General features: G+C 43.1%; 2 protein-coding genes and 1 pseudogene across 3 annotated transcripts; 1 reads left to right on the forward strand and 2 right to left on the reverse strand.

Moving 5' to 3' along the window:
* Window positions 1–2526: 2526 nt before the first annotated feature.
* On the reverse strand, window positions 2527–24789 carry CD244 (CD244 molecule; the record flags this gene model as incomplete). Its single annotated transcript, XM_080928602.1, has 9 exons — window positions 2527–2607; window positions 3677–3733; window positions 4598–4660; window positions 8814–8879; window positions 9317–9471; window positions 9902–10006; window positions 12656–12931; window positions 13021–13341; window positions 24729–24789. 9 exons carry the CDS (start codon window positions 24787–24789, stop codon window positions 2527–2529), a joined length of 1185 nt encoding a protein of 394 aa, XP_080784728.1.
* Window positions 24790–42955: 18166 nt separating this feature from the next.
* Window positions 42956–43623, forward strand: LOC308421802 (protein LSM12-like; annotated as a pseudogene). Its single transcript has one exon. The product of its transcript is annotated as a protein LSM12-like (transcript).
* A 6612-nt stretch (window positions 43624–50235) lies between these two features.
* On the reverse strand, window positions 50236–59748 carry ITLN1 (intelectin 1; the record flags this gene model as incomplete). Its single annotated transcript, XM_080923839.1, has 7 exons — window positions 50236–50388; window positions 55182–55285; window positions 56363–56483; window positions 56954–57112; window positions 57412–57659; window positions 58997–59092; window positions 59691–59748. 7 exons carry the CDS (start codon window positions 59746–59748, stop codon window positions 50236–50238), a joined length of 939 nt encoding a protein of 312 aa, XP_080779965.1.
* Between the last annotated feature and the right edge of the window lie 12341 nt (window positions 59749–72089).

A 72089-nucleotide genomic window follows, 5' to 3' on the forward strand; every position in this document is an offset into this window, starting at 1 on the left:
CAGTATGTTCGGCATTTATCTGGACTATTCTTACTCCATCTTTTCTAAGATTTATGTTATGTGTATGATCATTTTGTTTGTATGTATGTATGCCACATGCATGCAGTACCACCTGTGGAGGTTCAAAGAGAGCATTAGATCACCTGGAGGTCCAGGAATTACAGGCTGTGGAAACTATCTAATATAGGTGCAGGGAGCTGAAACTGGGTGTTCTGGAAGAGCAGCAAATGCTCTTAACCACTGATCCATCTACCCATCTTTTATTTTGGGGGTGGGGGTTGAGGCAGGGTTTTCTCTATGTAGCCTTTGCAGTCCTGGAACTCACTCTGTAGACCAGGCTGGCCTTTAACTCACAAAGGTCCACCTGCCTCTGCCTCCTGAGTGCTGGGTTTGAAGGCATGTGACACAACCATTCAGAATTTCTTATTGTCTCTGCTTACCAAACACCTTGACTCAACTCCCAATATCTGCCTCAAGACCACAGACTCTTTTTGAATATACTTACTTCTTGGCACTTGCTTTAAGATGTGCTTTCTACCTAAGGGGATGCCAGCCTGCTAGACTTGTACAGAGTAAGGGATCAGGTGAAGCACAAACAAGCCCAGGCTTTGGCTGTCCTTTGTGAGGCTGAGTAGACCTGATCTGACTCTCTGCTATCCTGTGTGAACAAGACTGACTTCTGGCCAGAAAGTCGGCAGAATTTAAATAGTCATGCTAATGAATGTTAATCAACGAGCCATACATACTGAATATAGAAGAGTTCATCAATCAATGAGCCATACATACTGAATATAAAAGAGTTCATCAATCAATGAGCCATACATACTGAATATAGAAGAGTTCTTCAGTTTAATCCAGGCATAGGACTGACACTGCTTCTGTGTAAGAACAAGTTTTCATGTCAAATTCCCGTGATAAGTGCGGGATAAAACTCTTGAAGAACAAGACTAAGACTCTGAGCCAGGAATGGTGCTGTTTGCCTTTCATTCCAGCAGAGGCAGGAGGATCTCGGTGAGTTTGAGGTCAGCGTGGTTTGTACAGTAAGCTTTACGACAGCCAGGACAGTGAGACTCTGTCTTCAAAGAAAAAAAAAATCTAGAGCGTTGGGATGAGTCTTCTCTCAGTTCATACTTGTTGCTTTCCCGAGCTCATCCAGAGTCTTGGGCCTGCTCCTCCTGCATTGCTGAAGGAGCTCGCCCAAAGAGGACAGCATAGTGTGCAAGACTCAACTCCCTCATCTTCAGCCACCCACTATTCAAGCCCTTCCTTCAGGGTATATCATGGGGAGCACTTCTCAGGACTCTGAACTTGGATACCTATAGTGTGAGCCCTTTCTCCAGATGCATCACAGGGAGCACTTCTTGGGATTCTAGGCTTAGATAGCTATGGTTTCTGAGAGATTTCTGCAAAGACGACAAGATCAGCTGGGTGTGGCAGCACACCACACTGGCACTTGGAAGGCAGAAGCCGGTGCATCTCTGTAAGCTTGAGGCCAGACTGGTCTGGGTGGTAAATTTCAGACCAGCCAGAGCTACGCAGTGAAAAATTGTCCTGAAGAAGATAAAGATGAACACAAAGAAGTCAATGACAAGGCAGGTTTCTGTGACAGGATTTTGTAAGCCAACCATCATACTGTGGGCAACACTGGTCTTAACCACCTGCTATCAGGATGACGTACATGTTGCTTGATTCTTCTGTCCAGAGACCTGTTTGAACTGCACCATCCAATCTCACTTCTTTGCACTTTCCCTTGTGAACAACCGGCTGGAAGCAAAGATGATCAGGGTCCCCCAGCCCAGCATTGGAGAGGAGACAAGAGTCCAGCCTCCACTGGAGAACTACCAGTCAGCTCACAGTCAGATAGCATAGCTGCAAAGAGGACCTGTGCTTCCTTTTCCTCTGAGTCACCATCATCTCTCATTGTCCTTGCTTTGGAAGGTAGGCAGGGAAAAGGTCTAGAATACAGGCATCCCATAATGGTATCAAAGGTGGTGGGGTGGTGGTAGATCACATCTTAGAGAACCACAAGAAGGGAATCTCCCTGTACCTCACATTTATACAGTGCCATATAATTTTAAATTATACAGTTGACGATGAAAATAAAATAAAATGTAAATCATAGGTTATAATACAATAATATAATAATATATCATAATAGGTTATAATCAGAATGTAGCTAATACAACCTCTCTCCTCATTCCTATCCAATGTATAAGTTCGGGGAATTTTTTTTAACAACCTTGATTATACAGTGGTTTTAGAAATTGTTTTCAAGTCGTATATAATGGTACATGGCTATGATTCCAAAACATACAGGAAATACAGGAAGAAGGCTCAAAAGTTTAAGGTCATCCTTGGCTACTTAGCAAATTCAGGCCATGCCGAGCTATGTCAGATCCTATCTAAAAAGAAAAATAATAAAATATAAAACATAAACCATGAATAAACTACATCTTCTCCAGCCTAGGAGCTGGTCCACAAACACATCCAGACTCATCATCACTGACTCTGGACCAGGATGCTGAACTAGAAATAAACATCAAAGTTCTCCAGCTCTCTGCGGCTCAGCCTGGCAGGGTTGTGAGCTTTGAGCCATTGCTTTCCAACCTGCAGGAAAAAGAGAGAAATTTCAAACCTTCGCCTGGACTATCCTTAAAATAACCTTGTAGGGTGTGGTTGTCTATCCCCATGTTACACACTGATGAAGAAAGATCAGAGTGGTATAACATGTCCCTCAAGGCCAGTGATGAGTGTGAATCCATCCTCCTGTTCAATTCTGATACTGTTTCCCCATGCTTCTTTGTGGCCCCCCCGCTTGCCTTGGCCATACAGTCTCCCTTGCAACTCTTAGCATTATACCACTGTAGCGCTAAGATCTTCCCACATATCTCCATAGGCAACCACACAGCTCCTTCCTTGTGACTAAAGGTAACATTTATATTAGACCTTGGGTGTTTCGATTATACTATGAGGATAATACCTAGGGTGTGCTTTGTGCCTTAATGTCTCTGGCTCTAAACTGTAAGCACAGCAACAGGGCTGTAACTCAGTGGTAGAGTACTTGTTTAGCGCACCCAGGGTCAGGGGATCTGTACCTAGCACTGAAAAGAACAATGGAAGGGTATGGTCATGTTATACCTACCTTACAGCATGAAACGATTTATGCACAGGACACTGGCAATTTGTCTTATACCTTAGGAAAAAACCCCTAATAAATGTTAAGTCTCTCTTTCTTCCTTCCATGTAGAATTGATGGGTGTCAGTTAGCTACAGGATTCAGTGCCACTTTTGAATAACATCCTCTGCAGAAGTCTGAGATCACCCACATTCTGAAATGATTCCCAGCAAATTTCTAGTAGTAGGAAATTAGAGTTATTTACTTTCTCCTCTCTGATTCTCCTCTGTATGGCCCACATATATTCTTTAACATTAACACAGAGCCAGGGAGTGAGCTTAGGGACAGCCCTAGTTTGGCACCCACACCTCACAGACTTGAACACATATGACTTTGAGTTAGACAACCAGTCTTCTGGGACCTCAGTGTCTTCATGCAAGATCCCTAAAATCCCTGCAACTACGAGGTTGTGTGGGTGACCTTGTTATAAGTATATCCTCCTGGCTGGATCTCAGGGGTCCACAGACACTAAACCCATTGTGAAGAATTCCAGAATCTTACCTCTTCATACACGGTGCAATTTAAGGAAGGGTTCTGGTTCCTCTTCTTAGATCCAGACTAGAAATTGACGGTTAAGGGGGTTTACGTTTAGAATAAGAGATGCCTTACTCCTCCTGACTCTTATGCAAAATCCTGAAGAGAAACCCTCCACCTAGAGTCAACAGTGGTGCTTAATGGTACCCAAGAAAGCACAATTGATTCTAGCCTATGATGTGACCCCCTGAGCTAAAGTCAGAATTTAGTATCCCGCACCCACACAGTCCTCTAATCCATAAACATACATTCCTTCTGTTCACACATATAAACACTTGTTCCTCAGGTGGTCCTAACATACTACCACCTGAACCTATGCGTCATTGCAACATCCTCATCTAATGGAAACAGTTTGGGCAGATACATGTATGCCAACCTTAGCCCTGAACACAGTGGTTTTATGAATCATTAGCTATGCTTTGAATAGTATGTAGCATGTTTTATTATGGTGCATATGGTGCATGTGTGGACATGTGTGTTGTTGCAGTGTGCATGCAAGTCCCTACCTTGGAAATCTCTTCAGGAACTCTCACCAGAACCTCAGCTGTCCTAGTAACGGCTCTGGAATCCTCCTGTACAAAACCTTGCTTTTCTGTTCCTATCCTTTACCAACCACGAAAAGTCTAAGAAAATCCTATGTTCCACTGGCCTCTAGACTTCAGAACTGCTTTTTTTTCTCCAGGCAGAACTGGAAAAACATTTCTCCTCGCTAGTCCCTTAACATTCAGATATAATCATTTAACAGAAACTTCTCAGCTACACCGAAGGAAAGACGACAGTTCCCGGGGTGGGGGAGGGGTGGGGCGTATGCATGCATGCTCTGCAAACTCACACCTGCCAACACTCGAGAGCACACACATGTAAAACGCACAAAAGTAGAATCCTCACCTTCTTGGAAGGCTGGACTACTGAATATATTGTACTTTTTTCTTGTGATGTGGAATCAGAAGGCTAATAAGGAAAAAAAAACATATTTTAGAAATACAGATCGAGCCTTTTTCGCCAACTGTGCTTAAGTGAAAGCTGCGAGCTCGGTTCATCAAATGGGAGGTCTGCAAACGCCGGGAGGGACTGGCTCTGCTCCCAAAGTTACTATTTTCTTTTTTTTTTTTTTTTTTTTTTTTTTTTTTTAGGGGGTTTTTGGTAGGTTTTTTTTTTTTTTTTTTTTTTTTTGCATATTCTCTGTATTTACATTTCAAAGGTTATCCCCTTTCCCTCCACTCCCCTCTCTCCACCCCCTCCACTTCATGAAGGTGCTCCTTTGCCCAACCACCCTCTCTACTTCAGTGCCTTGGCATTCCCCTAAACTGGGAAAACAGGCCTTCACTGGACCAAAGGCCTCTTCTCCCATTGAAGTCAGACAATTCCACCCTCTCCTAAATATGCAACTGGAGCCGTGGGTCTCTCCATGTGTGCTCAACGGTTGGTGTTTTAGTCCATGGGAGTGCTGGAGGGTTTGGGTGGTTGATAATGTTGTTCTTCCCATGGGGTTGCAGACCCTTTCAGCTCCTTCAGTCCTTTCTCTAGCTCTTTTATTGGGGTCCCTGTGTTCAGTCTGATAGTTAGCTGTGAGCATCCTCAAGTGTATCTGCATAACTCTGGCAGAGCCCTGAAGAGACATCCATATCTGGCTCCTGCCAGTAAGCACTTCTTGGCATCAACAATAAATAGTGCTTGGGTTTAGTGGCTGCATATGGGGTGGATCCCCAGGTGAGACAGTCTCTGGAGGCTCTTTTCTTCAATCCCTGCTCCTCTATTTGTTCCTGCATTTCCTCCCATGAGTGTTTTGTTCTCCCTTCTAAGAAAGACTGAGGCATCCACATTCTGGCCTTCCTTTTTTTTTTTTTTTTTTTTTTTTTTTTTTTTTGAGCTTTATAAGTTCTGTGAATTGTTTCTTAGGTATTCAGAGCTTTTAGGGGGCTAGTATACGCTTATCAATGAGTACATACCATATGTGTTCTTTTGTGACTGTGTTACCTCACTCGGGATGATTGCTTCTAATTCCATTCATTTGCCTAGGAATTTCATAGAGGCATTGTTTCTAATAGCCTACTAATAGTAGTACTCCATTGTGTAAATGTACCACAATTTCTTTATCCATTCCTCTGTTGAAGGACATTCTTTCTAGCTTCTGTTTACTATAAATAAGGCTGCCATAAACATGGTGGAGCATGTGTCCTTGTTATATATTGGAGGGTCTTTTGGGTATATGCCCAGGAGTGGAATCGCTGGGTCTTCAAGTAGCACTATGTTCAATTTTCTGAGGAACCCCCAGACTAATTTCCAGAGTGGTCTTACCAGCTTGCAATCCTACCAACAATGGAGGAATGTTCCTCTTTCTCCATATCCTTGCCAGCATCTTCTGTCACCTGAGTTTTTGATGTTAACCATTCTGACTGGTGTGAGGTGGAAGCTCAGGGTTGTTTTGATTTGCATTTCCCTGATGCCTAGAGATGTTGAGGACTTCTTTAGGTGCTTCCCAGCCATTCGGTATTCCTCAGTTGAGAATTCTTTGTTTAGCTCTGTACCTCATTTTTAATAGGATTATTTTATTCTCTGGAGTCTAACTTCTTGAGTTCTTCTAGCCCTCTATCAGATGTAGGATTGGTAAAGACCCTTTCCCAATCTGTGAGTTGCCATTTTGTCCTCTTAGCCCTACAAAAATTTCGCAATTTTATGAGGTCCCATTTGTCGATTCTTGGCCTTAGAGGATACACCACTGATGTTCTATTCAGGAAAATTTCCCCTGTGCCTATGTGTTCTAAGCTATTCCCCACTTTCTCTCCTATTAGTTTTAGCATGTCTGGTTTTATGAGGAGGTCTTTGGTCCACTTGGACTTGAGCTTTGTACAGGGAGATAAGAAGGAATCGATTTACATTCTTCTGAATGCTGACTGCCAGTTGAACCAGCACCATTTGTTGAAGATGTTGTCCTTTTCCCATTGAGTGTTTTTAGCTCCTTTGTCAAAGATCCAGGGACCATAGGTGTGTGGGTACATTTCTGGGTCTTTAGTTTTATTCCATTGATCTACCATCCTGTCTCTCTACAGATTCCATGTGGTTTTTATCCGGATTGATCTGTAATACAGCTTGAGGTTAGGGATGGTGAGTCCCCCAGAAGTTCTTTTATTGTTGAGAATAGTTTTTGCTATTCTGGATTTTTTGTTATTCTAAACGAATTTGAAAATTGCTCTTTCTAACTCTATGAAATATTGAGTTAGAATTTTGATGGGAATTGCATTGAATCTGTAGATTGCTTTCGGCAAGATGGCCCCCTTTACACTATGTTGATCCTTCCAACACATGAGCATGGGAGATCTTTCCATCTTCTGAGATCTTCTTCAAGTTCCTTCTTTGGAGACTTGAAGTTCTTCTCATACAGATCTTTCGCTTGCTTGGTTAGGTATGTCATATTGTCTGTGACTCTTGTGAAGGGTGTCATTTCCCTGATTTCTTTCTCAGCCTGTTTATCCTTTGAGTAGAGGAAGGCTACTGATTTGTTTGAGTTAATTTTATATTCAGTCACTTTGCTGAAGTTTTTTTTTTTTTTTTAATCAGCTGTAGGAGTTCTCTGGTGAAATTTTTCAGGTCACTTAAGTGTACTATCATATTATCTGCAAATAGTGATATTTTGACTTTTTCCTTTCTGATTTGTATCCCTTTGACCTCCTTTTGCTGTCCCAGTGTTAGTTAGTAATGATCACCACTATTTTTTGTCACTTAGTCTATCTATATAGTTTACTTCCTAACCCTTATGTTATTCCAAATAAATAAATAAATAAACAGGAATGTTCCTTCTACCACAAACAAGTTTACAGATTCAGAAGAAAGAGGAAAAGAGGATAAAGAAGAATGAGGAGAAAAAGGAGGAGAAGAAAGAAGGAGACAACGACAACCCCAGTACACAGTAGAAGAATTCAAGCTTGAAATTTTCCAGGGTTTCCTTAACAGTTCAATGACTCCGTGTGGTAAAGTCTTCCTTCCCTGAAATATGTGTTTGTCATGGCAGGTAACCAATCAGTTCCCTGGTAAGAAGCTCCAAAGGAAGAATGGCACTCTCATTCAGCACCCAGATCAAGAGTTCTTCCTCAGATTTATTCATAGTATTCTCTCAGGAGCCCAATGTGGTTAAAGCCAGTGAATGGGAAGATATTAATCACTCTTAGGATGGATTTGTGTTCTATCAACACAACCCTTTGCCAACAGCTGAGGATTTTACTGTCCCTGGACTTGGTCCTTAAAGAGGGGAGGGGTGGAAATGGGGAAGGAGAGAAAAACAAATGAGAGATAAAGAGCAGAGATGGGGAAGAAGAGAAGGAAAGAGAGGAGGGACGGGGAGAGGAGATGGCAGGAAGAGAAAGTTTTTATCAGAAACTTTCCACTGCTGCCCAGCACCAGGCATTTTACCTTGGAAGAGAAACACCTGGCACTGGTGACCAGTGAAGTCATGTTATCCTCCAACATCACAGAATGTCTTTCTAGTTCATGCATGGACTTCTGTACTGTCGGGCATTAGAGGCATGACAGGAAGAGGAAGGATGGAGATTGAGACACTGTTTGGCTCAACTTTCTTACTACTCAGGTATGTGGCCTTGAACACATCAGTAAACCTGAGTCTTGGTTTCCTTGTTTGTACATACCATACGACAGCCAAGTGAGATTTATTAAGAAAACAGCCCAAAAAGAAAAGAAAAAGAAAAAGAAAAAGCAAACAGCCATTACTGTTAAATCTAAATAAGATTTTTTTAAAAGATCACTCTACATCTATTCTTTCCTTAATAGAGATAATGATTAATGGTACCATTAAGATAATCAGTACAAGGACTCCAGTTCTTTGAATCAGAGAAAAAATAAAAACTGAATTCTGTAACAAAGGTCTAGACAACCTGGTATAGACTTCTGCTAGGTTTAAAAGAATGAAAATTCACTGTCAAGACGCTCTGAGTGTACTGATCATTTCAAACAATTTGCTAAAGCACCAATGGCTGAGTTCTGGGCCCCGGGGAACACCAGTGTCTCATTCTCCGTTCAGTGGTGTGTTGTAAGTGAGGCTTACGAAGTTTTGTAGACTAGAATGGGATGGGCCAAAGAGGCTGGAGCGTACCTTGCACTGGATCATAGAGTACATGGAGCCTTTATCTCCAGGGGATTTCTGCTCTGGCATCTGCTGCTGCACAGAAAAGAGTAAAGGGACATAAAATAATCTCTGTCTAGGCTGGGGCTGAGCAGTGAGAGACATCACAAAAGAAAGGGTCTCCAGGAGGAGAGGGGTGTGAAACTGGGAGAGCCTCATTATCAAACAACCCGGAATGAAAAGATGGGAAGAAGATGGTTGGCAGTGGACCAGCAACAAGGAACAACCCAGGAACCAACAACCTGTCAGAGTCCCTGTCTCTTCCTTCCCTTGAGTAGCATGGACCTTCCTTCCTCTGCCCTTTGCTATTGATTTCTTCTGAGTTCCACCCCGTGGCAGATTGAGTACAGCACCATGATGCCCCTCTGCCTCTCCATTTTCTCTACTCTGTTTCTTTCCCCCCTTTTCTCTTTAGGCAGAGCCAGGAAACTGATGAAGAGAAAAAATAAATATTGAAGAAAGCTGAAGATCACCTCCAAAAGACACCCATTCACTTTTCCTTGTCCCCGCTCATCTTCCAGGACAGCTGAGGAAGATCCAGGGGCCCTAAAATGTCCTTGTTGATCCCTGCTGGCTGATGAGTTCTTGACGTATTCATATATTGTCAAAGGTTCCTTAGCGCTGGACTCTGGGTGAGGAAGACAATAAAGACCAGAACTTCAGAAACCTTCAGAAGGTTCCCTGTCCAGGATTCTACCTCACAAATCACACCTCTACTGAAGATGGTCGGGAATCTTTAAAATGGCTCTAGAAAACAGGCAGGTTAATGTTCTTGCCAGAATATATAAAGAGCACAACAGAACAGGACCTATATCCTCCACCAAGCTAAGAAATCACCAGCCAAACCCAGCACCTTAGATAAATCACCATACTGGAGAACATGCTGTAAATATCCATGAGCCACCACAGACTTTGGTTGCCCTCCCCAACCTGTATTTACACAGATCCCAACACCTCTCCCAGAAAAAGAAGAGGCTGAGTTTAGAGTATACCCCATGGACAACCCACTACACCTGATACCTCAAGCAACAGCATCCCGTCAGGAGCCTTCTACTTACGTGACTGCTTTCTCTTCTTATTCCACACGCAGAAGCAAATGATGGCCCCAAGAAATAATGTAACTAGAATACTGATGATCACCGCAATGGTCAAAAATCTGAATTCTGAGGGACACAGAAGGTAGGAAGACTGAGCACCCACTGCCCCATACATTAGCTTCAGGAACTATCCTAAACCCACTGTCCTCTCTCATGTGGCCTGTCTCCTCCCATCCTAGGGTTTCACCACCCTTGTCACTCCTCGTTTGGGCGACGGACTGATCCAGCTTATAAGTTCCAGAAGACTAGTGCTATTTACTTACCTCACCTGAAAAAGCGTGATGTTTCCTGGTTCTAAGAGCTAATTACATGATTTACCTGTAAAACATCTGGTACCACAACTGTTACATCAATCTACTGTTCTAACTCAGCACATACTCGCCACAGACCTACTACTACAAGCCTTCCATTTTTTCCTTCCTGGTTCTTTCTCATTTGAACTGCTACATTCACCATCTGTGTTACATATGGTTGCTGATCTGAAATCCAACCAACAAGAAGAGAACGGCAAAGAATTTTCTATTCCAGGTGTCCACTAATGAGTTTTTCATAAACATTATCTCATTTGATCTTAGCAGCAATCCTATGAGGTACCTCTGATTATTGCTCCTATTTACCTAACAGAGCAATGGAAACTCAGAAACGAATCAGTCTGCCTGGGAGCAAAGAGTTACAGAAATAATGAAGCAGTGATGACAGAGGCCCCTAAACCAGCATTCCTGTTCTAACACCTTCCCTCATTCTTGTTTGATCATTTGCTGCCCACGAAGAACTTAGTTTTGTTGCCCCACCCCTTGAGAAAGAGTTCTGAAATAATAGGGTTGAACCAGTTCTGGATAATGCACAATGGGGAACTGGTCCTGAACAGAGATTCTTCACAGTTTATATAGGTTCTAACTATAAGACTGCATTTTTACACATGCCTTAAACTGCAAACCTCTTTTAGGTCCCAGAAACTTGAAACAATTAAACACGTTCTACAGAGACGGAAACTGCAAGTTTGGTTCTTTGGGGGCATATCTGATGAAAAGATATATTTTTAGGTATCTTGAGATAGGCCAGAGATGCTACTTTTCCAGGGCAGCTATTAACCACAGTCACCTTGCCTGTCTGGCAGAAGTGTGCTTTTCCTGATAAAAGGCAGAGAAGAGCAGCTCTCAGTGAGGATCATCTTCTCCAAGCCTCCCAGCATAGGCATGTTCTTCATATGGGAAAGGAACCTAATGCGCAGCTGTAAGAGGCCAGCATCATCTCCTTTGAACTTCCCAGTGAAGGGACACTTCCACTGCATTCCACTGCATGCTCCTTGGTGTAACTTAATGTTTTCAAGCAAATGTCTTGGCAGGGAGAGTCTTTATAATGTTAGCTTATTGCTTTCATTTACTCCTTCTGTGTCTACACTTTGAGTTAATCATGCTCAGGTCTGTAATTCCACAGAGAGATCCCAGCTCAGGATTCCTACAGGAGGGACTCCTGGTTCTCTTAGCAGCAAGGGTCTGGAAGGTAAGAACTGGGTGTTTTGCTCTGGCTGCTTGCTCAGAATTTGGCAACTACATTCTGCCACTGAAGTAAGGAAGTTCAGAGACACAGGCCATTGGGTGGAATAGTGGCTCAGGACACTCTCATGATGAAGCTGTACTTCCTAGCCAGCTCTACCCACAACCATGCCAGTTTCCTTCTGCCTAAAGTGACTGAGGGTAGACCTGCATCCAGAGGCCAGGCCTGAACGCAGCACATAGAATGCTTCACGTCCAATCCTGTGAGAACCAAGGGTGTTCCAGGAAAAGCTTCTGAGGACCTATCCCTTCTGCTTTGGCCGTGTTTTTCTTCTCTAAGAAAGGGGAGCTGTACCTGACCATAAGAAAATACACTTCATGAAGCTAAACTTAGCATGGTAGGAACCCGAGCCCAAAGTAAAGAGCTATGCACATTTTCTGCTACAAATACAAGGATAGAGACTCTGAAGGTTGGGATGGGTAGGGTAGGCTGGGTTGGGTTTGATGAAATGGGTTAGATGGATACGATGGGTTGGGTAGGTTGGGTTAGGTTGGGTTGAGTTGGGTTGGGTTAGGTGGGTAAGATTGGGTTGAGTAGGCTGAGTATGTGGGGTTGGGTTTGGTGAAATGAGTTAGATGGGCAGAGTTAGGGTGAGTAGGCTTGGTAGGTTGAGTGGGGTGAGGTCTGTGAAGTAGAATAGATGAGTTAGGTTGGGTTGGATTTGAACTAGATTGGTTTTTCCTATAAGTGCCATGCTGATGATAACACATTAAGCCTTTTTCTAATAAAAAGTGGTACAACCTTAACTCAGGTAACTCAAAATAAGCAATAAATGTAGGACTTTGCTAAATACCTTGGCATTTTCCTGCTGCCCCCACTGACAAGGTACAGTTATTACCTCCCAGGGAACTCTGCAGCTCAAGATAAGACTGGAGAAACTGGGTCTCCACTCTCTCAAATTAGGAAGACAATGTTCAGGGCATCACAACAGTCACTAAACAACGAGGTATTCCCTGTAAGAAAGGAAACTACTATTTCCAATAAAAGAAGATGATGGAAGTCCCCCCAGGCTAAGACAGACCTGTGCCCCTGAGAGGCCAGGCACATGCTGAGAAAAGGCCCAAGGCACTTGGCCAGAAGGCCGTGTGACCTCATACCTGGGTCTCATGTGAATCTGGTTGTGGGATCCCTGCTGTGGGTCAAAGTGCCCCCACTTACTCGGAGCGACATTCTGGCAGCTGTGGGTGAAGGTCAGGGTGTGGTTTGCCCAGCTGGCTTTGTTGCTAACGTTGCAGGTGTATGTGTGCAGGCTGCTGGCCTCTGTCTGGTTCTCCCAATGGGTACTGTTCCTTTGATTCGAGATCAGCGTGCTCCCTCTGTACAGAGCATAGCTCACATTATCATCCTTGGGCACCGAGCAGGACAAAGACAGTTGACAAGTTCCATTAGCCCAGGGATTCCACTGGACCTTCAGGTGAGGTGTCTCAACGTGATCTGGAAGCAGAGGTTCTGGTCAGAGAGTTCTAGAAATACAAGTTCTACAGGGATCAGAGGGGGCAGAGTGGACAGTGCTTAAAACTCACCAAATATAACAATATGGAAGTCCTTAGCGCACACTTTTCCACTTGGGTTGGTGATCTCCAGCCTGTAGTGACCACTGTCACTCAGCTTAGCTGACTTGATACTAAGAGTAAAATCCTCAGAATCAAAACCATAGATATCACTAGAAGTCACAGCGAGCTTTCGGGAATCAGAACTATTCCATCTCAGGATTTCATGAAATTTTGAGTCCTGTTGTGCCTTTCTCCATTCAACAATAACTCTTTCCATTTGTATGTTGGAAGGCCGCATCCAGACAAGCTTTCCCGAGACACCAACCACTTCTTCAGAAGAATGTGAGCAATCTAGAAAAGAAAACCTTGTCTGAAGGTATCTGAACACGTATAAGACCTTAGCAGTGCAGGAAGCTGCCTGTCACTTCCTTAAGCTGGAGCAAATATGAGAGGAAGCCCAGGCACCCTATGTTTCTCCTTGACCCCGGGCTCCACCCCTCTAGTTGGAAGGAACTCACAGACCAACAATGACAGCTAAAATGTCTTTTGAAGATTCATTTTTTTAAATATGTATGTGCATGTATGTCTGTGTATTGGTTTGTACAAGTAAGGACAGTGCCCAGGAGGCCAGCAGAGGGCACCGGATTCCTTAGAGTTGGTGTTGAGTGACAGTTGTGAGCTGTCCTACATGACAGCTAAGCACTGAACTCAGGTTGTCTAGATGAGCAGTGTGCTCTCTGAACATCTCTCTCACCCCAAACTACAATCTCCTGATTCTACATGACAGACAAGTTTCAAATGTGTTACCAGAACTTAACTTCACAAGAACCCCATGAAGGTCTTATCCTCATTTTTATAAGTAAGGAATTGAGTTAGAAAATACTTAAGTAGTAGCTGGAGAGATTGTTCAATGGTTAGAGAACTGGCTGCTCTTTCAGAGGACCTGGGTTCAATTCCCAGCACCTACACAGCAGCATATACCTGTCTGTAATTCCAGTTCCAGGGAATCCAACATCCTCACACAGACATATTCAAGGCAAAACACCAATGAACATAAAATAAAATAGATTATATATATTTAAATATATATATTTAAAAAGAAAATATTAAGTAAATAACCCCAGCTACACAGTAAAATGATGAGCAACTGATCTGGCTTTAGAGGGAGATTTTGGTTCAGCTTTCTTTCTTATATAATTTACTGTAGAGTATATGTGCGCGTGTGTGCAGGTAGGTGGACAAACTTGTGCATGTGGAGACCAGAGGTGAATGTTAAGAGTCCTTGTCATTCTTCACGTTATGTGTATGTGTTGTTGGGGTGGGGGGCACACTCAGTCTCTAGCACACATGAAAGCCAGAGAACTTCCAGAAATTGATTCTCTCCTTCCACCTTTTTGAGGCAGGGTTTCTCCTGTCCTTTCTCCTACTCTACATACTCCAGGCTAGTCCGTGAGCTTCCAGATAATTCTCATGTCCCTGCCTCCCATTTCTCCTTAGGAGTACTAGTAGTACTACAGAGGCTAGCTACCGCATGGGGTTGTGTGTGTGTGTGTGTGTGTGTGTGTGTGTGTGTGTGTGTGTGTGTGTGTGTTTTCCAGGGATCAAACTCAGGTTGTTAGAATGATGCATCAAGGATTTTGACCTACTGAGCCTGCTTTCTGGCCCTCTGCCTTATTTTTGGAAACAAGATCTCTCACTGAACCTGAACTGCTTTGGTTGATCTAGGATCACTTTTTAACAGGTGCTGGGGATTTGAACTCAGGACTTCTTGCTTTCAGACCAAGTGCTATTATTATCCATCAAGCTTTCTTTTTGGATTTTGAGACAGGATCTCACTAAGTAGCCCAGGCTGGCCATGAACTCACTATCTGACTGAGTAGCTGGAGTGAGAAACATGTCCCCCCATGTTTAGTCCCCAGAGGATAATTTTATAACCACCAGTGTTATAAACACGTTACTGGTGTGACTCTCTCCATTATAATTTGGCTGTCAAGTTTCCCCCCAAATGTTTGTATGCTGTGGGATTGGTCTTCAGCGGATGACATCATTGAGAGGTGGTTGGCTCATGGGCACTAATTGAGAGGTGGTTGGCTCATGGGCACAGATGAAGATCTGTCAACTACACAAAGATAGGGCTTGGTCAGCGGGTCACTAAGGACACATCTCCCAAGGCTCCGTCTTTCCTGTCTCTCTGCTGCCCAGCTGCTAGAAGGTGAGCACCTTTGCTTTGTCAGATCCTCCTACCGAGACATTCTGCTCCATCACACCCTCCCCCCCCCCAGCACAGGAGTACGCCAACCACTGACTAACAAATAAGGCTGGAGCTATTACCTAGCATGCACGAGGCCCTAGATTCAATCCTCGGCACTACTTAAATAGGCCAAAAGTAAATTTTCCGCATCTTAAATGTGTTCCTCCAGGTATTTGTCACAGTGGCAAAAGAAAGTCTTACTCCCAAAATACTGAGGAAGCATACATGGCCAACAGTGGCTGCCAGAAACCCTGAACAGTCGAACCCAATAAAAACAATGCTGAATTCATAGCCTGTCTTGTGCTCTGAAATAGAGCTGGACTCACAGTCCTCTCAAAACACACTGCACTGTGGGCGGTGCTCACTAATGCTTACTTATTGTTTTAGGAAGCAGACAGACTCTGCTAGAGTACTCACTAAAATTTTCAAACTGTGTCTTCCAGGTATATGTCTGCAGTTCCCTCCCTAGGGGTCAAGATGTGATTTAATTACGACAGTGGTGGTAGACCGTAACACAGCAGTGATAAACTATAACATAGCAGTAGGCTTTAGATAGCTACCTCAGGGCAGCCCAGAGCATTAAGTGATGACATTTGGTAAGGAAGCCATGTGGTGCCACCCAGAGGCTGAAGACAACAAACATGACAGAGAGACTACAGTGTGGAGGAGCAAGGGGTCAGAGAGTAAAGTAAGAGAGAGAAGGTGACACACGTGTGACTACCACCAAGCCAATACCCACCCACGGACTGAGTTACCAGAACTACCTTAGTCTAAGAGGCTGAATGGTTCACCTCTCTCTTGTAACTTCAGGTAGCAGGGCGGGAAATAAACTTCCAATAGCTGGGGGAGGTGGTGGGCTTTTCTTAGAGCTCAGTGACAGACCTGTCATGGTAACAGCCAGAACTGAGGAGAAACTGCACACTCAGGACAGAGTGCACACACACAGGCCCTGCATCAGAGGAAGACCTAGGCACTGATGGGCCAGATGTGTGTCTGAGCTCACATCGCCTCCAGCTGTGGCATGGTCCTCACGCAGCCCTGAATCCGTGAAACTCAAGCATGACCCCAGTTAGCTCTCACAGACTGACTTCACCTAAACAACCTGACACAGGGCAAAGGCTTTGCCAGTTTCTCATGGGTTTTTAACATGGTCTAGTTCATGTTAAGCAATACACATTCACTCAGAACTTGGCTCAGTCAGGACTTCAGGCTCCCTATACCACAACATTACATAAAATTGCACCCCAGTATTCTAGAGGTTGTGGCTGGGAATCAGGAATTCAAGGTTGGCTTTGGTTACATAACAAGTTTGAGGCTAGCCTCAGACACGTGAGATATTGTCTGAGAGAGAGAGAGAGAGAGAGAGAGAGAGAGAGAGAGAGAGAGAGAGAGAGAGAGAGAGAGAGAATGTGAAGAAAGAAACACGCACACCTTAAGGACTTAGCATCACCTAGAAATGAAAGGTTAGAACAAAATTTTCCATGAAAATATAATCATGAAAATAGTAGCCACCCTTCTATCAAGAAAGCAAACCTTAAGTAACTACCAAAAATAAAATCTTTGGGATAAATATAATTAAAGAAGTGAAGACCTCCTTAAGGAAATTTACAAAACATAATGGAAGATGTTGGAAAGGACAAAAGAACAGAAAGACATACCACACCCTTGGATTTGAAGAATCATTATTATTAATAATTAATGCAAGCCATATCAAAATATCACTGATTTTCTCCACAGAAATAGAAAGAAATATGAGTGCATACACACACACACACACACACACACACACACACACACACACACACGTGTTGTGTGGGCATATGAATGCAGTTACGTGCAGAAGCCAGCAGAGGGCAACAGGTTTCCTTTTTGTGCTGGGCGTTGCTCTAGGACGAGGGATTTCCTGAAGTCAACCCCTTAATATTCAGGGCCCAAGAACTGGTTGTCGGGAAGGAGCTTGTGCTATGCGTCATTTAGCAGCATCCCTGGCCTCTGCCCACTAGATGCCAGTGGTATCCTAGCCTCAGTCATGACGAACGAAAATGTCTTTAGACATTGCCCAGTGACCCCTGAGGGAAAACTGTCCTCAGTTAGAAGCACTATCCGGGCTTTGGGGTCTAACATGAGGAAGAAAGTCAAGATCTCTTCCCCCACCCCCACTCCCACCCCACCCTGCCCCCATAAAGCTCACATTTCAGTTAGTGTGCATGCTGTAAACAAACAGAAAATGAAAACAAGGCTTCTCAGAGATACCCTTAGCCATGATTGCACATTTTAAAAAAGAAGGAGGAAGCATTTTAATTTAAAAGGTGACACCAGAGTGCCTGGAGTAGCGTGAGCATTTCTTGAGATTCCTGGTCTGGGAAAACCTCCATGTTAGCATGTGCCTGCCTGACTGGAAAGTGAGAAATCAGAAAGCCCTCTCCCAAGGGAGGGGCTATCAGAACAACATTTCCAGAACACGAATCAATGAGTTTAAAACCTCTCAATGAGTTTAAAACCTCTCGGGCAAAGGACCCAAGCAGAGGGCATGAACCTATTGCAGACTTTTTTTTTTCAATGTTGGGAATTAAACCCCAGTCCTCATAGTGGGAGGGAGGGAGGGAGGGCAAGCTCTCCGCCCCCATGCAGAACACCAAAGATAAAATAACCAGGACCAGTGAGACATCCGATCATGTGATTGGTAAAGAAGAACCGCGGTGGTAAAGAAGAACCGCGGCGTTACTCTGTACGCTGTGGAAGGGAGGAGGGGAGGAAACAGATAACACTGTGGAGACTAATCTGAGTGGGTTGGAGGAGGGCTTTTGATTGGTGGATACACAGGAAGATAGATGTGCTCCTCTCCCATAACAGGTGATGAAGGGAATGATCTGAGACCCCCAGGACTGATAACTGATCAGCAATATCAGCTACATGAAGAGCCAAGAGGTCCACTCAAAGAGAAACTGTGTCCGTGACGTCCAGTTCATCGGCCTGGTGCCGAGCTGAAAGCTTTGTGAGCCAAACTCCATCCCACATAAGGCTGTGACGATGGATCCCGGGTGTTTTACAGGACAGAGGCCAAGAGCAGCCAGCAGTGCCAATTCTAAAGACACTGAGCAAAGAACCTGATACACTTGCCACGGAATCAAAATCCACAGGGCAGGGTGGGATTTTAAATAAGAGATAAAACCCTGATCAACAAAACGGGGAGCAATTAAAACAGAAGACTGTAAAAGGAGTGGCCGAAAGACTCGACCGTCCAGCGTCCGGTGCATGGATGCTTCTTACTTGCTCAAAGACGAAGTCAGAAGCTCAGCCACTGGGCACACCAGCAAGGGTGTCTGGGCTGCTTGGTGCTGGCTGTTATGATTGGTTGTCTCCCTACACCTGTAGGTAATATTTCATTTCTCATTTTAAGAATGGGGTTATTGGTAGCCGGAGAGATGGCTCAGAGGTTAAGAGCACTGATGGCTCCTCCAGAGGCCCTGAGTTCAATTCCCAGCACCCACTTAGTAGTTCATAACCATCTATAATGAGATGAAGCATACACATAGGCAGGACACTGTATACACAATAAATAAATCTAAAAAATATATCTTTTTAAAAAGGAAAAGAATAGAGTTATTAGGAGCATTGGGTCATGGTTTACTTAGAGTTACCATTGCTGTGACAAACACCATGACCAAAAGCAGAGGGAAGGGTTTATTTCACTCCACCGTTTCATAATAATAGTCCATTATCAAAGGCACTGAGGGCAGGAACTCAAGCAGGGATGTATCCCAGGCACAGGAACTGATGCAGAGGCTATAAGGGTGCTGCTTACTGGCTTGTTTCAAATGGCCTGTCCAGCCTGCTTTCTTATAGAACCAAGGACCACCAGCCCAGGGATGGTACCACCCACAATGGGCTGGGACCTCCCAGATCCATCACTAATTAAGAAAATGCCTCACAAGCTTGCCTACAGCTGGATCTTATAGGGCATTTTACCATTGGAGGCTCCCTCCTCTCTGATGACTCTAGCTTTGTCAAACTGACATAAAAGTAGCCAACACAACTGACCCTTGTCAACTTTACAAATAAGCACATTACTTTTCAGTTAGAATCTTTCTCATTTATCCCCATGGTGGTAAATTAATATTAGCATCACAGTAATTAGTGTTATAATATTAGTATCATAATAAATTTAAATAAAGGTCTCACCATCCTTACAAATTCAAGTACATTAAAAGTTCACTCTTTGGGCAGAGAGATGGCTTAGTGGTTAAGAGCACTGACTGCTCTTCCAGAGGTCCTGCGTTCAATTCCCAGCAACCACATGGTGGCTCACAACCATCTATAATGGGATCTGATGTCCTCTACTGGTGTGGTCTGAAGACAGCTACGGTGTACTTATATAACTAAAATAACTAGATCTTTTTTTTTTTTTTTAAGTTCACTCTCTTTAAAAAATTCAATCTCTCTAAAAAATCCAAAATCTCTTTTAAAGGTTCCATCTTTCAGCTCTGGGCTCCTAAAAACATTTTAAATGAAGTTAAATACTTTCTCCAGGAGTAAAGAATCTGAGCACGGTCACAATCCAAAGAAGCAAAGCCAACCTCCAACAGCATAGATAACTCAATGTCCAATTATCTGGGATCCACTCACAGTCTTCTGGGCTCCTCCAAGGGTCTGGGTCACTTCTCCAGCTCTGCCCTCTGCAGCACACAGCTTGTCTTCCAGGCTCTGGCTGATGCCACTCCTACTGCTGCCATTCTTGGTGATCATCCAACGGCACTGCCATCTCCAAAGCTCCTGGCATCTCTCACTACAACTGGGCTGCACTTTCACGAAACGCTAGCCACACTGTGCCGAGCCTCCGTTGCTCCATATTAGCCCCTCGTGCCTTCAAAAACCAGTACCAGCTGGTGACTCCTACACTACCAAGCTTGACTACCAGAACAAGGTACAACCTCTGCTGCTTCAGCCAGTGCGGGTCAGGACATAAAGGTACGATGATGTTGGCGCACAGAAGAGTGTGTCTCCATCTGCACCCGTGGCTGCTCAGAGCAAATGGTTTGACACCGCTATGAGAAGAAAACCTCAGGGTCAGCCTAGTGGATGGAGAAAGGAGAAAGGAAGAGGGCATTCCAGGCAAAGCAGCAGCAGGGGCCGGGTGCCCACACTGGAATAGTAAGGACTGTGGCAGAGTTTTCTCCGACGTGTTTGGAAACTGGAGTGACGAACATGAGCTTAATTTTTAGGCGTCTCGGGAAACTGGAAGAGGTAATACAAATATCTAAGGATAAAAACCTAAACATTTACAGTACAGCCAATAATAATAAGCAAACTACTGGGTAGCCAACAGCAGATCGGGGCAGAGGCCTACAGAGAACACAGTTCACTATCACACGGTTAAATACGGACCATACAGAAGAAGCAGTATCCTTAACTACACTGTTGGTTCTTTAAAGGGTGGGGCCTGGTGGTGACTGCACACATCGCTAACCCCAGGACTCGGGAGCGGAGGAAGAAGTAGGTGGATCTCTGAGTTCAAGGCCAACCTGGTCTACAGAGTGAGTTTCCAGGACAGCCAGGGCTACGCAGAGAAACCCTGTCTCGGAAAACAAATAAAATATTAATAAATAAATAAATAACCCTTATTAATCTATGGTAGCCCTTATTAATGCTACACAGTACTGGGGGCACGTGGTAAATTATACCACCATATTTTATTTTTAGGTAAATAAACCAAAGTTCAAAGTCATCCTCAGACACTTAGCAACTTTGAGATCAGCCTGACCTGGTAAGACCCTGTCTAAAGGGTGGGAAGTTTGGGCAGACCCCCAGATGTCATGACAGTTGTTGGTTTGGGTTTTTCAGATGGACGAAAACTTAACTAAGAGTGGGAAGCTAGTACTGGCTAAAAACAGAACATTTGAGAGGCAGTAACCACACTGTCCCCAAGTGACTGTGTGCAGGAGCAGACAAGGTAGGAGACACTGGGAAATTGTGGGTAGGATCGAAAAATAAAAATTCCTAACCATGCTTCCATTTTCTAAAGGTTTTCAGACATCAGCAGCTGAACAGCAACCTTGAAAAGAGGATTACCATCTATAGTTCCACCTCTGGGAGGATAAAGACACTGCAGACGGGGGCAGTGGGGGGACAGGACTCCCAGAGGGATGTGGGCCCAGGTCCCACCAACAGCTAAGAAGCTATTCGTGTGTGTGTGTGTGTGTGTGTGTGTGTGTGTGTGTGTGTGTGTGTTATTTTCTCAAGAGAGAAAAATGTGAAGTTAGGTGGGTATGTTGGCAAATACGGGAGAATCTGGGAGGAGTTGGGAAAGAACATGATCAAAATATATTGTATGAAATTCTCAAAGACTAAATTAATGTTTCCGAAGGGAAAAAGGAAGTCGGCTGAGCTCAGAGGCTATGAATCTAGGCCTGTTTTTTGTTTGTTTTTATTTTGGTTTTTTTGGTTGGTTGTTTTTTGCTGCGTTTTCTCCTTCGGGTTCCCACCGTCCAGTGGAAGGAGAAAGGCAGTTGAGTTGGAGTACATTTCGTGCAGGAACATAACAGCTGAGGCCTCAGTAGATAGGAGGAAAGACAGGAAATGTGAGAGACAGAAAACCCTAGTTCCCATCCCAGGAACTGCTAATATGAAAAGATAACGAGGGAAAGGAAGAATAACTTCCCAAGTTCTTACACTTGGGAGTGAGAAAGGGAGCGAGACCACAGTGAACAGAAGATTGTCAGTTCAGAAGGGAGTGTCCATTGCCAGTGTCCGTGGTCAGGGACGCCATGGCCAAGGCTGCTGCTGCTGCTGCTGCTCACAGCCTTCTGGGCTCTTTTCCGGTGGTTAAGAACAGATGGGGTGATATTTAGTCTACAGGAGAACGGGGGCGATTTGGTGGACTGTACGGCAGCTTGGGGAAGTGGGGACAGTTGATAAAGTCCATTACAGCTCGGTGGGGCGAGCACCAAGGAGAAAGAGGAATGTGGTCTGGGGCTCACCTGTGCTGCCGCCCCACCTCCATCAGAGTCAGCTCCACTTCCCCACCTAGACTTAACTGCTCACCGGAAGCTGGAGGCCTGAGTCTCTGAGAGTGGGCCAGGGGAAAGTCTCTAATGGCTAAGGCTAGGTGTGGAAACAGAGGTGGGTGGAGGGGTTGGGGGGGTGGAGTGGGGGTGGGAATGGGGTTGGGAGGAGGAATGGAGTGGGGGTATAATTCCACCAGCCTGCAAAAGGATGTTGAGGTTTTGGGTTTTTGTTGTTTTTTGTTTTGTTTTTTTGTTTTTTGTTTTTTTTTTAATCGTTGGGCTTCTGTAACAAGGTTAGAGGAGGGACGATAGATTTGGTCAATGCTGGGAAGTGAACAGAGCTCTGGGCAGGACCAGCCAAGGCAAACTCACCACAGCCCACTTCCTCCTGACTGGCCACAGCCTCTCCTCTCCACAGGCAAGTTGATTGTCCCTGTCTGTCAAACTGACCCAGCTATATTCCTATTCCCAGTCCACTGTGCCTCTCACTAAGACTCTTGCTTTTCTTGCTTTTACTTAGGCCATTTCTGTGCCCGGATTGGTTCACTTTATTCGGTTTTCTCAGGTCTTACCACTGTAAGCCTCCCCTGTTTCCCCGCCTAGAAGAACCCAGCATTCTCTCAGTTTCCTGTCAGTGTACCTTAACTGTCAGTGCCAGGGTCTCTTCTGCCTTCCCTTGGAGTTAGAATTGTACACACCTAGTTTTCTGACAAGAAGATTTTCATGGGTAAAACCCAGGGGTGGGGATATAGTTTACTTAGTAGGACCCTTGCCTCCCATGACCAAAGCTCTGTCTTTCAGGCCAGCCTGGGATTCAATCTTAAACACATGTTTTTAATATATTATATAAATATATAATATATTATAAATATATATTTATTATATTATTGTACTATTATAATATTGTATATATAATATTATAATATATATTATATATATTATAATATTATATATATTATTATAATATATATTATATATATATATATATATATAGAGAGAGAGAGAGAGAGAGAGAGAGAGAGAGAGGGAGGGAGGGAGCACCTTCATGGAGGCAATGAGAGGGGAAGAGGGGATGGAGTGGGGGAAAGGAGGTAACATCTGAAATGTAAATACAGAGAATATCCAATTTTTTAAAAGTCTGAACATAAAAAACTAGGAGAATGGTATTAAATTAATAATAAAAGATTTCTATAATGAAGAAATATATATATATATATATATCAACCTCAGCTTCAACCGTTTCCTTGCAAAATTTTGCCTAGTTCTCATAACATAGTAAGGACATCATAAATCTGTTTAATTAATTCAACTCTATGCTCTACTTTAAGGATTTCATGCATAATAGCAAAGAAGTTATAAAGCCACAGGCCCCCTTGGCTTGACCTTTTGCTTTGTGGGTTCTACATCATTGTAATTTCATTTCCTGTTCACAGGCCCTCAGAACAAAACACCAGTTGCCTTGAGGCAACTTGAAATCCCATGCTCAGGTGTTCCTGAGCACAGTTCAACAACACCTACTAAGAACATAGACACTTAACTCCCAGGATTTGACCTTGAAAGTGTACTGTTGCATGTCTGGAAAGCATTATTATAAAACCGTGTTAAAGGTCCAAATGTGCACCTGTAACAGAATGAGCAGAGAATGGCATAACTCTGGATGGAAGAGTATTATCTCACCCAGACCCTCGGCTCTCAGGGACTCAAGATCCCAGTCAAGAGATGAGCTACCTGGGCGTGGAAAGGACCCACGGCTTTTTTCCAGCCCACTCTCCAATCTATCACATGGCAAAGCTAGAATAAAAACAGAAAAATGGCGACGATAAAAAAAGAGAGAGAGAAAAGAAAAAGAGAGGGAGAGGGAGAGAAAGAGGACCCGAGGCACCCAGGGACTCACAATTCACAGTCAAGAGACAAGCATGGGAGATCTTTCCATCTTCTGAGATCTTCGATTTCTTTCATACAGATCTTTCACTTGTTTGATTAGAGTCACACCAAGGTATTTTATATTCTTTGTGACTATTGTGCCGGGTGTCATTCCCCTAATTTCTTGCTCAGCCTGCTTATCCTTCTAGTAAAGGGAGGCTACTAATTTGTTGGAGTTCATTAATTTTATATCCAGCCAGTTTGCTAAAGTTATTTATCAGGTTTAGGAATTCTCTGGTGGGATTTTTGGAGTCACTTAAGTATACTATCATATCATCTGCAAATAGTGATATCTTGACTTCCTCCTTTCTACTTTGTATCCCTTTGACCTCCTTTAGTTGTCTAATTGCTTTCTACACTTTTCACAAAGATTACTCAAGCACTTTACAATGGCATAAGGGACCTGGACCACCTTCTCTAATTTCCCCTCTTGCTCCCTGTGTTCCAGGTAACCATGGAGACCACATCATCAGAGGCTCTGAGTTCTGATCTCCCTCTCAAACTCAGATACCCATGAGTCTATGCCAGGCCCCATCTCACATCAACACAAGAATCCTTACCTTGGCCCTGGTGAGCCCTGAGGAGCAGGAAGAGTGTCAACAGAACAGCTTGCCCCAACATCCCCACAGGACAGAGCAGGCTAAGGGGCCCGTGCTGTCTCCAGGTGCTCGGATGTTAATGTGCTCTGCAGCTAACAGTGGGCAGGACACAGCAAACTACCTCCCTGCCTGTCCAGCCACAGTTTCCTCAACTCAAGGCTGTTCACTTCTGCTGTGCACACTGACAAGGCCACTGAGAAGCCTCAGTCCCTCCGCTTGGGTTCCCACAAGCTAAGCTGCCTCCAGTGGGTGGGTACTCTCTCGAAGTGCACAGTGACTCACAAAACCAGTTGCAAAATCTCAGCCCTTTGTCTTCCTCAGCCTGGTGTTTAATCTTCCATGGCACCCCCAGACTAGAGAAAACCCAACAGTCATTATTCCAGACTGCCCCAAACCTTCCACCCTGTGGAAGCAAAAGTTTGAAGGAACTTAGAGGTAGGGTGGGCTGAGAAGAAGAACCCTGAGTACGTGGGTATAATGCTGAAGGGGAAGAGTGTATGGGGTGATTAAGGAAGAGACATAAAATTTAAATGTTAAGGCGCTGAGGTGGGACAGGGTGGTCAGGAGAGGGAGCACCTTCATGGAGGCAAGGGTAGGGGGAGGGGAGACCATTTGAAATGCAAAATCAGAGAATATCCAATTTTTAAAAAAGGAAAAAACTAATTTTAAAAGTTTTTGAAGTACAAAAAAAAAAAAGAAAGAAAGAAAAGAAACTTAGACTTACTGGGAAATATTTAATCAGCCCAGGAAGTCTATGATTACAAATGTTTGACATATGCAAACTGTGTTCCTCCTTTCACTGCCCCCCACCAAAGGATGTGAAACCATTTGTCTTGTTCACCGGGCTTCCACAGCTGGATTCATCCTGTAGAACCACAGGCAGCAAAGATCCCCTTGAACTCCAAGGAGGGGTGGAGTCAGTGGTACCCCATCCCCCTGCTCCCTCAACACTTTACTTCAAAGCCATTTCCAGAAGCCAGGTCTCTTGCTTTCTTCCTCTTCTTTTCCCCTTAGCAACAAATACTTGTGGTTCCTCCAAGCCCGTCCTCTCTTTCCATCCTTAGATCTATTTCTAGCCTGACCAAAACTGAGCAAGAGTGACACTGGCGGAACAGGTGGCTGCCAGCGGAGGCAGCACGGATGCTCTGGACTAGACAATTTAGAGACGAAGATCTGGACTCCAACTCCAGCCCATTGGCTTGCAACCTGTGCGGAGCTCACCAAATTGCTTCAGTTGGACAAGCGAGTTGGCTCAGTAGGTTAAGGTGCTCAGCACCAAGCATGGCCAGAATCCACGTGATGAAGGGGAAGGATGGATTCCACCTCTGATGCATACCCAAGTGAACACACACGACATGAATAAACAAATATACGGGGTTTCCCCCTAAAGATCAGCAATATGTAAATACTTGGCTTTCCTTCAAGATAGCTTTCAGGACCAAGTCAATTGCTACCCTTGAGAGCATGAGTAGAAAACTCTTGGGACTCTTGTGTGAAAATCAGAACCTCTTACTTTGTATGGCAATCTCTTTTGTTTATTTTTATTTAGCGTGTATTGGTGCATTTATGTCTGTGTGAGGGCATCAGATCTTTTGGAACTAAAATCACAAACAGTTGTCAGCTGCCATGTGGGTGCTACAACTTGAACCAGGGTTCTATGGAATGGCAGAAAGTACTATTAACTGCTGTTAAGTCCAGCCCAAATAGATTGTTGTTGTTTTCATGACAGGGTCTCTTTATAACTCTGCCTGTCCTGGAATTCAGTCTGTAGACTAGGCTGGCCTTGAACTCACAGACCTGTCTATGCCTTCTGAGTGCTGAAATCAAACATTTGTTTGTTTGTTATTTATTATTAATGTAAAAGATCAATAAGTAAATGAATAAGTGTTTGTGCCCCACCCTTCTAACTCATATCTTGAAATCTAACCAACAGTATTGTGGTACTAGAAAGTAGAGTGTTTGGAGAAGTGATCAAGCCTTGAGAACTGAGCTCTCCTGAGTTGAATTAATGAATTAATATTCTTATTTAAAAACAGAATCAGGAGACCCCCATTAATTTCTCTTTCTTTCTACTATGACTAGAAAAAATAAATAAATAAAGCTTTCCCAGAACCTGACGATGAGGGCATCCTGATCTTGGCGTGTCTAGCATTCAGACCCATGAAAGACAAAGGTATAAGCTACCCACTTGGTGTATGGTACTTGAACAACCCAAGCAGACTTCAGTGAGGTTTGGCTTCTTTATCATCATCCTACATAGCTTTTTCCATATCTCATCCTAAGATGGAGCCCTCAACCCATGGAGCTCCCTCACAGTTACCTGCCAGCGTCCTTGACTTTGAGAGATAGTGTCCAAGATGGAATGCAACAGACTTAATCTCCTCACGTGACAGGTGAAAGTCAAAGTCCAGCTTTGGGAAGCAAATAATAAACAACAGTCAATGTAAAAGCTGCCTTACACTGGAGGAGGAAGCAGGACATTGCCTTGAGCCAGACGCCAGGTTGGAATATATATTGAGAAGCAGGCTGGCAAAGCAATATAAGCAAGACATCGTCTCTGGAAAGGGAAATCTGCATCATCGGTCCTGACCCTAGGACCAGCTCCATCCTTCCTTCCAAACATAGACGGCCTACCACCCCCTGAAAACTGAATGGGAAGAAGCACCGTATGCATCTTTCTAGCTTATGCTGCTGACAAGTTCTACCACAGACATAAAATTGCTATTTCTTTCTATACACACTTCCCTGTCCCACCTTGAGGAGGTCCAGCCTTCATGCTCTCCTTAGTTAAATGTTTTGGAGCCTGCTTTTTTCCAAGGTGGCTCAATATTATTTGGTGTTGAAGGGATGAATGAATTCCCTAAAGAATTCTCATTCCCACTGAATGCAGTGGTGAGCTATTCCATCATAGTCTCTCCTCTCATGACGGTTATACCTATCCTGCCAAGTTCTTGGATGGGGAGCTTCTAAGATTTCGCCACCTTATTATAAAGATTCAAGACCAGAAAAAAATTCATGTAAACTCAAAGGCTGCTCTATGTTCCATTCATAGATGGATGGATGGATGAATGGATGGACAGACTAACAGACAGAGAGACAGATTCCCCAGGACTCTGAAAGTCTGAAACAGAGGCTTAATCAAGGGCTTTGAAAACCAGCAGCCAAGAGATAAGGGTTCCTCAAGCTCTATCCTCTTTTGCTTTTGTGACTTTACAGAAAGTCGGGTTGTCCTAGGAAAGCCCACTTCCCAGGACTACCCACTTCCAAAACACTTGGCAAACTTGGGAGCCCCAAGCCTACATTGAAATTTGTTCATTCAGTAGAAAAACTACAAGAATTCATTAAAAGCTACTTCCAGCTGATTCATTGCACAAATAAAAATACAGACAAAAATGAAGCGAGGGAAGAAGAACATAGCGCAGGTCAAAACAGTTCCAATGACCAGAGAGGAGAGAGGTACAATGGCTACGGTACATTGTACATGTGCAAAATTGTCCCCAAACTGATACTAAATTCAACCAAATGCCTTTCCGTAACAATATAATTTAACAATATAACTAAAGTCATTTTAAAATATAATATATATCATATTTTTAAATTATAAAAATGAATTTAAAAAAAAAGAAAAACGTACTTCTAGAAATTGTATGCGACAATATGTGTGGAGTATTGCTACCAGAAAAGCTTGCAAACTTTGTGTCTAAACTTTTTGTACTTGGCGCTCTCTCTCTCTCTCTCTCTCTCTCTCTCTCTCTCTCTCTCTATATATATATATATATATATATATATATATATATATATATATATAGTGTATATATGTTCATGATGAATATATATATTCATCATGAACAGAGCTACCCTTACTCTCTGGCCCCTTCAGAGGCTGATCTGATGCCAAGGAGACCAAATCCTCTACAGGAAATCACTTTGTTGGCATGGACTGTCAGAGTCCAAGGTCTCATACTTACAGATACTATTAGTCAGCAAGATTCCAAGGCTGAGAAATTAAATCCTGAGAGTCAAGGGGAAGCTCAATCCTTTTGTGTACATCTCAGAAGAAACAATTATTCAGGTAGTTCCTAACTCCTGAGTAGCTCTCTGGCTTTCTGTCTCTGACGTGGTTGCTTATTCCCTTGGGCCTCTTGCCACTCTGATATCATCCTGACTTTCAAACAGAACGTGGACAGTAAGGAGATAGCTACAAGAAAAGCCACTGAGCATTCTCTTAGTGTGTGTCACAGTAACTAATTCTTAAACAACCTGGTTGAATATACATGTAAAGCCATGGAAAGCCAGCTGGGTCCTTTTTGAAAGGCTCACCTTCCACTGTGCCTCCTCAGGGCCCCTAAAAACCACACACACATAACCAGAGTTCAGTAACATCGCCCCCTAAAAACCATCACCTTAGATCATTTTAATGATGGGCAGTCACAGTTGACCGTAAATGAAACTGATTTTACACAACACAGCTACATTCTGGAAGATTTAACTGTCTCGTGTTCTTGTTTCTCTATCTTGCAGCATCCAGAGCGGAGCTGACAGATTCCCTACTGCTTGCTGCGGAGAACACCCACTCAAGGTCACAAAATTAAAAGATGAGATCTCACTTCCTCTTCCTGTCCTGCTGGGTTCCTCTTTTCCTTCCGGTCCTCGCTCCACTGCCACCTTCCTGCTAGACTTTCACGAGCAGTTCTCTGTGTTTTCTGGTGCATCTTGTCCTTCCAGCTGCCTCCAATCATGGGCCTTAGCACGGCTGTGAGTCCCTGAGCACCACGACCTCCCCTCGCTCTCCTTCCCGACAGAGCCAGCGCTGTGCTTCCCGCCTTCCCTTCTGAGCAGAGCAACAGCACTCACCGTTAAACGGACAGTACAAGAAAGACGCGCAAGACAAATGCTTGTCTTCCTGCAGTCCGTGCCCTCAAAGCATTTCAGATTTATAAATCCTGATCAGAGACTTTGGATGCTGCGGGTTTAAATTTGGAGACTCCTTTCCAGCCTGTATAAGCCCAACTATTAGGTCTTTAGTCCTACCCTTCCCTGAATCTGTAAAGTACCATCTCTATCTCTCATTTCTAGATCCCCCCCACACACACACTTTATGCACATTTATACCTCCTGCTTTCTCGAATTTTCAAGGCGAGGAGACGACTCGCTTGCTCATCCTCTTTCTACTCTATGATTCTAAGAGCATGTCAAAGTTTCTTCAAATGTATTTAGTGTGTTTGTTGCCAAAAGATGTATTCAAATTTACCTCTCTGGGTCATCAGAATTACATAGAATTTACAGTGACTCTGATAAACCAGAGGTGTTCACAGGGCAACTTTTTTAGTAAAAGAGCTTATGCATAGAAAATATCATCAACTGTCAGATGGAATCTCAGCACTCAGGGAGCAGAGGTAAGTTCAAGTCCAGCCCTGTCTACTCTGTGAGTTCTAAGCCAGCCTAAAAGGAACAACATATACATATACCACACACACACAGAGAAAGAGAGAGAGAGAGAGAGAGAGAGAGAGAGAGAGAGAGAGAGAGAGAGACAGAGAGAGAGACAGAGAGACAGAGAGAGACAGAGAGACAGAGGTTGGCAAAAATAATGAAGTCTGATGACACCAAGTACTCGGAAAGATGAAAATTAATTAGCTATATCATGAAAACCTGTCTCAAAAAAAGCATCATAACTATAACATCTTTATTTCCTAAAGCTATGCTAATCATAAAAGACTAAAACCAATCTTTAACACTGAGAAGTTCTATACCTTAAAACTTTGAAAGAAACCATCAATAAAATTAAAGCTATAATGAGAACATCCATTTTGATATGCATATTAAAGGATCAATAACAAATAATACTTGCTTATAAAGAATTTCTATTAATCAGCTAATAAGTCCAAGAGGAAAAGACAATCTAACAAGAAACTTTGCACGAATAAGTGAGAATTATACTTGAAAAAGAAATACAGCCAATTAACCTTAAAGAGCTATTCAATCACAGTGGCTGAGGAGATGGCTCGGTGGGCAAAGGGTTTGCTACACAGCCAGGAGGGCCTCAGTTTGGACCCCAGAACCCACATTTTAGAAGTCAGGTAGCCAGGTGCATTACAATGTGCTTGTAGCCCTGATGCTGGGCAGGAGGCAGGTCCCGGGGACTTTCTGGCCACCCAGCCTCCTCTTGGGTCAATGAGAAACCTTGTCCACCGGGCAGACATCCCTAAATCAACCTCTCGCCTTCCTAAGCATGTGCACCAGTAAGCATATCCCATGTTATCCCACACATTGGTTGACACATAAGCACATACTACACATTCACAACAGACACTCACACGAAGAGATATTCAGTCTCACTGAGAATTAAGAGACATGTAAATCAAGAACATTTAATTGGCAAAAATAATGAAGTCTGAAAACATCAAGTCTTTGATAGGATAAGGATTAATTGATCAATAATATATTGGTGATGGGGAGTGTTAATTGGTGCATTCTTTGGGAATAAGTTCAAACTACCTTATTCACGAATCTAATAACATTCTAATAAGCTAAATATTCACAAGAATAGTGATCCAGCAATTTGACTTTAGTTATAAACCCATATATCCAAATGAAATTTAGACACATCTATACCTAGAATATAGCAAATTGATTATAATTTTTAAAAAACAGAGGTTTTGAAAGATTGTTATGTGGTTAAGAACACTTGTTGCTCTTGGAGAGGACCTCAGTTCAATCCCCAGCACCCACAAGGTGGCTTACTCCAGTTCCAGAGGATCCAATGCCCTCTCCTAGCCTTTGTGGGCAGCTTGCACATGGCACATAGACATACTCTCAGGCAAACATTCATACACACAAAATAAGACAAAATGAAGTTTTAAAGCACCAGGGTCTAGGTTGTAACTCAGTTGGAAGAATAACTGCCTGGAATGTAAGGGACCTGGGTTCAATCTTTAGCACTGGGTGATGTCGCACAAGTCTATAATCCAAGTTCAAGGTCACCCTTAGCTAGATAACAAGTTTGAGGACAGCCTGGGATACATGAGACCCTGTCTCAATCATCATAATAATTTACAAGTAACAAAACCTACTAGAATCACTGAGCATGGCGGCATATACCTTTACTCCCGGGACCTGAGAAGCACACAGTACCTTAGTTTAGGGTTACCCGTGCTGAGATGAAACACCAGGACCAAAAACTATTTGAAGAAGCCAGCTGAAGCTGGGAAAGAGAATTGAGCGAGCAGAGGGAAGGAGGAGTTGGTGCGGAAGACACTGGTAGAGCTCAGTTGAGCCAGAAGAAGCTAAGCAGATAGGCTAGAAGCTGTTACAGTTTGGAGCCGCTAGTATTGGGGAGGGGGCTGTTTAAGCAGACTGTGGGGAACTGAAGGAATGGTTGGAAGACACATTTAAAGGGGCTGGACTGGAAACTGGGAGGAACAGTAGAGAAAGAAATTAAATTCAGGAATATCCCCCCCCCCATCCTTCTTTCTCTCCTATCTCATGTTAGGGGGTGAAGCTGGGGAGATAGGTGAGAAAAAGAAGAACCCACAAAGTATCAAAGAACAGCTACCGATAGGAGTAATGTAGAGAACAGAATAACTACAAATTGAGACACTGAGTGTCAAAGGGAAAGTGACGAGCCTGGGGCACTGAGCAGGTACAGGTCACAGCGATGGTGATTTTTGGTTGTCAACTTGACTACATTTGTAATTAACTAAAATCCAAAAATGGGGGACCACACGTATAAAAGATTTTTGCCTAATTTAAAGTAGGAAGTTCAATTCTAATCCAAATCTTTGAGGTGAGAAGACACATCTTTAATCCATAGCTTTTGAACTACGAAAACATCCGGGCCATGCCTTCTATGGGCAGCCTATATAAGGTCAAGAAAGATGGAAACTCTCTTCTTTTTGCCTGCTTGCTTTTGCCCTCACTAGCACAACCATTTCTTCATTATTAGAAGGACTAGTGGTATTGGAACCTACTTCTTTGGGATCTCAGCATGTACTAGGGACCATCTAAGATATCCAGCTGTTGGCTATACACTCCACTCAGTCGGCAGGGAACACCTTCACAGCCTTGGTCTCCCTTTGTAAAATGTGTAAACTTATAATTCATATATTTGCAAAGTTTGTAAACCTTCAAGGCAGAAAAGTGGTCAGTGCTTCAGCAGCCAAGTCTCTCCCTTAGACCTCACCTAACTGTCATAATGACATTTCCAGCCTAGGTAACTGTCAAAAAGGTCATCTCGAGACCCTCCCCCAACCAAATTATGTTAATTTTAGGTGAAAAGTCTGAACAGAAAAACCCATCAATCTCTGAGCTCCTCCCAGCAGGAACTGAAATCTCACCAGCCTTCACCCTGAAAATCTCCACCCTAAAAAGCTCTCTACCCCACCCCATCCTGAAGCCCCATATAAAGGCTGTTTCTGCTCAGTTCCCTGCTGAAGTGAAAATTTAAGAGTTCTTTGGAAAGTCAGTTGGATGGTGCTCTTGCTAGGGTAAACATGTGTAGAAACGTTTCATTAAAGTGGACCCAAGTGAAAGACTAAGGCAGACTCATGAGGGAATATTTTGCTGAAGCAGACACCAGAGAGAGGATGTTCTGCTAAAGCAAGCACATGAAAGAACATGTAATGAAGGAAGGATTCTCTGCTAACAACGTGCATGTATTGGTCCACCTTACATAGTGTGTAGTTGGGCAGCATGTGTCGGGACTCCATGGAAATGCTCCAGAAAACTTCTGGGACTGTGCTGCAGTTTGTTGCTGCTTCCAAGGACTTGGGCTGATTGGATGCACGTGCTGAGGCAAGACCTGTGCTGAGGCAAGGCACGTGGAGGACACATGATGTTTGGAGGGTATAAATAGGAGTCCACAGAGTGACAGAGACAGCTTGCTGGTACAGCGAGCTGTGGAGCACTTGTGGGTCTCTAGTCTTCGCTGATCTCTGCTTCCCTGAGAGAGGCACAGCCGAGAACTTCTCCTGATGTTCCTGCTGGTCCCTCCTGCTGACTTGAGCTGAGGCTCAGACCTGGCTGTCTCTGCTAGGTCATGTCACCACTGTAGCTAAACCAGCTCTACTGAACTGGACAGCTAGTGTGCCCATAAGGTATTTGCAAGTGGATCGAGCTGCCACTAACTGCTAACCAGAAAACTAAACTGCAGATTTCCGGACATCACAGATGGGAGTTGCTCCAAAGAACCTTTCTAAACAGGTCCACTTCCCCATATCCTTTCTTTTCTACTACCTCTGATGGGTGGTGAGTTACAAAAATGGTTAAGGCATTTTAAAACCACCATTAAAAATAAGAATTAAAAACATTAAAATTGCACCCTGCTGTATACTCCCGGGAGCAGAGGCAGCCACTCACGCCTCCACACCCTTAACCTTCCCAATAAATCTCTTCTAGAAGATTTGCTGCCTGGTGTGAGTCTGTCATCAGAAGAAGCCAAGCAGCAATGAAGAAAAGAAGGGAAGAAGTGGGCAGGGCTGAGGCTCCTGAACCCCTCAGCTCAGCTGGGGATGCCCTCCCATGGGAGCTGCAACCCCTCTGCTGAGAAGCTATTTTCCCTTCAGAGCTATTTGGTTCCTGGGCTCTCATACCTCAGGATTCTCTTCCACTGGAACGCTGTCTCACCTCAGTACTGTGTGGTTCCTGGGCATCTGAGTCCCAGGACACCTTCCCATCTGATCAGGAAGACTAACACCAGCCTTGTAAATTGAACAACTACTAGATTCCTGGACCTTCTGTTCATAGGCAGCTATTGTTGGATTAGCTGGACCTCAGCCTGTAAGTCATTCTAACAAATCCCCTTTTGATATATAGAGAGATTCACTATAGAATCTACTACTCCTACTGCTACTCTAGAGAACCCTGACTAATACAGTTACTAATAGCATTCTCCTTTGGGTTGTGGCATGACCTATAAGTGTTACAGGAAGGAAAGAAAGGAGGAAAGAAGGAATGAAGAGAGAGAAGAAGAAAGGAAGGGAAGATGAAGGTAAGGGCTGAGAACTGTTCTATCATACACTTCTAATATTTTTTCCAGCCATGAAGAATACTACCTCACCATAAATCATCTCAGGTAATCATTAATATTAAGTTCTTTTCCTAGAAGGTGCAAAGAATATTACTTATTTCTTTAAAGTTAAACTTAATTGTGCAATCATTCTAGACACAAAATACGAGCACGGTCGCTTTGAGGCCGGAGCCTTTGAGAAAGGCAAGGCGTCTGTCAACCTCTTTTCCAAACTCAATACATTCCTAAAATGTATAGCACTCACAGTGTCCCTGACCCTTCTTCCACTGTGACAAGAAACCTGAGATAATCAATTGCTAAGGAAGAAGTTTATTTGGACTACAGTTTTGAACAGTAGTGAGTTGGCACTGTTGCCTGGATCTGTGGAGGAAACATCAGGGTGAGAAACATGGAAGTCATGGTGACCACAAAGCAAAGGGAGAAAAGGAAGGAACCAAGCCAGGCCCCCAACACCTCCTTCAAGGGCACACCCCTTGTGTCCTAACTTCCTCCTCCCATACTTCATTTCTGAATGGTTCCACCCCCTGCCAGTAGTGTCACAGAGTAGCAACAAAGCCTTCAACCCAGAGTTTTTAGGAGACACAAAACTGTATAGTATGGTGCTATGTTTATGAGTGATAGAGAGATGTTAGACCAGCACTACTTCAGGGCTCCTTGGAAAGTTGGTTGGATGGAGTTTTGCTGGGGAAAACATGTGAAGAAACATTTATTTAAAGTGGACACAGGTGTGAAAGGCTAAAGCGGACTTGTGAAGGAACATTTCACTGAAGCAGACACAGGAGAGAGGATGTTCTGCTAAAGCAAGCACATGAAAAGACACGTGATGGAGGATTCTTTGCTAACGACAAGCATGTGTTGATCTGCCTTACATTGTGTAGTTGAGCTGCATTTGTCAACTACATCAAAGCTGTTTCCACTAAAGACTTGCTTCCAGGACTTTTCAAGAACAGCTTAGCTCCCCAATCCAGCCTTTCAGACTGTCATAGTCAGGATGTCAGCTAAGCCATGAGCTTTCTCAGCTCTCCCAGAGAGACTGGAAGGCAAATGATGCCAGCTAGCTCTCCTTTGACAAAACCAATTTTCCTCTTTCCCTTTAGGCTCCCAGAGGAAATTCTTTGCCCCAATTCAGCTAGAAACACACAAAAGAAAGTGATTGTCCAAGTCTCTTAAAGGGTTGGGATGGATGATTCTGGTAATTTTATAAATTATAGATAATTTACAAATATTGTAGTTTTAGACAGGAAGGAAACTAGAGAGCTTAGACTCAGAGATTTCAGTCTTTCCTTTCCTCTTCTCTATCCTTCCTTCTTAGGTAAAGGAAAGGGAGTGGAAGAGAAAAGAGGGGATATAGTAAAATCATAGAAATTAGAGGAATAGACAAATAGGGATAGGGTATCAAATTTACTCTTAAACAAAACATTATATAGCTATATTTTACAGTGGTAGAAATCTTTATAATTAATGCAAATTAAAGTTGTAATTTTACAATGGAATGGAATTTATAGATTTAAAGATTTTATTGGTGTAAATATCTTATATTGATACTGTTAGGGGAAGGATGAAGAGACTGGGGGGCATATGGCCCATGGAGGTGCGGTGAGGTCTGGGGGCAAGGGAGATGCCTCTGGCGGCCCATGTTGGGAATCCCTTCTCCCTGAGGGACCAGCCACACAATGGTATAGTACAAAATAGAGTTTATTCAGGTCATGGGAGAGTTAAGAGAGTAGTAAAGGGAGAGAGAGAGAGAGAGAGAGAGAGAGAGAGAGAGAGAGAGAGAGAGAGAGTAGAGGAGTAGAGGAGTAGAGGCCTGGCCATGAGCACATGGAGGGAGAGGGGGGAAGGGAAGGGAAGAGGAGGGGTAAATGGGGAGAGCAAGGCTGCAAGAGCACAAAAGCAAGAGAGAGAGGAGGGATCAAGCAGCTTCTTTTATAGTGTCAGGTCACTGGGGCAGAACATACCTGGCTACTGCTGGGTAATTGAGGGGTGGGATATACCTGGCTGTTGCTAGGTAACTAAGGGGTGGGGTTTACAGAATCCCAAAAGATACAAAATTTAAACTAATATTTTTACTCTTTGATAGGCATTGTATCTATACAACTCATCTAAAAATACAAGGCTTAGACCTAGTCCTTCTAATAACCTCCATTACAAACTGTTTAGGATGATTAAGTAACACAAGTTATGGGCCAGACAGTAAACTCGTGGTTATATTAGATTCTGATTTAATTATAAAAAAGTGTTTTTAATTTACTTAAATAAAAGTTACTAAGAATAGTTAAGGTGTAACAGATCAGATGTACTTGACATCGATAGTCTTCAAAAATGTCAAAAGTCCACAGAATATGACATTTAAGGCCATTTCATTATTAAAGATCATTTGACTAGATATGTGTCTGCTCCTGGTAGCACCCCTTCTTGGTTCAAAAAAGAAATTAAGCATCAATGGAGTTTCTCCAGTTTCTGTGAGATAGCCACTAGGCAATAATTGCTTCAGTTCATCTACAGACAAAAATACTATCCAAAAAAGGATACACTGTGCAGAACAGTCAACCAATGGCTTTGCCAAGACAGGGTAAGCAGACTTTCATAACTCTGCTTTACAAAGGTTTGTCAGATGATCCTAGGCCAGAAGGCTGAGGGCTGATGCTCCAGTGTTTTGAGGAGTAAGGACTGCCCAGGTAGTCAGATGTCTCTACAAATTGGTTACATTTTGGAAGCTATGTTTTGTGCTTCCTATATTTTCAGGTAATATTTAAGTCATTCTCTGATTTCTGATGGGGTTGAAGACTAGTTATAGTCTCACAGACAACCCATGTTGTTTAACATTGAGAGAGATGATATAGATTTGAGAAGATGACTTTCAGATGATAATACAAGCTAAAACCAGGACATAATTCAGGTATAAAATTGTAAGTTCTTTAAGTTAGGCTAGATGGTAGAGTGCTTTATCTAAATTGATAAATATGATGAACTGAGTGCTAAGTGTATCTTATACTTTATAGTTTACATAATTGTAATGTTTATGCTCAATTTATAACTGAAAGAAAAGAGCCTTCTAATTGGACAAAAGGGGGGAAATGTGGGTTACCCTGGTGCTGTTTATATTCTGATGTTAATTTTGCTTCCTCAAGAGGGGCTGCCCTGATGAAGAGTGGATCGTTTGTTCAGGTGATTTTGTGTGAACCTTCTCCTCATTTTACCTGGTCAAATAAAGGCTAGAGACTGTGATTGGGCAGTGGAAGAGAAAGGTGGAGTTAGAGGTTTTAGAGAGCAGGAGAGAGTAGGGAGTAAGAGGAAGAAAGAAGGAGGAAGAAGAAGTAGAAGGAAGATGGAGCAGAACCCCTTGATCTGGAGAAGCTGCAAGTAGCAAGGGATCTCATAGTTGGGGAATAGATTAGTGTAGTGGTAGATCTGCCCAATCTCGGCACACAGCTCATAAATATCATAACTGAGTTGTGTGTCTTTAAATGGGTTTGCTGGGGTTGGAGATTTACTGCAACATTTTCTTATAGTCCATATCCCCTAAAACTCTCATACAGCTGCTGTCTCTTGGCAGCTATCTCAAGGCAGAAAGAAGGTCTTATATGTTTCCAGCTGCACTGACGTCACTGATACAACATAGAAATTACATTTTTGAGGTCATCTTCCATTATTATCAGCAGTAGTGTGTCAGAGTATGCTGGGTGAAGTTAAGTCTCTGTCCTTCCTCACTGCCTCAGGCAGTTCCTGATTGGCTTTAATAAAAACCTGATAGCCAATTAGCTGGGCAGGAAATGGAAGGCTGGACTTCTTGGGAGGGAAAAGGGAATTCTGGGAAGCAAAAAGAAGAAAGGGTTTTTACCAGGACAGATGAAAGGAGGTGGACATGTCTACAGGCCTGGAAGGTATAGTTAGCCATATGGCTGGATGGGGCTAGATGATCAGGTTAACTTATCTGAGCCAGTAGAGAGTCTACCCAGCTCACACCTAAGCTCTGAAATATTAAAAGGTCTCTGTATAGTTATTTGGAGAACTAGGTGGTTAAGAAACAGCAGCTGCTGTATTATTTTCCAGCTTGAATTAATATATACAAAATATTATTATTCATTTCCTGTAGTATTTATGTCTGTTTATTTGTTTGTGGGTATGCATATAGACATGTGGAAGTCAGGACAGTCTGTATGAGTTCGTTCGCTCTATTCACCATTTGGGCCCCAGGAATGAAACTTAGGCCCTCGGGTTCAGCAACAAGCATCTGGCTTAGCCAACAGGCTGGTCCAAGGTCACCTCCCTGCGGAAATCCTTTCCATGCATTTTTATGCTTTTGCTTTTTGCTCTTTTTCTCTTAGTCCTCACATCACCCCCTTAGGTGGAGTTTACTGTAAATATTTGGTGCAAATAGTGAGGTTCAAAGAGATGAAACAGGAGGAGAGATAAGTTCTTTTCTCCGGATGATAGAATGCTTAAGTAGAAAGCCTTCGCTACAGCTGAAGATCAGTTATCAGACTGGATGAAAGAGGAAGAACATTTTACTGTATACAAAGCTAACATAGAAATCAGTTGTATCTAAGTAGCATCAGATCCTGGGCTTGAGCTGTCTTCAGCTTGCAGGAAGTTCTTCTTTCCACTGTAGCAACTTGCTTCGTTCTTTTTGAAATCTAAGACCTGTTGTTGGACTGTACTGTGCAGGATGAATCATAAATAACAGTATGCCACTAGACGAACTTACACCATCATTAGAGATAGAAAAGTGCTAAGTCTAGTGTTACAGAAAGTATACATTTCATTTAAACACTAGTCTTAGACCCAGATGTAGTTCAAATCTCTTTTGTTAGAGATATTATGGAGCTATGTAAATATATAGAGAAAATACTAGCTTAACAAGTTCATCCTCATAAAAGTTTCCTAGGAGCTGCCGAAGGAGCCATGTAAACAATGCAACAGCCATGCTATTGCACTAAGATAACCCTGTGCATAAGGATGAAGCAACACCTAGAGGAAGGAATCAGTTCCACTGGGGGAAAGTAGCAGTGATGCTCAGAAAATGAAGGAATGACACTGGGGCAGGAGAGATGGCGTACTGGGGTAGGGAATGGAGCACCAGGGAGATGGAGCACCAGGGAGAAGGAGCAAGGAATGGAGCATCAGTGAAATGGAGCATCAGGGAGATGGAGCACCAGGGAGATAGAGCACCAGGGAATGGAGCACCAAAGAGATGGGGCAGGTAATAGAGTACCAGGAAGATGGAACAGATAATGGAGCACCAGGAAAATGGAGCACCAAGAAGATGAAGCACCAGGAAAATGGTACAGATAATGGAGCACCAGGGAGATGGCATAGGTAAGGGAGCACCAGGTAATTAGTGTATACTAATTATGTACTTAATCTGTGGACCATTGTAACAGACTCTCAGACCTTAACACATCACCATGTTAGATACTCCAAGGCACCATCCTGATCTAATAGCCAATCACATGGACCTCTGTACCTGTGAAAATAAGAAAAAGAGACCTAAATCATAGTTTATAGTTCTGGAAAAGTCCCTAACCTTACCTTTGGCTGCTGTAGCTCTGCCTACTGCTAACTGCTTTTGGTAATTGAAGTATGTTAACCAGGATACAGCTTTTGTGCATAAAAAGCCAAGAACAATAAAGCTTGTGGCTACATGGTTTGATCTGCATGATTGATTCCCCGTGTAGCCCACCAGCCAGTTAATAAAAGCTTTCTATTAGCTATGGAGTCAGTTTGTTCTCTGAAAGAGTTACCTCCCAACACCATTGTCATTTGAAGATTAGTTAAACTACTCTAAAATTTTAATTCACTTACGGTGATGTTTATCTTTCCAAATACTACCCATCTCTCTCAAGATTCACCTGAGTTCACTGTCTTTCTTGTTAAGAGGACGAACAAGTGCCATGTGCCTTTTGGGGTCATTACTCGTCTTCTCTGCATGGGGAAGAAAGCAGGGAAGGGTATGTTCATAGCATTCAGAATGCTATGATGTCTTCGGCTAATAAGACAGCCTCTTATTATTCCTCCTATGGTCAGAGTGAGTCTATAATGTTCTTCTGAACTCTCCGTAAGACACATGATCAATTCATTTTCCACCCATTGCAGCCTGCTCTTCTATGAATGTTTGTGTTTTATTTTACTTCATTTTCATGAGTACCCCTGAGCTCTGAAGTATTACTAGCCAGTTTTAGTGACCAGGGTACTGAACACTGAAAGTTCAGGAACTTGGCTTGTGAGGCTCGAGTTGGACCTCTCCCAGGACCCCCTGAAGAAGACTCACAGAAGCAGTGATCGAAGCAAAAGCAAGAAGAATTTTATTGTTCCAACATGTTGGGGTCAACCTGCTTCAAGGGGAAGATGACCCTGACCAGATTCTAACAGGGGATTATATACAATCAGGACAGAACTTGAACAATGGTAACTAGGTAGGGTACTATGCACATTTGGTGGAGCAAAACAACTTTAAAACTGCCTCAGTGTAATGTACAGAACTTTCCAGCAGGGGGTGGTGGTTGGTTGGGAGTCACAGGTAGCTTTGTATGATAGTTTTTGGCTTGCAGCTGTTCCAAAAACTAGCTTTTTTTTTTTTTTTTTTTTTTTTTTTTTTTTTTTTTTTTTTTTCCTGGAAGGGAAGGGGTCTCTGTACTCAGAGGTTTGCGGTGGAATTTTCCCACTGGCCTTAGATTGACCCCCAACTCTGGCTCTTTCAGGCTGAGAGCATAGGGGATAAGCAGGAGAGTTGGCATTTGCGTTGGGGAAGCTTGGCTCTGGAGTTTACTCTTAGCAATCCCAATACCAGTCAGGTGTCTTAGGACAAGGCCAAGTTCATGTATACAGGGCAGAACAACAGGGAAAAAATGGAGTTTTATTTCTGTCATAAGGGGTGATTGTTGTATTGTTTAAAATAAATGCAAAGGTGGCACATATAAATGCTGAGCCTACACTGTGTAATCCAAAGCTCTTCTTACTTACGCTTGGGATATAAAGATTTAAAAGAAAAGTTAGCAAGATAAATGCAAACAGGACAAGAATGAATATATTCGCTTTCTGCTGTAACAAGCCCTTGAAAATATTCAGTAGAAACCTTCCTGAATTATAAATTTCTCCATTCAAGCTCTGGAAAATAAAGACCTTTTTTTAACAACTGGCCCTTGGGTCTGGGGATGGAAATAGGTAAGGGTTTCTTAATGTGGCTGGTGTTTTAGACGGCATAACCTGAGCCTGACATCACCAAACTCTGGGTTCACAGCTGTTCTAGCATTTTCCTTGAATGCTGTTTTCTATCTCTTGTTTTCAGAGGTATTTGAAGCAAGATACATCTAATTCAGAGTGTTTAATGATGATGGGTCATCCAATGCCTTGTGTGCTGGAGTGAAGGTCACTGGATATAACACTAAGCATGTGAGTCTATGTAGTGACCAAAGAAACTCATGAATAGGACTGGGCTTGCCAGTATGTGTCTGTGTATACTGAGCATGGGAGACTGGCGTGTGGGCTCCAAGGCACGGAGAAACACTGGCCTAGTAACTAGAATGCTAATGACCAGGAGAAGAGAATTCACTGTGTTCATTGCAAACTTGGTGTCTTCATGAATTCTTTCTGTGCAGGGATGGGAGATTTCAAAAGAGTTTCTGGTCCCCTAGATGGTCATTCTTGGAACATCAGGGCTGGGAATCCTGATACAGCAATACCCTTTTAAATAGCCTCTCAAACATCCGAGATACAGGGAGGGGAGGGGGCCTTTACTCCACTGCTTCCTTATTTTATTCGGGTTCTTTGCTTGTTTGGTTTTTTTAGATGAGTCTCATGTATTCTGTACTCACCACAAACTCCCAATGTAATAAGTGCCCGAGGCAAACAAAAGCAAAATATATTCATAGTGTTTTAATAATTTGCTTAAAAGGCCAGGGATATGGCTCCCTGGTGATTGCCAAAAACCCTGATGGCCTAAGTTCAATTCGCAGAATCCACATGGTTAAGAGACAGAGAGAGTCAACTTCTAAGAATTGTCCTCTGACCCCTACACCATGTGTCATGGTACCAGCACACAAATAAATGAACACATGTGCAGTTGAGGGCAAAACATGAATAAAGAGGTATAATAAAAATGTTCTTGGGCTTTCGCCCCGCTGCTGCCGCCACCGCCGCCGGCCGCGGCTGCTCTCCCAAGATGGCGGCTCCTCCGGGCGAGTATTTCAGGGTTGGGAGCAGGTGTCCTGCCCGACGTGCCAGGAGCAGCGGCTGCAGGGCGAGGTGGTAGCCTTCGATTACCAGTCCAAAATGCTGGCTCTAAAATGTCCCTCTTCCAGTGGAAAGCCCAACCATGCAGACATCTTGCTTATAAACTTACAGTATGTTTCAGAAGTGGAAATAATTAATGATCGAACAGAAACCCCTCCTCCCCTAGCTTCACTCAATGTTAGTAAGCTTGCCAGTAAAGCACGGACAGAGGAGGAGGAGAAGCTGAGCCAGGCCTATGCAATCAGCGCTGGCGTCTCCCTGGAAGGCCAGCAGCTCTTCCAGACCATTCACAAGACCATTAAAGACTGTAAATGGCAAGAAAAAAAACATTGTAGTCATGGAAGAAGTTGTTATTACACCCCCATATCAAGTGGAAAATTGTAAAGGCAAAGAGGGGAGTGCACTGAGCCACGTACGCAAAATAGTTGAAAAACATTTTAGAGACGTGGAAAGCCAAAAGATACTGCAGCGTTCACAAGCCCAACAACCACAGAAGGAAGCTGCCCTGTCATCCTGAGTCCTCAAACATGGGGACTCTTGTAGCATCCAGCCACAGAGATGGTGGTGGTGGCTTCGGCGGAGGCAGGCCGGGGGAGGGAAGGGATCCTGTATTTCTTGCTGACTCTTATTAGAGTCAGTGTCTCAAAAAAAAAAAACAAAACAAAACAAAAAAAAAACAAAAACAAAAACAAAAAAAAACTAGACTTGAACAAACTCCCAACAAAGAAGAACAAGAGGATAATTTAAACATTGAATCATTACTTGACTAGCAGACCGGCCCACCATGTCCTTCACAGTCATTTGGAGCAGTCATCTTGTTAGTTTTATTTTTGCAAATTCCTTTTCGTTCTGCCCTTCACCTGTGACTTTCCTTCCCTAGTCTGTTTCTGCCATTCTGATTTTGTAAGTAAGTGGATATACTTGCCTTCTGAATGATTGAAAGAAACTTCTACATCTTTTCTTCCAAAATAAAAGTAACAAGCTGACTGTGATTCTGAAGTTGAGACCAGAGAGAACAGAAGACAGAGGGTCTCACTTTGAATTTTTCATTTTTTTTTTCTTTGACTTTTTTTTTCTTTTTTTGCACAGGACATGGCTTGAATTAGTTTTATTTTTCTTAACTTTAAATATATATATGGAAATATATATTAAAATGTTCTCTAAGTATTTTCTGCTTCTCGCAGGTCTCTTTTTACTAGATCATGGCCACTCTTCCCACCTCATCCCTCTGAAAACAAAAATGTGTTGTTCTTTCTACCACCCAGAGCCCGACGATTAACGTGACTTAGTTCACAGCGAGGATCTCCTGCAGCCCTGCAGAGCCAGTGTGCAGACGGGATTTGGCCTTGAGGGTCCTGATGGCTTTCTGGTCTTTAACTGTATGTACCTGTCTCACATTCGGTCCCAACCTCAGGACTCCCTCTGCCTTTGTTTTCATGGTACTAGATGAACTCTGAACACCTTCCACTTGGGAGTCAGCCCCCCTCCCCCGTGCCTCTGCAGGAAGAACTCACTTGTATGGCACGTCTCATCTCTTCCTTAGGGCTGATTTTCTCTTCTAAGAAACCTGGACTCCAACTACTCTAGTCTTTCTTAAATCTATGTCCAGAGCCTCTAGCCCAGGAACAAGCTGGAATAACCTCTAGTTTCTCTTCTGCCATCCTCCTGCTCTTCTGTCCCTCCTACCCCTGAAATCTTACAAGCTAATGACAGTTTGTATGTGCTCAGCCAATGGGCAGAAACCTGGAAAGAATTTCTGGACTTTAGCCCACCGGTTTGCCTGGTTTGACTAACCTGTTGAGAGCTGAAACAGGTACTTGTTGGCCCTGCACCTCCAGGGTAGTCTCATGGGGCAGAGTGCCACCACCTAAATATCAGGCACTGAGTGGGGCATGGTGATGCTCATGTGACTGGCTAGAGCTTTGGGATAGGGTGGGGCTAATTTTTTTTTTAATTTTTTTTGGGGGGCCATGATCTCTTTTTCCTTTTTTTTTTTAATTAAATAAATGGATCAAAATTAAATAATTCAAGCCCTGCCTTCAAAATGGAAAAAACTTTTTTTTTAGTATTGTTTAGCAAAAACAATAAAACCCAAATTTTTTAACCGTCAAAAAAAAAAAACAAAAAAAAAATGTTCTTTAGAGTTGAATAATATTCATATATATACACATATATACATATATATACCAGATTTTTTGTCATTAAGAATAAAGAAATAACAAAATTTGCTTAGATTGGCTTAGATATGGTTATCAAGTCCCACCGATATGTTCTCCTCCATATGTGGATACTAACCTGCAATGTATATAAGTATATATGTGATCAGTTATTAGTGTGAGTATGTTAACTTTATGAGAAAGATCAAAAAAGACTGTCTCCTAATGAGGAAGGATAGAATGCAGGTAAATGACACATGACTTGTGAAAAAGGACATAAAATTAATGTTTTCTCTTGTTTCAACTCTATTAGTGCTCATGTGTGCATGCTGTGTGTGTGTGTGTGTGTGTGTGTGTATGTATGTATGTGTGTGTGTGTGTAACAGTGAAAGTTTAAAACCCTAAGCAAAGCTCCAGAAGGACCACCAAACCATGTTGAAGCATAGAGTTAGGACTAGGGAATAAATGGCTCTGCTCATCTATTTGAGTGGTTTTACTTGTGAGTTTATTACTATAGATGCTTTTTTACTAAAAATAATAAAACAGTCTGGATGTAGTTCAATGGGGTGAGTACCACAAAGCTCTAGGTTTCCTCATAAGTCGCCAAAAAAATAAAATAAAATATTAAATGAAATGAAATTAGATAAAGGAGGAGGAGAATGACAAGGAGATTTCAACCTAGCTCCCCCCACCAGCCAAAAAAAAAAAAAAAAAAAAAAAAAAGAGGGAAAAATTTAATGTAGCAAAAGAATATCTTGATCTCTTTGGTTCTGGAACAAAACAAACTAGAAAGTAGGTTCATTTAATTAATGCATTTCAGATGCAAACCACAGAATTATATTTGTAAACTCATATTTTCTTATTTATTTTTTAATTTACCCTTTCATATAATGCATCCAACTGCAGCCTTTCTTCCTTCATCACCCCCAGATCCGCTGCTCCTCTGTTTCGCTTCAGACAAGAGCAGGTTTCCAGATGATATCAACCAAACACAGCAAAACGAGATGCACTAAGCTAGGCACAAGCCTTTACATCAAGGCTGGACAAGGCAACATTTTCTATTTAAATAAATAAATAAATAATGATAAATTTGTCTACATGTATGTCTGTCCTGCCATGCCTGACTGCTGTACCCTCTCATCCACTGTCCTCTGTGAGTCAGGAAACATGCATTAATTTTCTCTTTATCTGCCTTGGCATCCCAATGCAACAACAAAGCTATTCTTTAGCAAAAATTGCTCAATTTTTTCTTTATTGAGTGCAATTAAATTGAAGGTCCAGAGGTGTAACTCGGTTTGCAGAGGAGTACTTTCCCAGCACACAAAAGGTCTTGGGCTACATCCCTGGCACCACATAAGTAGACATGGCAGTACATACTTCTCAGGAGGTGGAAGCAGAAGGCTCAGAAGTTCAAGACCAACATGGCAGATGCTCATCTCAAAAATTTTTACATTGACATTTACTTGGGGCTGGAGAGATGGATCCACATTTAAAAGTACTGGCTGCTCTTGCAGAAGACCTGGGTTCAATTCCTAGCACTCCCAAGGCAGCTCACAATCGCCTAAAACTCTAGTTCCAAGGAATTATTGAGGTTTGTTCTGTTACTATGTACTGTAATGATAAATTCTGTACCTGAAGGTCTGCACCTAAGAGTAAATTCTCACATTTACAAGCTTTTGTTGCACAAACCTTGTGTCTTGATTTAAAACTATTGGTTAAATAAAATTGGCTATAGTCAATTATTGGAGGGATTAGAAGTAGGTAAGGGTGGAGGAGAGGAGAGAGAGCGAGACCAAGGGAGAAGGAGGAAGAATAAGAAGAGAGGAGGAAGCCTCCATCAAGGGAGATGGACCATGAACACATGTCCAGGAGAAACAGCAATTATCTGGGGTGGTAGTTCACTACTGGGGAGGTAGCCAGGCCAGCAGTTAGAAAAGTGGATTAGGGGTTGCCCTCCCCACCCAAGTAATTGTCAAAACCAAAATAAATAAATAAATAACCAATAGTCTGAGTCTCATTTATTTGTAAGCTAGTTGGGGGATAAGCTTAAAGTTGTTCTACTATGCCTGGTGCCCTCTTACCCTCTCAAAGGATAAATATACACAGTTGTGTTTAAAAGAAATTTATTTTATTAAACACTCAAGAATACAATAGAATACTGACTCACTAGCATACATCAAGTCGTTACTCTAAGTCTGAACAAAAGTGTCCTACAGATAGATGGTCTGTACATTTTCAATTAACGTTGCCTGGCATAAGGGAACTGGGTCATACACAGGGATTGCCAACAGATAAAACTCATTTAGGTCTCCTGTTGCTTTCTCTCATTGGAAGAAAGGCATGCGAGATTAATGAGGGACCAAGGAAAAATAGATACAGATTTAAAGTTTTTGCATTTATGTATGTATGTGTGTTCACATAAGCCATTATGCCATAGGGTTAAAGGACAGTTTTTACAACTCAGTTTTCTCCTTCTACTATGTGGATAAACTCAAGTCATTAAGCTCACTGGCAATCACCCCTTCCAGATGAGCTATCTTGCTGGACCCACATTTTTAAGATAAAGAATGAGGACAAGAGTTAAGAGGAAAGTCAGGACAGAACAGCAAGCAAAAAAACCAAGTTATTAAGGAAAGAGAAAAAAGACAAGATACCATGGGGACAGTAAAGATTGAAAGACCCTAGGGGCTTTTACCAGACTGACACCCACCGTCTCAGGTCAAGATTAAACCAAGTAACAGCTTCCTGCCTCAGGTCAAGGCTAGGCCAAGTTCCATTGTCCACCCATAGTTCTAGGGAGGAGCAGGAACATTCTTGAAAAACCACAGAATGTACCTGACCCTCTGGTCCCAGACAGAGTTTGAATGTGTGTCATATGCTTGCTAGCTAATAGACTCAAAGGTCAATACGCTTAGCCAATAAGTTTAAACTGTAACCATGCTGATGTAACCTGTACCCCTAAAAAGTATAAAAACTGCTTGTTATAGCCTTTGGGGTCTTCTTTTAGTCACTCGCCATGGGGGGCTGGTTGAGGGTCGACCCCGATGCACCAGAAAAATAAACCTCTTGCATTTACATCAAACTCCGTTCTTGTGTCTCACTTGGTGGGACGGGTCCCCAGTAGTTAAGACTCACTTTGAGTCTTACAAGACCACTAGCAATCTCTCTCATTTAGGACCTAGGAAATCTAGTTCAAACAAAATAAATACTCTTCCTGCTTCCAACATTCTTTTTAGTATATGTGAATGCTTTGTTTACATGTGTGTGCAGTACAAACGTGGCCAAAAGAGGACATCAGATACCCTGAAACTGGAGTTACAGTCATGAGCTAGGATGTGGGTGCTGAGAGCCAAACCTTTGTCTTTTGCAAGAGCAGCCAGTGCTCTTAACACCTAAGCTATCTCTCCCTCAATTTTTTTTTAAATTTTCTCCTTTCCTATTCTGTTCTATTCCCCTTTTTAAAAAAAAAAAAAAAAAAAAAAGCTTTTTTATTATTTATTTATTTTGGTATTTTGAGACAAGGTCTCCTGGATAGTCCTGGCTGTTTTGGCGCTCTATTTGTAGACCAGGCTGGCCCTCCAATTCACAGAGATCCATCTCTTTCCCCCAGTGCTGGAGTTAAATGGGTGCCCCCACAATATCCAGGTTTCTTCCTCATCCAATTTTCAATTTTTTTAAATTTGTCTCTAACTGATGATGAGTGGTTGGCACCTGGGACTATAGAGTCTGAAGGGCTTGTTACAATCATGTTTGCACTATCTAGAGAAAGGGCATGATAAGACTATTCATATGTTGTCACGGATCAAAGCAGATACTGTCTCCCTCCCGTCTATACCAACAACACAGAGAACGATACAGCCACCCAACCTCCAAACCAGTTTCTGAAGATGGGTGCCTAAGAGTGTTCTGTACCAACCGAGATCCCCATCATTCTAAGTCTGCCAGTCCTATCCTTTGTTAAGGAGAATGCCTCACCTACCAGTATTAGAATGCACGAGATATGAGGATTAGATATCTCTTCAAAAATAGAGTGTTTTTAGGATTTTAGAGCTGTAGATCAGCCTGAAACATGTATGAGTTAGGAACAGTAGAATATGGAGAGAGGAGGCTGTGTTTCTGTTTGTACCATGCACAAAGCCCTGAGTCTGATTCCCAGCACCATGAACATGGTGATGCATGCCTATAATTCAAGCACTGAGGAGATAGAAATTCAAGGTGACCCTTGGCTTCACAGGCAACTTAAGGTCAACTTAGAACACATGAGACTCTGTCAGAAGGAAAGGAACAGGAATGAGAAGAAGGAGAAAAGCGAAAAGAGAAGGGAAATAGAGAAAGACGGCCCTACAGTTACAAGGAGTTACAAGCAGGTCAGAGGACCCAAGCGCAGTTACTAGCTGGCCTTCACATGAGGTGGCAGACAATCTCCTATAACTCCAGTTTCAGGGAATCCAGTGCCTTTTTCTAGACTCGGCAGGCACCTGAACATAATGTGGTACACTTTACTCCACAGAAACACATATATACATAATTTGGGGAGATGGGATCTCAAGACAGGTTTCTTTGTGTAGCCTTGGCTATCCTGGAACTAGCTCTGTAAACAAGGCTGGCCTCAAACTCAAGAGATTATTTGCCTGCCTCCAACTTCCAAATACTGGAGTTAAAGGCATGAGCCGCCACCACCACCTAGCACATAATTCTTTGAACACACAAAATAAATCAATTGTATTTTAATCTTTAAAATCAAGACAAGGAAGCAGTGGAGTAAGGGCCCCCCTACCCTCCCTGTATCTAGGATGTTTGAGAGGCTATTTAAAAGGGTATTGCTGTATCAGGATTTCCAGCCCTGATGTTCCAAGAACAACCATCTAGGGGACCAGAAACTCTTTTGAAATCTCCCACCCCTGCACAGAAGGAATTCATGAAGACACCGAGTTTGCAATGAACATGATTTAATCTCATATCCTGGTCATTAGCATTCTAGTTACTAGCTTAGTGTTTCTTCGTGCCTTGGAGCCTACAGATTGGAGAAGTCTGGGTCCATCCCACAGAGTTCTCAGCGATAGAACAGAAATACAGCTGCTTCGGTTATCTTCCGGCTATTGCTGTACCCAACGTGAGTTCCATACCCATTCCAGTCAAATGAAGCAAAGTCTCCGCACTGCACAGGGTTACCTTCTGGAAAGTATCCTCCTCCACCGATGCAGTGCTAGAAAACACACGAGAAGCCATGAGAGGTCAGCAGGTGAGATGATTTGGATATGAAGTGCCTTCCCAAAAGGTGCATGTACTGAAGACCAGGTCCCTGGCGTAAGCAATATTCAGAGGCAGGGGAAGGGACTCATCAATTGGTTAGTCATTAACGTGTTCGTGAATTGACTATTGGGAGGTGGTGGAGCTGTGGAAGTTGAGGTCTCATTAGAGAAAATAGGTCACTGGGAAAGGAAGTGGTTTGGGGTTCACATGCACCCATATGACACAAATGAATGCAGACATTAGAGGGCAGTCCAGATATGGGGCCTTGCCTTTCCACCTTGTATGAGTTGGTTCTCCTCACCACTGTGTGAAGCTGACCACCAGCTTCTGGAGAGGTTCCTGTCTTGCCCATTCCTCTCTAGGAAATGCTGGAATTACAGACACTTCCACAACTGTGTGCAGTTGACATATGGGTTCTAGAGATATGAACTCAGGTCACCAGACTAGCACCCCAAAGACTTTTAACTGCTAAGCCAACTACCTCCTCAGAGAAGCATGGTTTTGAAGATGATTTTGCCTGGCCTTTCATGCTGGCTCTCACTTTCCTGGGTCAGTAAGACACACTTCCGATATTCCCTTCCTGTAGGGTGGTTCTGTCTCATCATGAATCTAACAACAATGGGGCCAATTGACCATAGGCTAAAATCTATGAAACTAAATAAGACTTTCTTCTTTTAACCTGTTCCTCTTGGGTATTTATCACAGAGGCAAAAGACTGACTAATATAGCTAACGAGTCTAGACACACCTTAATAGCCAAATTCAGTGGACTTTTTGGCCCCCACCATCCACTCCACTGGCAGAATTTATCTATTTGATCCATAAAGGCCCTTCCAGTACCTTTAGTGGCGTGACTGTCTCTTCCTACCTTCAACTCCTCTGAATCTCCATTCTCAGGTTCCCTGGTTAGACTTTTCCTTCATGAATTCTTTAAGTGCTACTTCCCAGAGGGGACACATTTATAACTCTCCTACTTTGTGCCACTCCTGTGCCTTCAAATAGCCAAATATTCATTAAGGACTCAAACTGTTCATCTTCAGCCCTGATATTTCTTGGGCCAAAGATCTTAAATTCATCTTCCACTCGAATCACTATTCCAGCATCTCAAGCTTCACATGGGGGCGGGGAGGGCAGAGTTACTTACAGTCATGCACCACTTAGCAACGGGGATTTATTGTGAGGAATCATTGGCTGTTCTGCCACAGTGTGAACATCGTAGGGTGTCCTCAAACAGTCTAGAATCACCATAGCATTTCTAAGCAATACTACCACATGGACCACTGTCATATAAACAATCCATCATTGACCAAAACATGAAGCAGCAAGTGTGTAAATTTCCTCTTTGACTCCAAACATGTCTCCTTTCAGACACTGTAACTTAATAAGTGGTATTCAGTGGCTTTGAACTTGCTGATTCTCTGCTTCAACCTTCCAAGTAGCAGAATAATGTCCTGCCACACTATCCTAAAAGTAAGGGAAGTATAGAGATTGAATGGGTACTAAATTACAGTTAAATAGGAACAGGAAATGCTAGTGTGCTATTGCAGAGAAGGATGATTGTGATAATAATGATAATAATTATAATAGTTGCAACATTCAAAAGCTAGAGGGTATTGGGGTTGGTCTAGTGCACTGTGTATTCAGATGCTGAGTTCTGTGCTCTAAGATCAGGTTGCAGTCTAAATGCGGGCATTGTATTAACCAGTGTGCTGTAAAGAATGATCTTCAATTATCTCTGATTGGTGAATCAAAAGCTAGAGCCTCTGACTGGGCGAAGGAGAAGGGAAGTCAGAACTTTGGATTGAGTGAAGGGCTCTCAGGTAGGGATCATAAACAGAAAGACAAAGGATAAGGGGGAAAAGGAGGTTGCCATAATGCAGGACAGACCATAAATACATGGCTATGAGAAGCTAGCCCTGAGGACACACATGGAACAGAGCAAGACTCAATTGGCAAGTACTGAGACATTTATCTGGTTATTGATAGCCTAGTTGAGTTAAACTAGCTCAAAAACTGCCCAGTATAATACCAGCAGCTTGTTAATAAAGCATAATGTCTCTATGTCACTTACTTGGGAACTAAACAGCATAGAATGGAACAGAAACACCCCCCCATAAAATTACTAGTATAAGAGGAAAGTAGTTGAAATGCTTCACCATAAGGAAATGCATGAGGTTTTGTTGTTGTTATTGTTGTTGTTATTGTTGTTGTTTTGAGGATACAAGCTGATTTAAACATTGTATGACCTGTTCATGTATTGAGCCATCACAATGTATCCTATTAACAGATAACTTTGTGGTTATCAGTTGAGTAAACTTAGCTTTAATAAAAATTTTAAAATGATATTCACTCCCCCAAGTGAAAACTGTAAGGTTATCCTAGACATCTCTTCCCATGCTGTGTGTTCTCTGCTCTTAAATTTGAAATCATTGGTGTTCATTAGCCCCATATCTGGATGCTGCCCTACTTTACAATTTCATATGGACCATGGAAAGCATCTCTCTTTGTGCTTAGTCTCTCCCCCACTGAAATCTGCCGTATTGTGCTATCAGTGTCATCTTTAGGGCTGAAGAGATGGCTCAGGGGTTAAGAGCACTAGTTGCTTTTCCAGAGGTCCTGAGTTCAAATCTCAGCAACCACATAGTGGCTCACAACCATCTGTGATGGGATCTGATGCCCTCTCTTTGTGTGTCTAAAGACAGCAACAATGTACTCACATACATAAAATACATTTAAGAAAAACAGTGTCATATTTGTAACATATAGATAATCAAGTCAGTCTTCTCCTTAAAACGTATTGTTGGTTTCCATCATTTACTCGTACAGTACAAACTCACTAGGGTGTAAAAGTCTCTTCCTGGTTTAGTTACTGTTAACATTTCCTAAATCAGCTCTTGCCTCTACCCTACATCCATCCTATATATCAAAACTAAAACTTGGCTTGCGTTCCCTCAATACCGCATGCTAGCTGAAACACTGGTAACTTAAACACGCTATTCACCCTCCCTAAATTGGCTCTGCACCATAAGTTTCTGTCCATCTCCCAAGACTCAACTCAAAAACTACCTTTCCTATAAATTGGGTGTGGTTTCACATGCCTTTAATCCTAGCACTGGGAAGGTGAAGGCAGGAGGATCAGGAGATCAAGGTTAATCCTTAACTACACAGAGAGCTGAGGACTAACCTGAGATATCTGAGACCTGTTTCAAAACCAAAAATCCTCTCCTGCAGTCAGAATACTCTGCCATTTCCAGTATTCATTGTAGGCCCTAGAAACTTCTGTTTTGTTTTCTTTTGTCTTATGTCACTAAGAAAACAAAACCTTCTGCACATTAGGCAAATATTTTATCACTAAGCCATATCCAAGCTCTTTAGTTTTTATTTCTATTATACTTCAAACATGTCATAGAACAATTATACATTTGTATAAATGTCTAATCTCCTAAGTACTAGCAGGGTACATGGTGGTTCATGTCTCCTGTACTGTTACAGTCTAGGTGTTCAAAGCAAGTTATGCTGAACAACAAGACAATACACACTGTGGCCTGTGTGTATAACATTTCATATTCTTCACCTTGACTGAAAGGTAAATAGGGTCCAAGATTTCCCAGAGACCTCCCCTTTCATTATCTCTGTACTCATCACCCTCCATCACAATCAGGGGCCTCTTTGTTAGCAAAGCTTCCACATCTTTTCTGGAAAACGAATACTCTGATGGCCAAGGAATGAAACCATGAAACAGGGCCACCTGTCAGGAGCTAAGGACACTGTTACTTTGAGGAGATCTGGGTTCTAAGAAAATCTGGTATTCTTGTTAATTCCTACTGTTGACTATCCAAAGATTAGATACTCTCATTCTGCTTTTTGCCACAAACTAGAAAAATAAATAAATAAACAGCAAGAGTCTAATGATTCCAGGCTTAGGAGAATATTAGGTAGCTGCAGTGGAGCTAAATGTACCTGACCTCGAAATCAATATACATGCTGATCTCTAACTAGAGAAAGTGTTTGTAGTAGGGAGGAAAATAGCATGAGTGAGGTCTACCAGATGTCTAAACTCTTCTAGTAACTTCTCAGCATGTGAATATCTGTACAAGCCCTGGAAAGGATACATTTCACTTTGAAAGCTAAAGTTAAACCCTGGGTGGAGAGTGACAACACATGTTATCTCTTTAACCCCAAAGGTACTGACAATCTCTGTATTGACCTTAAGACCCCAAAGACTTCTACAGGTTGTCCTAAACACAAGTGTCATCCTAGGTCTATTTAGTGAGTGTTCTGTCATAAAATCTAAGCTAACAGCAGCAGTGCATTAGAAGTTCATAACATTGACTTTGGTCTTCTACAAGATAAAATATTTGTTTCTAGACAGAAGTTCTGATCCCTGAGACCTAGAAAGAATGAGGAAAGAGCACACTCCCACATACGTGCTCACACTATTATGACAGTCTCCCAAGCTCAACACACACTGAAAAATTTTATTCACAGACCCCTTTGGTCTTTAATAAGACTCATGAGAAATGGCTCAACAATACAAAACACTTGCTACTTTTACAGAGGATCTGATTCTAAACACCTATGTCAGACATGCCAAAACCATATGTAACTGCATTTCCAGGGACCAAGGGTAAATGTACACACAGTTATATACCTACACAAAAACACACAGGCATGTGTGTGTGTGTGTGTGTGTGTGTGTGTGTGTAATTTAATATAATAAAATAAGTAGTATTTTAAAAGAACTCACATGTTCAGAATTACATCCAGTGACCTTTACACCGGCACACAAGGCACTGGCCGCTCTCTCATTATTAAATACTCTGAACTGAACAAATCCTGCAGTAAATTCCCCTGAAAAGAAAAAGGTAGAAAACAGCATTCAAGGAAGGGTCTAGAAATAGCTGTCTTAAAGTTAATACAGAGATTTTAAATGCAAGGCACAGTTTCTAGTTCAACACATTAGAAACACTGATGGCAGTCAGGTGGTGGCACATGACTTTAGTCCCAGCACTTGGAAGGTGGAGGCATGCTGATCTCTGAGTTCAAGGCCAACCTGAAGTACAGAGTAAGTTCCAGGACAACCAAAGCCACACAGAGAAATCCTGTCTCAAAAACTTAAAAGAAAGAAAGGAGAGAGGGAAAGAGAGAAGAAGGGATAGAGGGAGAGAGGAAGGAAGGAAGGAAGGAAACAAGGAAGAAAGGAAGGAAGGAAGGAGAGAGAGAGAATGAAAGAAAGGAAGGAAGAAGAGAGGAAGGAAGGAAGAAGAGAGGAAGGAAGGAAGAAAGACAGATAGACAGATAGACAGACAGACAGATAGACAGACCGGTGGAGTGTGACACAGCCATGTCCCATGGCTGAAGCATCCCACCTACAAATGTAGCCAGAAGGAGCCTTTTCCAAACCCCAGAGTCCAGGAGTCAGTTTCAAAAGACTGCTGAAGGCTTCTATGAAGAGTAACACAGGAAGATGACTCTGACCTCTGAGGGACAGTCACGGCAGTTATCCAGCATGTTGACTCTGATCCTGCCACATTTTCTTGTTCATTTTAAACTTTGATATGCCAACCATGATTAATAAGAGTTTGAAATTACCCAGCATAAGCTCAACCTCTATGACAGGTATGTATCACCTTCAGGTTTATATTAAAGAACACAACAGTCATCCCTCACAACAGAAATCAAACTCTATGCTTGCTCTCCTACTTATCCCCTGTGCTCTCAGCTGAGTTCCTGAACCATCAGTGCTCTAGTATCCTGGTCTCTAAAATGGGTTAGTAATAGTTCAAAGCTCAAGGGAGAAGGAAGTAAAACAAAACACAAACATTCGTAGAAAAAGAGCAGGCTGCAACAGTTGATAAATGACTGCTACTCTTCATAACTGAATTGATCATGTGTCTGACAGAGCTCAGAAGAACATTATAGACTTACTCTGGCCATTGGGGGAATAATAAGAGGCTGTCTTTTGAGCATCACCAAAGTCATAGACAACAGGTAGTGCTGGGCCATTGTCAGTCCAACATCTCCCTTCTCCATATTTCACTGGGAACCTCTACAAGGAACAGAAGAAGGTACTGGGTGAGGGCTATGGCATCGGAACTCCTGTGACTGCTGCCCTACATGGAGGAGCACAGCACTGGCCCAGTAACTGAGATTGTTTCCAAACCAGTCAGACAAGAAAGAATGCCTTCCTTTGTCTCTGTCTCTCTCTCTTCTCTTCTCTCCTCTTCTCTCCTCCCTCTCCTCTCCTCTCCACTCCTCTTTTCCCTCTCCCCTCCTCTCCTACCTCTCCCCTCCTCTTCTCCCTCTCCTCCCTCTCCTTTCCTCTACTCTGCTTTCTACATATCCCTATCCCCTGCCTTCCTTGGTTCAAACATCCTAAAAGAACCATCATTACACTTAAGAGTTAGGGAAACACGGAACACAAGCCTGTGCAGTGATGGCTTCTGCCCAACCTCAAACACCTGCCTCTCTCCACGCCCATGAGAAGGAGAAGGAGACTCAGCCAGTAGTCTTGAGTACCTGGTAGAGGCCAAACAGATTATGGCCCAAATACTTCATGGAGTCAGTGAAGGTGCGGTACCTCAGCAGGGAGCTGTTCCTCCAGCTATGCAGGGGGCTATTGTTGGGCACATGCCAGATCCCCAGGTTCTCAGTCTGGATGTCAAAGTAGCCAGGGTTCTGGAAAGCAACCAACACTGAGCCTGACCAGAGCAAGAGAGTTCACTGAGCAAAAAGATCCACGTGCACAATGCTCAGCAAAGCTAATCTCTCTGGGCTCCAGCCATGCTCAGATACCCCACTTCCAAGGATAATGGTCCCATTGCCACCACCTACTTACCTATGAGCCTAGATGGGTGAGTTCGGGATTCAGGATCAGTATTTTTTACTTCTTCAACCCTATGTCAAGGGTAACTTCCAGCCCTCTCCCTGGCTCACACCCTCAGACTTTCTCAAGGTCTACCACAGAGCACACCAACCTTGTAGTCATCACTTGTGGCGCCTTCCACAGACCCAAAGGTGTTGTAGTTGGCCCAGTTGCCATCCCCCTCAGGGTAATCTGCTCTGTTGCCTTGCTGACTGGACCAGCGATCGCCCACTGTACACTTCCCACGCATGTTGTTCTCATGCACACTAGCCACCAGGGTCCAGCCACCGCCTGCAGTGGTCATGTCGCAGAAGGTCTGGTAGATGACACCATTCTTCGTGCGCAAGAAGTAGAGGCCATCTGTGGAGAGAACCAGTCCACAGTCCTCCTGTGCGCAGACTCATTGACAATCTCAGCTTCAAACGCAGAATGGCTCTTGAAACTACAAACATGGCTAATGCATTATACCCTGAGTGTCCTACCACATGTGGCCCTGGGGATACCAGGATCCACCTGAGTTCAGAAAGCCATGTCTCAGTGACAGAGGGAGAACACAGAATTACCCAAACTGACAATGATATTTCTCCTCAAACTAAATATAGTATTATCAAAGGATTTAGCAACTCCTATCGGTCTATACAAAGGACTGGGAACAGAGACTCATTCACCACAGCTCTGCTCACAAGACCTGAAAGACAGAAACAACCAAGATTTCCCTCTATTTAAAAAAGGAATAAGCAATATACTGTGCTATATATTATACACAATAAGTACTATGTCTGTTCCTATAAATCCACTAGATAAAAAGAATGAAGTGGACTGGAGAAATGGTTAGTGGTTAAGAGCAAGTACTGCTGTAGTGGAGGGCTTGAGTTAGGTTCCCAGCATTCCCACTAGGCAGTCAGGGTGCAATTGCCTGTTCCTCCAATTCCAGATGACTAGAAGCCCTCCTCAAGACCCTGCGGGTACCTACGCACTCATGCACAGCTTCCCATCCACAGGCATGTAAATAATAACAATAATAATAATAATAATAATAATTTACATAAATAAAGTGTTCTACAACATGTATGTGCCATGAAGCATACTAATGAAATAAGGCAGACTATTCATGTGGTGTAACAAGAAGAAACAGATTCATAGATGTGGGAAACAGAACAGCAGTTTCCAGGGACTTCAGAAAAGCGTTGCTTGATGACTACAGTTACCGTTTAATGTTCCAGAGATGGATAGTGGTGATCCACACCATTGTGAAGGTTGTTCTTTCCTCGGGAAACCCTTATAATTGAGTAAGTGGCAATTTTTATCCACTGAGTATATTTTATCACATTTTCTATATCTCCAAAAATAAAGGCAAAAGAATAATAATAAAGGTTTGGGCTGGAAAGACGGTTCCGAGGCAAGGAGCACTGGCTGCTCTTCCAGAGGTCATGAAATCAAATCCTACAGCCACATGGTGGCTCACAGTGAGAGAGAGAGAGAGAGAGAGACAGAGAGAGAGAGAGAGAGAGAGAGAGAGAGAGAGAGAGAGAGAGAGAAATAAAGACCATTCCAGAGGAGAAACGCCTGATTTTCTAACTGGGTTTTTTGTTTGTTTGTTTGTTTGCATTTTTGAAACAGGGTCTCCCCAGCCTGGCTTGAAGCGTACAGTCCTCTGCCCTTGACTTCCAAGTGCCTTTAAATGCTTCCTCACTCACCTTGAGCCTTTGTGTTCTCCTGCTTGATTTCTTTGCAGCTTCTGGGCAGAGAGGAAAAGAAATAGGAGCCTCGGTTGGTTTCTAGGTTCTCTTTGGCTAGGAAAGACACAGAGGTTCACTGTTAGGCAACACCCAGCCTCCCCTTGTCAGCAAGAATTGTGTCCCTAGAGCCACAGACAGGCACAGAGTCTGGACCAGGACTTGTCTTAGAATCTCACTACCACAGGCCAATTTATTCAAGAAGCACTAAGCACCCATCTCAATGGGGATGGTTATATTTATATGTTCAGAAATATATATTATATATTTACAATTAAAGAGGCATTTATTTTGGTAGAAAGTAGGGGTGGGGCATAGTTGGGAAGGATTGGAAGGGAAGAGAAAAATGAGTTGAAAAATAATAAAATTCTTTTAACTTCAAAAAAATTTTTTTAAGGCATGATCAAGCAATCTTCAACAGTGCATGTCTTTAATCCCAGCATGCAGGAGGCCAAGGCAGGCAGGTCTCTGAGATTGAGGCCAGCTTGGTTCACACAGTGAGTTCCAGAACAGCCAGGGCTACCCAGAGAAATCCTACGGGGGAGCATGATCTCTGGCGCTCAGAAACCCAGGTCCTGGGAGCAACAGTCTAGTGCTGTGTGCCTTTGAAGCTTGAGGTGACTTGAGGAAACGGAGTTCCTGTAGCAACACTCACCTGCACTGCACCCTCTAGTGACAAAGGCGGCAAACAGCAGGAAGCCAAGTTGGGTCATGATCAGCTAGAGAAAAACAAGATGAAGGACACTCAATCCTGACCTTTTTTTCCCCTCATCCATGTCTCGGCTCCTGTTGAGTCCTTCAACTATCCAAATATTCCTTTCTGGTTTTTAACTCAGCACCTTCTGGCTTTAACTGTGACCTGAGCCAAAATCTTTCCCCCCTATTACACAAACAGCAGTTACTGTCCCTCTGTACCTGGCAGGAGCTGAGAATCGCTAGCCGGGTAAAGACAGGAACCTAGCTCTGCTGAGGCTGCTGCATGTGTGAGACATTGGTCCTTTTATAGGGAAAGGCCAGCAAGACACAAGATTTCCTTATGGCAAGGTGCCCAGTATAGATAGAGCATCTGTTTATTACAGGGTAATTCTGAAATCAGTCGGCTCTAAAGGACAAATATTCAGGTCTACTTGTATTGTTCCATATTCTAAGAAGAGATGTTGGATGTTGGTTTTCAATTTGTGTCATCTTTCCTGTAAGCTATATATTTCTAAAAAAAAAAAAAATTCCTAACGTCTACCATAATCATTCATAGGAAAAAGAAAATTTTGCCAGTGGTATTGGTGGTGGAGATTGGTGTTTTTTGAGATTGGGTCTCATGTAGCCCACTGCTGGGGGTTGTGCAAGAAGAATAGCAGAAGAGCTTTAGAATTCTTGGGATCCAGCCTACCTGTTAACACTATTACAATGGGTGTGCCTCAGGGAGGCAGAGCCCCAAGGACTACCTGCCCTGAGGACTTCATGCTTCTGTGGAGTTTTGCTCTGCTTGCGGCCCTTGCAGTCACCTTGTCCCATTTCATGTGTGACCACTCTAAGGGGCTTCCACCAGGCAGTGTCTTTGGCATTTACAAGAATAGTGATTGACCTTTAAGCATTGCTGCCGGAGCAAATTAAGATTCGACCACCGCCCTTAGAACGAACTTAGAGATGTAGATTGTTAATAAAGATGCCAGTGGCCTTGACAAAGAAAATCTAAGAACCAATTTAAAGTTCATAAAGACATACTCTTTATAACTGACCAAGGAATTTTTTTGAGAGAACAAGATCAATGGAAGCCCAACTAGTACTCGCTGATGTACCTTCCTTGCCAAGGCTAATCTGGTGATCAAGGTAATCAATCAAGGTGATGGTTCTACTCTCTCAGAGAAAAGTCTGTTGAATGAAAGGCAAAAAAAAGATGAAGGTAGAGGAAGAGGTTCAATATCACCCTCAGCTTCATAGAAAGTTTGAGGCCAGTCTGGGATACATGGGACCTTGTCTCTAAAAAGAAAACAAAAAAAATGTATATGCACACGAAGAAAATAAAATTTTTGTACTTGTTTTGATTCTTAGATATATTTTGTGATATTTAACGTGTTTAGTGTTATTATACATTCTTTCTGGTACATGAATCCTAGAACAGCCTACAACTAATTAGACCTAAGAGTCTCTAAAAATCTAGGACTATTAGAAGGATATCACCTTTTGAGTCCAACAGCATCCAATGGGTCCCTGTGTCCCACAGATCCCACCTCCCATGTCCTTTTGCAGCTGTTCCTCATACCCCCTCATCCAAACCCTACTGTCCTTGACTCTAGTTTTGTTCAGATCTGGACATTTTTGGCTGTGACTAATAGAAACTTTATCTCAAACTGGCTCAGACAAAAGAAAAGTGAATCTATCATCTGATGAAATAGTAATTGGAGAAGGTGTAGGCTTATTTGATGTATCAACTTGTTCACATCTTTGAGTCTATGAACTCATTTAGTCTCTACCCTGACGTCATCCTATCACTGAATTCAAAATGGTTTGGTTTTTGCTGTTCCAGGCATCACTGAAAGACAATGGAGAATGGCTCATCTCTTCCTGCGGCTCTTAACCCATAGACCTCCAGCATGCCTTTTCCAATTGGCCGGAAATGCTGCACTCCTGAAGTGGTGTTTCTCAGGGAACTGTCTGACTAAGTGGCCTAAACACTGTAGATTTATTTATATCCTACAGTTCTGGAGAACTGGAATCCAAGATAAATGTGCAGCAAGCCTTCCCCACTCCAAGGCTCCTCTGCCTAGCTTGTAAAGAGCCACCTTCCCACTGTGTTTTCTCACGGTCTCTTCTCTGTGTACATCTATCCCCAATATATCCTCTTGTGTTCAAATCTCTTCTTCTATAAGACGTACCAGCCAAGAGCCAGCAAGACAGCTTAGTATATAAGATGCTTGCCAACAAGCTTGGCAACCTGAGTTCGATTCCCATGATCTTTATTAGAAACAGAGACCTGATTCACAAGAGCTGTTCTCTGACTTCCCCAGGCATGCCATGGTACATGAATAGTCAAATACCCATAGGTGTACATACACACACATAGAACAAATAAACAAATAAATAATATATATGAAAAGTCTATTTATACACACATATATATCAGGAATACTGAATCAAGACCCATTTTAGTTACCTAATTTTATTCACCTTATTTAAAAAATAAAAAAAAACTTTATCTAAATATAATCACATTCTGAGACAGTGGGCTAGGGTTTACACTTAAAATTGAAAGAACCATAATTCACACCAACACATGTCCATTCCTGAACTAATTTCTGGCCAATGGGCTGGGACTTCCCTGCTTGCCTTGAGCTGATCGTCTGGGCATCGGGCAGATTCTGGTTTGTTTTATGACAAAACTCTCCTCTGACCTCTGTTTTGAATATTCTTTAGCCCTCTTCTACCTCTAGTGTTGGTCCATTCAAATCCCTCTGCACACAGGTACCAACCAGAATCTTTATAAAATACAATCTGTATCTAGGAGTGATAGCCCATACCTATAATCCCAGCATTTTGGAGAGAGGGGTAAGAGTTTCTGGAATTGAAGGTCATCTTTGTCTATAGAGTGAGTTCAAAGCCAGCCTGGGCTACCTGAGACTCTACCTTTAAACAAAGCTTACATACAAAGTTATTACTAAAAATCCCATTAAAAGCAATCCTGTCTTCCAGCAGCTAGTGAAACAGATTCAAAGCCCATTCCTTAGAGGGTGTATCAGTTACCTGTTGACACATGACAAACCATTCCACAACTTAGGAATTTGAAACAAGAATAATTTTTGTGTATGAGACTGCAATCTGAGCAGTACTCGTGGGACATAGGTAGTTGCTGCTGTGCCCAGTATCTTCTGGGTAACTCCTGTGCTTGCCCTCCCTCACCTTACTATCAGGATGGGATTTTAGGGCTGAATTATTGTCTAAAAGTGAAGCAAGCCCATCCTGATCGCTGGTGGTCAATGTGGGTTGTATGAATGTCTGATGGCTGCTCTTTCCCATCTTTCTCTTCTCCCTTTGGAACTCATGTTGTTTTCAACAACCTCCCATAGCTATAAACTACCTAATGCTACAGCAGAATAGAATTAGAGGTGTTAATAGTGTAGGCAGAACCAGTGAGTGGGCTGTATCTACTGTTGATGACAACGAGCTAGATTGAGGGTTTGGGAGGAAGAGGGATGAGATCAGGAGACAGAAATCGCCCCAGTTTATGCTACAGGCTATGCTGGACAGAGTTTGAGTCTCTGTTGTATGGAATGACAAGCTGGATGTTTGGAAGAGGTGTGGTGGCTGGAATATCAAAAACTAGGGCTTTGGGTTTGATCCCAACCCAGAAAAGAAAAGAGAGGAGAGGGGAGGAGAGGGAACAGAAGAGGAAGGGAGAGGAGGGGAGGGGAGGGGGGAGGGGAGAGGAGGGGAGGGAAGAGGAGGGGAGGGGAGAGGAGGGGAGGGGAGAGGAGGGGAGGGGAGAGGAGGGGAGGGAAGGGGAGAGGAGGAGAGGAGGGGAGGGGAGAGGAGGAGAGGAGGGGAGGGGAGGGAAGGGGAGAGGAGGAGAGGAGGGGAGGGGAGAGGAGGAGAGGAGGGGAGGGAAGGGGAGAGGAGGGGAGGAGGGGAGGGGAGAGGAGGAGAGGAGAGGAGGGAAGGGGAGAGGAGGGGAGAGGAGGGGAGGGGAGAGGAGGAGAGGAGGGGAGGAAAGGGGAGAGGAGGGGAGGGGAGAGGAGGGGAAGGGAGAGGAGGGGAGGGGAGAGGAGGGGAGAAAAGAAGAGAAGAGAAGAGAAGAGAAGAGAAGAGAAGAGAAGAGAAGAGAAGAGAAGAGAAGAGAAGAGAAGCTTGCTTTTGAGAGTGCTGCTTTCTGTGGACCTCAGCTCATCATCCATGGTCCCTCCAGTTTAAAGTGGCTGGGGGAGCCAGGGAGCAAGGGAGTCAGGGAAGGGATTTGGAAGTATGTGTGGGCCCTGAGAGTGAATTTTGTGAAGAAAGTACCCCTCTCTCCCACACCACCTCAATCCAGCCAGCATCTGTACCTCCAGATGGCCAGTAATGCTTTACCATCTTTACAATAGATAAGTGTTTTATGGCTCAACAAACACATGCACATACAAAGAGTGAGTGAAGACACATACATACGTAAATGAATTATAGAAAAGCAAATATCTGTGGATTGACAGCCAGGTCAAGAAACAAAACCTCAAAGGCATCAAGTACTTTCCTTCCACATTACAAGCCCTTTCTTCCTCTAAAGTAAACACTAGCCAGTGGTGATCAGTCTCTTGTACCTGTGCGACTCTTGTCAAAACTACTGCCTTTGTTGTTGTGTGTTTGTAGCTTGGTTTTGGGTTTTTTGTTATTGGTCTGGTGTCTGAGACCAGCTCGGTCAAGCAACAGGTTCCCCAGGGCCAGAGCAATGATTGAAAGAAAAAAAGAAACAGTAAAATTGTAATATGGCCCTCTTGAGGCTGAAACCTTGAGACTGAAGAGAGGCCTTGTTTATTTAAGTCTTCTTTTAAACCACTTTAATTACATGCAGAAAGGTAACATCAGTTCTGAAATCAAAGAACAAGCAAGTTAACAAGCAAGGATCCTGCAACTGTCTTTCTGGAGGCCAGGTGTGAAGATCAGGGACAAAAGGTGATCAAAGAGACTGCTGTGCCTATATCCCCTGAATCAGCCCTGTCCTGAGCTACAAATGCAGGTGTACTGCAGGGCTTCAGTTCTAAGTGTTCTGACTTGAGCTTCAAATGTAAATGTCTTTAATCTGGGCCCACTTTCTATAGCCAGGTTCCTGCCTTGGCCAGCTTCAGATTTTCTGGTCAAATAAGATTTTCTGCCACCAACTGTTCAGAGGCACCAAAAGTGATCTCCACAGTTTGGTTTGGTTTGCTTCCTTTTCTATATGAGACAAGGCCTCACTGTGGAACCCTGGCTGGACTAAATTTCAAAGACCTGCCTGCCTCTGTCTCCAACTGCTGTGATTAAAGGTGTGCACTACCACACACATAGAACAGTTTAGATCTGCTTAAATGAACACACACACACCACACAAGCCCTCATTGTTTCTATTTAAAGTACATTGTGATTCAACATTTCAGGGAAAAAATGCTTTGTTTTGTTTTGTTTTGTTTTAAAGGGAAAAAAGGATTGAAGGGACACTACACTGTAGTGGAGACAGGATGGTGACATCAGTGGCCCTCCACTGTGGTGGCAGCTCTCTGCTCACTCAAGTTTAAGTGGATCAGAAAGCAGAGCAGACAGATGAATGTGGCTGCTCCAATTGTTGTCTTTAAAATATTGAATGATGCACACCTTAAATCTCAGCACTCGGGAGGCAGAGACAGGCAGATCTCTGTGGGTTTGAGGCCAGCCTGGTCTACACAGTAAGTTCCAGGACAGTCAGGACTATGTAGAAAAACTGTCTCAAAGAGGCAGATAGATAGATAGATAGATAGATAGATAGATAGATAGATAGATAGATAGATAGATGATAGATAGATAGATAGAAGATAGATGATAGATAGATTGATTGGTTGATAGATAGATAGATGATAGATAGATTGATTGATTGATAGATAGATGGTAGATAGATGATAGATTGATTGATTGATTGATGATAGATTGATTGATTGATTGATGATAGATTGGTTGATTGATAGATAGATGATTGATTGATTGATTGATTGATTGATAGGTGATAGATAGATGATAGATAGATAGTGTTAAGAGAAGGATGAAGAGAGTGAAAGGAAAAGTCATGGAGCACCAATATTGTTAGAAGATGACAATCCAAGTCACGGCACCAATGAATGTTAAGGGAAGGATGAAGAGAGTGGGGGGCATATGGCCCATGGAGGTGCAGTGAGGCCTAGGGGCAAGGGAGATGCCTCTGGGGAGGCCATGTTGGGAATCCCTTCCCCCTGAGGGACCAGCTATACAACAGTAGAGTACAGAATAAAGTTTATTCAGGTCATGGGAGAGTTAAGAGGACAGTAGAGGCAGAGAGAGTGAGAGGAAAGGAATAGACCAGTAGAGGCCGGGCCATGAGCACATGGAGGGAGAGGGGGGAAGGGAAGGGAAGAGGAGGGGTAAATGGGGAGAGCAAGGCTGCAAGAGAGCCAAGAGCAAGAGAGAGAAGAGGGGTCAAGCAGCCCCTTTTATAGTGTCAGATCACTGGGGTGGAGCATGCCTGGCTATTTACAGAATCCCAACAGATAGATAGATAGATAGATAGATAGATAGATAGATAGATAGATAGATAGATAGACAGACAGACAGATAGATTGATGGATGGATAAATGGATGTATGATAGAATGTTGGATGAAGCACATAACAGGTTCAGCTGGTGTGGTGGTTTGTATATGCTTGGCCCAGGAAGTGGCAATATTTGGAGGTGTGGCCTTGTTGGAGTAGATGTTGCCTTGTTGGAATTGGTATGTCACTGTGGGCGTGGGCTTTAATACCCTGGTCCTAACTGCCTGCAAGTCAGTCTTCCATTAGCAGCTTTCAGATGAAGATGTAGAACTCTCAGCTCCTCCTGCACCATGCCTGTGTAGATGCTGCCATGCTCCCACCTTGATGATAATGGACTGAACCCCTGAACCTGTAAGCCAGCCCCAATTAAATGCTGTCCTTTGTAAGATTTTCTTTGGTCATGGTGTCTGTTCACAGCAGAAAAACCCTAAGACATCTAAGACTTCTTGCTTTCTCATAAAAAATGAATTAATAACATTCTTTATAGAAATATATATATATAATTCTAGTTAGTCCTTAATACTTGACTTGTAGCCCAAATTCTGTATATTGTTGTGGAGCTGGGGGTCAAACTTAGGTCACTGCAAAAGCTAGACAAGAACTATATCACTCAGTGACACCCCAGTGTCTATGACCCAAGCTGTGTATCTGAAGCTAAACCTAAACTCATAATCCTTCTGCCTCTGCCTCCTGAATGCTGGGACTGCTATCTACTTGAAATGTTTTATATTTCTGTATATATTTCCTTTTTAAAGTTTCTTTTTTTCTGAAGCAGTGTTTCTCTGTATAACCCTGGATGAGTGTGGACAGCCGTTTTGGCACCTCTGAACAGCTGATGGCGGAGTATTATTAATATTATCCCAGGACATTTTGGGGCTACCCAAGGCAGGGCTATTATCAGTGCATCTGCATCTGTAGCCCTAGGAAGGTTCTAAGAATAAGGAAGTACATCTACATCTGAAGTTTGGGCCGGGCCTTTTTGAATGCAGCATAGAGAAGTACATTTGTATTTGATGCTCCAGGCACTATCTTTAGAAATGCAGCTCAGGGCAGGGTGGATTTTGGAATGTAGGCACAGCAGTATCCATTTTTGTCTCTGACCTTTTCACCTGACCTCCAATATTGTTAACTCACTTGATCTCTGTCTCAGAACAGTTGTTACCATTTTTGCATGTAATTAAAACGGTTTAAAAAAGAGGACAAATAAAAAAAGTTTCACTTTGGCCGTGAGGCTTCGGCCTCAAGTCCAGCCGTAGTCATATTGCAGCTTTAACTAACTTGTCTTTTTCCGGGTGGACCTCTTGGGAGTTCGAGCTGGTCTCAGACACCGGAGCTCATTCTGAAGATCAGGCTAGCCTCAAACTCACAAGATCTGCCTGCCTCTGCATCCCAAGTGCTTAGATCAACAACTGCCTAGCCCTGATTTAGATTTCAATTTCATATTGTTTGATGTGCACATGGAAAAACACACTAGTTTTCATATACACTCTATATCTAGCAAAAATATTCTCTTGTTCATTAATCAGCAAGTTATTTCAGATTTCCTATGTAACAGTTATCTTACTGGAAAACAATAACTATTGTTTCTTCCTTATCAGTCCCTATGCCTTCCTTTCTCTTGTGTTACAAATATCACCTCATAAATGTCCCCAGTATCAAGTATGTATGTATGTATGTATGTATGTATGTATGTATGAATATGTGCATGTGTGTGCAAGTACCCTCAGAGTCCAGAAGAGGGTGTCATATCCCACGGAGTTACAGGCAGCTGTGAGCCAACTGAGGGGGATGTTGGAAACTGAATTCTATTTCTTAACCACTGACCCATCTCTCTACCCAGTGTTGCATATTTTTTTTTATGAATAACCTTTATTGGGTTTTAAAAGTTTCTTATTTTAGTTTTATGAAAAGAAAGCTCAATTTTTTATTAATGAATTTGTGCCTCTGTGTTGTGTCCACTTGTTCCTGCGTGCATATGTATCCATGCATTTAGTGGCCAAAGGCAGACATGGGCTATCTTCTTCACTCATTTCCTTCCTTTTTTTTTTTTGAAACAGAGCCAGTATGGCTAGACTAGAACCAAGCCCTGGGAATCCACCCATCTCTGCCTTCCTACCCCTGGGATCCACACTCATGCTTGCACCGTAAGCCCTTTATCTTCTGGTCCCTGGGAGTCCATTTTTGGTAATGGGTGAGTTCAGATTGCACACACCACCCTTTCAAGTCTATCAAATGATCATATTATCTTTCTTCTCACTTTCTTTATCACTACTTTGCCTGAGACAACAAACAGCCTGGTTTTAACTTTCTATCTGTAAGATCGGAACTCTGGTAATCTTTCAGCAGGCCCTGGGGCCAAAACACCAGTGGGCAACCTCATATGAACCTCCTGGGAAAACTCAGGGCTGGGGTGCCAGGGAGCCCTTCCATAAACAGTGCCTGTCTGTTGAGATTGGTCTTTTGCTTATATTATAATGCTAAATACTGGCCTCCAATTGGCCCTGGGAATGAGAGTCTGCACATACCCAAGTGACTACCCAAGAGACTGTTATGTAACCTTACCCTCAAGTTATACCTAATTGGTAAATAAAGATGCCTACGTCCAATAGCTGGGCAGAAGGGTTACAGGCAGGGTTCTTGGGCTTCTTAGGACTTGGGGTCTGAGGAAATCACAAGGACAGAGAAGAAGGTGAAGAAAGGAAGAAGCCACCATAGGGTAAGAAGTCATCAAAATAAGACCTACCCAGTTAGAATTAAGAGCTAGCCAGATGGAACATGGCAAATTATAAAATGGATTAACAATGGGGAAATAGATTCTAAAGCATAGAAGATCAATATCTGCCCCACTCTAGTGCTGATTACAGCTTATTAGAATGATAGAAGTTGTGTGTCTTTTATCTGGGAACTGGATGATCAAAGGCAGGGTAGAAACCCCCGATTGAGATTAGATATTTTCTACAAAAACACCTGTCAAATGAAAACATAGCAGTCGCTCAGCCAGAGAAATGGCCACTCCTCCCGCAGCCCCTCCCCACCTCCTATCACCACCTATCTATAGCTTTTCCCCTGAGCTCTGCCACCACTCTGGAGCCCTCGCTCAGAGGTGCTTCTCTGATACCTCTTGGAGGCTTCATCCCTGATGCCCTCTGAATGCTAAGCTGAAGAACAGCCCTGCCTCCAGACCCTGTAACTCCAGTCGGAAACACCAGAGTTCCGGGTGCTCCTGCTCGGAATCCACCCCACCTCCACCTTCTTCCCCACTGCAAAGGAGACAAGCTATTAAACATGTGTTTGGGTTTTCTTCTAGCAGGGAAGGAGACTGAGCTCAGTGGTACCCAACAGCCTTGGTAAAGAATTATCACCTCAGAAGTGAATAAGAAGATGGCCGATGGGACTGGAGAGATGGTTTAGCGGTTAAGAGCACTGATTGCTCTTCCAGAGGTCCTGAGTTCAGTTCCTAGCAACCACATGGTACTCCATCTCCCTGGTGCTTCATTCCCTGCTCCATCTCCCTGGTGCTCCATTTCCTGCTCCATCTCCCTGGTGCTCCATTTCCTGCTCCATCTCCCTGGTGCTCCATTTCCTGCTCCTCCCTGATGCTTCATTCCCTGCTTTATCTCTCTGGTGCTCCATCTCCCTGGTGCTCCATTTCCTGCTCCATCTCCCTGGTGCTCCATCTCCCTGATGCTCCATTCCCTGGTTTATCTCTCTGGTGCTCCATCTCACTGATGTTCCATTTCCTGCTCCATCTCCCTGGCGCTCCATCTCCCTGGTGCTCCTTCTCCCTGGTGCTCCTTCTCCCTGGTGCTCCATCTTCCTGGTGCTCCTTCTCCCTGGTGCTCCTTCTCCCTGGTGCTCCTTCTCCCTGGTGCTCCATCTCACTGATGTTCCATTTCCTGCTCCTTTTTCCTGGTGCTCCATCTCCCTGGTGCTCCATCTCCCTGGTGCTCCATTCCCTACGCCACCTCTCCTGCCCCAGTGTCATTCCTTCATTTTCTGAGCATCACTGCTACTTCCCCCCAGTGGAACTGATTCCTTCCCCTAGATGTTTCTTCATCCTTGTGTACAGGGTTATCTTAGTGCAATAGCATGGCTGTTGAGTTGCTTAAATGGCTCCTTTGGCGGTTCCTAGGAAACTTTTATGAGGATGTACTTGTTAAGCCGGTATTTTCTTTGTATATTTACATAGCTCCACAGACTCTGGGTCTAAAACCAGTGTTCAAATAAAATGTATACTTCATTGTTTGGAATTAAAGATATGTGCTAAGGTTGTATCTGTACTTCAGCCAGAGAGATTAAAGGTACATAAGGCTGAGCCACAGTTGAACTATAAAAAGGTTTTATTCAGTAAATAACACAATCTCAGGGGCTCATGGTGTGATCAAATATCCTGCAACAGAGTCTAGTTAAGGTAAGAAGAGAGACTAGAGAGACGGCTCAGTGGTTAAAGAGCATTCACTGCACTTCCAGAGGTCCTGAGTTCAATTCCTGGCAACCACATGATGGCTCACAACCATCTATAATGGGATCTGATGCCCTCTTCTGGTGTGTCTGAAAACAGCTACATTGTACTCACATAAAATAAATAAATCTACAAGAGAGAGAGAGAGAGAGAGAGAGAGAGAGAGAGAGAGAGAACAATAGTAGCAACTTCATAGGGCATCTAGGCAACAGAGTTACCAAAACAGAGTTGTATTTGGTGTACTAAAAGCAGTAAAAGGGATGATGGAATGTTTCAGATATCTGAAATTTTATGTTTAAAATTGAAATTTTAGACTTTGGGATTTTTGGTTTTGTTGTTGATGATGGGTTTTTTTTTTTTTTTTAAGTTTTGGCTTTGTTTTTGTATTGTTTTGAGACTAGATTTCTCTGTGTAACCTCTGCCTCCCAAGTGCTGGGAATAAAAGTGTGTGCCACCACATCCAGCTATAGTCTAGGGTCTTAGTGCTCAAATGCCTTGGGTTTCAAAAGAATTGACAAATGGAGGATGGCTGGTAGGTCAAGTGTCTGCTACACAGGATAAGGACCTAAGTTGAGATCCCCACACCAGCATGGTTGAGCATCTGTAACTTTTAACCCTGGAGGAAGAGAAAGGTGGAGTCAGGCAAATTCTCAAAGCATGCTGGACAGATAGCTAATCAGTGTGTGCCAGGTTCAATTAGTTACTCCATCTCACAGTACAACATGAAGAACAGAAGCAGAAGACACCCAGGAGGACCTCTAGCCGCACACATCATGTGCATGAGCACATTGCATGCACACCACACATGCTCACACAACCATGCATACACATACGCGACATGACGCAAAACCAAAACAGCATTAGAGGAACCAATAGAATGTAGGGAGTCACCATACTTTACCTTTGGGATTTGTTGTTTTGTTAAATGTATGGAAGCTGAGGGGCAAGTGGGTCTCTGAGTTTGAGGCCTGAGGTCTAGAGTGAGAACATTCCAGAAAAGGCAGAAAACGCCCAAGATTACATAAAGATGCAGCAGAGCATACTTCAGCCTGCTGAACACCACAGGCCTGTCCTTCACCATGGCTGGGATGTTTCTTCTAAGGCAAGGCCAAGAGACAGAAGCATCTCCTGGGTGATTTTCAATCCCCTCAGGTTGGAAATAAAGATTAATCATCGCAGCAACACTAGCTGTCCCCTGGGGACTAAAGACTTAATCCCAAGAGATTGTGGACTTTATAAAGGACCAGAGTCCTCCCAACAATGGGAAAAGATGAAAGCCAAAGACATTTCAACCACTGGCAACGTAGCATGATCCCTAGGCTTGTGAAGCACCCTAG

This window comes from Micromys minutus, assembly GCF_963924665.1.
Source record: "Micromys minutus genome assembly, chromosome: 1".
NCBI classification, from domain to species: Eukaryota; Metazoa; Chordata; class Mammalia; order Rodentia; family Muridae; genus Micromys; species Micromys minutus.